Source organism: Solanum stenotomum, chromosome 3 (genome assembly GCF_019186545.1).
Source record: "Solanum stenotomum isolate F172 chromosome 3, ASM1918654v1, whole genome shotgun sequence".
Classification (NCBI taxonomy): Eukaryota; Viridiplantae; Streptophyta; class Magnoliopsida; order Solanales; family Solanaceae; genus Solanum; species Solanum stenotomum.
In genome coordinates, this window is record NC_064284.1 from 56,114,060 (window position 1) to 56,186,148 (window position 72,089).

General features: G+C 34.8%; 5 protein-coding genes across 5 annotated transcripts; 4 read left to right on the top strand and 1 right to left on the bottom strand.

Annotated features, from left to right (window-relative positions):
* Positions 1 to 2,795: 2,795 nt before the first annotated feature.
* On the top strand, positions 2,796 to 3,267 carry LOC125859077 (uncharacterized). The gene has a single exon (XM_049538810.1). It carries the CDS (start codon positions 2,842 to 2,844, stop codon positions 3,265 to 3,267), a length of 426 nt encoding a protein of 141 aa, XP_049394767.1. The 5' UTR covers positions 2,796 to 2,841.
* Positions 3,268 to 26,174: 22,907 nt separating this feature from the next.
* Positions 26,175 to 30,693, top strand: LOC125860769 (protein trichome birefringence-like 19). Its single transcript, XM_049540785.1, has 4 exons — positions 26,175 to 26,693; positions 26,793 to 26,931; positions 29,572 to 29,861; positions 29,987 to 30,693. The coding sequence occupies exons 1-4, from the start codon at positions 26,341 to 26,343 to the stop codon at positions 30,501 to 30,503; spliced, it is 1,299 nt and encodes a 432-aa protein (XP_049396742.1). The 5' UTR covers positions 26,175 to 26,340; the 3' UTR covers positions 30,504 to 30,693.
* Positions 30,694 to 31,692: 999 nt separating this feature from the next.
* On the bottom strand, positions 31,693 to 36,693 carry LOC125860837 (uncharacterized). The gene is made up of 6 exons (XM_049540865.1): positions 36,313 to 36,693; positions 34,207 to 34,329; positions 33,226 to 33,405; positions 33,049 to 33,130; positions 32,659 to 32,723; positions 31,693 to 32,129 (listed from the first exon to the last, which is right to left on the bottom strand). The coding sequence occupies exons 1-6, from the start codon at positions 36,601 to 36,603 to the stop codon at positions 31,839 to 31,841; spliced, it is 1,032 nt and encodes a 343-aa protein (XP_049396822.1). The 5' UTR covers positions 36,604 to 36,693; the 3' UTR covers positions 31,693 to 31,838.
* Positions 36,694 to 50,836: 14,143 nt separating this feature from the next.
* LOC125859078 (probable disease resistance protein At4g27220) lies at positions 50,837 to 55,601 on the top strand. The gene is made up of 2 exons (XM_049538811.1): positions 50,837 to 50,917; positions 51,871 to 55,601. Exon 2 carries the CDS (start codon positions 51,897 to 51,899, stop codon positions 55,599 to 55,601), a length of 3,705 nt encoding a protein of 1,234 aa, XP_049394768.1. The 5' UTR covers positions 50,837 to 50,917; positions 51,871 to 51,896.
* Positions 55,602 to 58,703: 3,102 nt separating this feature from the next.
* On the top strand, positions 58,704 to 61,142 carry LOC125860683 (probable endo-1,3(4)-beta-glucanase ARB_01444). The gene has a single exon (XM_049540689.1). The coding sequence runs from the start codon at positions 58,804 to 58,806 to the stop codon at positions 61,033 to 61,035; it is 2,232 nt and encodes a 743-aa protein (XP_049396646.1). The 5' UTR covers positions 58,704 to 58,803; the 3' UTR covers positions 61,036 to 61,142.
* The last annotated feature ends 10,947 nt before the right edge of the window (positions 61,143 to 72,089 follow it).

Sequence of the window (72,089 nt, forward strand, 5' to 3'; positions counted from 1 at the left end):
ATGCTATATGGATTAATTTTCAAAAAAGAGCATCTTCAAAATTGACACAACTGTTTCAAGATGTTAGAAAACACTTGCCTCCGAAGCCAAATTGGATGGGAGATGCGGTATTCAAGGAGGTGAAAAAGCATTGGGAGTCGGATGAGTTCAAGAAAAAGTTCGACCAGAATAAAAAAAACTGTGATTCGAATGCTGGTGCATCACTTCATATAGGTGGTTCCATACCTCATCGATTGATCTATAAGAGAATGAAAATTTAATATCTTGTTTAAAATATATTTCTTTCAAGAAAATAACATCATACTCAGCGTTGATAACATAAATATCTTTTTTTGATTATAGAAAGCTACTGGAAAAGATCCTTCAATTTCAGAATTTTATTTCCAAACTCATCGCAAGAAAAGTGATAAAAGTTGGATAAATGAGAAAGCTGAAGCTGCCTATGTAAGTGCTCATTCACTCTATTTGCTAGTTACTTATTCGGTTTAAGAATATGTTCTCTCACTCCATTCTTTATGAGGTAATTTAGTTCCTTTAATTTCAGAATTTCTTTTATCTCTATTTTTCTAGTTACTGTTTGGTTTCAAAATATCTATGATTGGGGTTAATCATCTATTCTTTACATCAATTCTTTGTCATAGATATTGAGAGGAAAATGATGTCAGTTTCATAAATTATATGTTAGTTCCTTTTGACGTTTTGTATAGTTTCTAAAGATAGATAGCCCGTCTTTACTTGGTTTGCTTTTAAATTCAGTTTAGTAAAGTAATTTGCGACCGAAAGAATCTCTTTAATACTTTTATGAAGCTTATCAAGTCTCTTATCGATTGGTATTAGCTATAATCGTCTCTACTTGTTTTACTCAGTTTAGTAAAGTAATTTGCGACTTGAAGCTTCTCTTTAATACTTTTGATAATCTTATCAAATCTCTTATCCATTGGTATTAGTTATGATCTTTTTTACGACTGAAAGCATCTATTTAATTGTTTTGTTAACCATCTCAATACCTTAGCCCTGTAACTTTCACCTTTAGTTTAAACTTCAAAATCTCTGAGCTTGGATTAATTTCTTATTCTTTATATTGGTTTTTTGGCATATAACTTTTGGTAAATAATAGTTTTACTAATACCAAAAGTGCAGATTTCCACAGACAAAGAGGTACTTTTATATTTCTCCGTACATAAGTAAACTAGCTAAACTAATCTCATCGACTAAAAAATAGAAGCAGCCTAACTACAAACTAAGCAATAGAATAAAAGTATACATCAAGTTAGTCGCAGGGAAGCTTGTAGATTGCACTAGTCATTAATTTTATTGTGCTGCATAGTATCATTAGGGCCTAATATTTAGGTGGGTGAGAGGTGTTTTCCATCATCACAGTCCATCGAATATAAATATGAAGAGTATCTAGGTTGTTTTATTATTGAAATATTGTTTTCGTTGCGGCTGAAATGCTATATTTTTTGGTTCCTCGAATGCTATATATTGTTGCTGAAAAGTACTATATTTTTTTATATGCTGAAATGCTATTTTTTATGGCTAAAATGCTCTTTTTAACTGCTGAAATGCTGTTTTTTAGCTGCGAAAAATGTTGATTTTTGTTTTTGTTAGGACGAGCTGTTTTGGCTCGTTTCACCCTGGAAAATTTCTTGTAGATGTTTTCTAGTTGGAGTAGTTGGAACCATTACTTGTAGGATAAAAGGTTGTGCTATTTTCTCTGAAAAAAATTGCAGATGTGCTCACTTCAAGCACAAGCTTTTTTCTAAGGGTGTCTCTGTTCTTACAACTATACACAAAGAGAAGGTTCTTCAGAACATTAAATATTCAATATGTTGTATAGACACACAAAAAAACTACTACTTGAAAACTACCTAGAACGTTAGAAAGGAAAAAAATATAACTGAATATTTGCCATTCACTCGATGAAATAGCTGACCTCATTCGGCTGTTAAATTTTTAATAGGGGTGGAGTTCTCAATTAACTAAACTAAAAAGCACAAGTTTTACAAATTTAAAGAACAAAAGGTTCTCAGGGTTATACTTACAGAATAAAGTTAAGCCTACCATACGAAAATTGTTTATAAGCTTCAAAAATTTGCATAGGAAAATATTGCTAAGTTTTTTCCGAACTTCTGATTTTTGCAATGAACAGATAAGTGGTGTAAAACAGAAAATGACAACTTTATACATGCTTGCTAATATCTTAGAAATAAAGGATCCAAAAACTTGATAAGACTAATCTTAGATAATATTTCTACAAACAAGAATGTGTGTACCTTGATAAGTTAAGACATTCAATTTTCTACGTTTTAAATGCTTAGTTAAAACATTTAGCTTCAGCTCGAGTTTGTTTACATTCAGGTTGTTTTATCTCTGCAACACGATGTGTTTTAGAATAATTGAATTCAACATTAATTATTATTTTTTTTGCATTTTGAAAGCTTAGTTAAGACATTTAGTTTCAATCAAGTGAGATCAAAAGTTTGTTTTCTTTGTTTGATTTGTCTGCTAATTTTTTTTTTTGTATATATAAAATTTATTTCTATTCTCTGTCCCATCTAATTATAAAGCTGGCTTGAAATATGCTTTCCATCATTTTAGCAGATGTTCAGTTACTAATTGTGAAGATGATGATATCATTTACATAAATTAAATTGTTCATTTGAGTTACCGTTTCTCATTTTTTCTTGTTGTGCTTACATTTGATGCTAGAATCCAATATATTTTGCTAATGAAATATATTTTCTAATGAAACTATACATGGTCTAAAATATTATATCCTTGTGCAGCTAGAGTTTGAAAGAAAGAAACAAGAAATATTAGCTGCTCAAAATGCATTAGATGGGGAGGGAGAAGCTAGTTGAACCTTCTCAAATAAGTGAAATGGATATCTGGGTGCAATCTGCTGGTGGAAAGAAAAAAGGAAGAGTCAAAGGTCGTGTATCCCTAGGTCGAACTGTAAAGACATTGAAGCAATCAATATCAACTTTGCCTGAAGATATTGATGAGATGATTAAGTCACAAATAAATGCTTCAAATGCTGATTTTTACGCTCAGTTGCAGAATGAGCGGCACAAAAATAAGAAGATGAGAAAGGAATTAGACTTGTTGATGAAGCATGTATACAAGAAATCATTTTCAAATGAGCAATCATCTCAAGAAGACAACCAAACTTATGAGAATGAAAGTGATGATGACTCTAATAGCATGAATGAAAGAGATTCTAACCCTGATGACGTGAATGGAAGTGATCATAATTATGGTTGAGATGGTTGGTAGTTCTGTTGAGGATTCAAATTTGAAATATTTTCTTTTGGACCATTAAGAATCATACATTATTGAAATGGATGTCATGAATTATGATTTTTGTTAGTTGGAATGATTTTATTTTGAATGATGATTTTGAGAATTATTGGAGGTTTCGAATAGTTTTTTGTTTAATTATGAAATTTATCTAGCGGTTTGAATGTGAATTATTATTTGGGGATTTTACATGGGGATTTAGATGATAAATATTCATGAAATTTTTTTTTGTGAGAATTTTTTCTTGCGGATTTACTTGGGTCTTTCATAATTCTTTTTTTGCCAAATTGTTTCATAAATATCCGCAAGAAATTTTATTTTATTAAATAGGAATTATAATATTCAAACCTCCTACGGATTTACTTGGGGATCTTCATGGGAATAACTTGCAGAATTTTCTATGATAATCAACAGGTAAATTCCTTTGCGTATGAAATTTTACCAAAAAAATTCTTGTGAATTTTTTATATTTAATCGTAGATAAATTCGCAAATAAGGTACATATGGATTTATTTCAGCAACTAACTTACCTAGGGATTTTGTAAATCCACAACTAATAGTTACCTAGGAAGGTTTTTTCATCGGATTTCAATTGGCAAGAAAATCCGCAGATAACCAAATTACTTGGGAATTTTATTGTATTATCCCTATAAAAATCCCCAGGTAATCAGGACTTTTCTTGTAGTGCGAGAAAGTCTAAGAATGTGTCTAACGGGGTTGTCAAGAACCCAAATTGGACCATGGGACCCTCAACGGAACCCTAGACGGACCGTGAAAGGGACCACAACCTTTTATGGTGCTCATAACAAGAAGGCAGAACCTGCCCCATGCAGGTTCCCTCCCACGGACCACTAGATGGACCGTGAAGATGGTGACATGCTCTTAAAGTGGTCGTGAAGGGGGTCAGGTCAGTAGGGATTCTCCCATAGCCACTGGTTAAGGACCACGGGCATCAAAACGGCCTGTAAAGCCCCACACAGACCATGAAGTTGTAAGTGAAGGGGTTTTATCTAACTTAATGTTCAGGGTCAACTTCAAACGATCATATCTATTAGAACAAAATGAATTAGGTAGCTCATAACCTATCAAATTAAAGAACTTTGAGTCCTCTTTCCAACGCCACCAAGTTTGCCTAATTCAAAGCTCAGAGTAAAAAGTTATGCCTGAAATAGTGTAGCCCTATCGGGCAGAAATTCTTCACGACTCGTTAGACGGGCCGTGGTAGTGCATGACGGGCCGTGTAGGCCTCCTTGATGCCAATTCAATAGTTTTAAGTCAGGGAGTTTTGGTTCTTTTCCCCAATTATTTTAACTCAATACTACGTCATTTCGCCTTCTACCCAAAGCCCTATGTAATGATTTTAAACCCCAAATCACCCAAACTCAATTTATTCTCTTAAATTTCCAAAAGTAGATCAAGCTCCTCCTCTCAAATATTTCTCCCTCTAAAGGAAGAAGAAGAAGTCAAGTTAGGATTTCAAGATCAAGCCTCCAATTCACCAAATTGCTTAAGGGCTTTGAACTCCAAGGTATGCTAGTATTCACCTATGGATTCCTTTCCTCCCTAGGGTTCTTAAATTTTCTAATTTTGTAAAGCTAGATTCTCCAATCAAGTTAGGGTTTTCTTCAATTGCCATGAGTTTTTTCCAATGTTGATTCAATTGATTGCTTTATGTTTTTATATGCATGAATTGAAGTAACTTCATGTTTTTAAGTTGATTCCCAATGAACCCATGCATAACTGATGTTTTCTAAGCTATGGTGATATAATGTGTGTCTTGAACTATCAGAGATAAATTTATGAAAATATGCATGTCTTCTCTTTATGAAATTGATCAAAATAAACTTGAAGATGCTTTGACTGTGAAAATATGACGAAGCTTATAAATTATTGTAAAATGCATGTTTTATGAATGTAATGCTTATGACTCAAGGAAGCTTATAGATTAAGGTATATATATATTCTATGAAACTTGGCCACATGACATGAACCACATCTAGACTTTCCCTCACTGCTTTTCGGGCTATTTTCCTAAATTAGGTCTTGATTAGTATAGTATCCGGATATGCCATCAATGATTATAGATCATGAATTAAAAATTATTTCCATTAGTAGCAGGGCATCTCTAGCATGAAGTGAATGACTATGGGCCTTAAAAGCTATTATTAAATGATTATGGATGGTGAAAGGTTTTCTCACGTACGGTCTAAGGAGCTATCCTATGTTAAGAAAAACGGTGACTACATATGTCTCTTAATGATAAGACAAGTTAAGATTAATAACTATTCAGTGCGATTTATGCTTAGCACCGACTGGACAAGTGGCGACCACCCATGTCCCATAACTATGTGCCCCAATAGGATGATTGTCTTAGTTAGACAGTAGCTAGTGGATCCACGTAAGCTAGAAGTTCATGGTTCTACATTGGAAAGTAAGACACTCTGTTTTTGGTGTGGGAGCATTACACCGGATTCCATGTTATAGCTCACATGGTCTCTATGTCGATTTAGGATACTTTCCACAATAATAATGAACTAAGGTTACTTCAAGAAGTATTTCACATGTATTCAAAGATGACTTTACTTGCATTCACCATGATTCCAATTTATTTTTTCTAATCCTCTTATCTCATGTATTGACATGGTCTTGGCATATCACTTAAATGTCCTTTTAGCATGATTTCATAACTTTTATGCATTTCTATCATACTTTGTATATTTTTGTACTAACACGTATTCTTGCCTACAATGTTTCTCAAATGTAGGGTCCGATGTTCCGGTTTCCCATCTTCGTGGCTAAGGATCTATTAGTAGAAGTTTAAAGATTGATGAGTCTTCATGTTTCGAGGACCAAACCTTTATTTTATATTGTCTTTACATTTCAATTTTGAACTTGATGTACATGTATGTCTCCATATCTCTTTTGCATTAGATGGCTTTGAGACATTGTTAGACTTTTGCTTCATCCTATAAAACTCTTTTATGATATAAATTATCTTTTAAATATCTTGATTTCTATTATCTTGTATGATATATGCTAACTGGCTGGTATGGAGCCTCTTGGGGTCTTATACGCCATGTTTCACCTAGGGTCTACCTTCGGTCGTTATAGCTTTGTATTGAGTTGAATTGAGGTAAGTATTCTTCCAGCTTTATCATTTCGGTTAATTATACATTCGTCTATATTACATATTTGTGCATTCAATGTACAAATGTCATTCGACCTGCATCTTTTCTTATGCAGATATAGGTATTCAAGATCATCAATATGCATTTAGTTGAGATCACTTTGCGCTTTAGTGAGCCTCCTTGATTTCCGGAAGATTTCACATTTATTTTCATGTTATTGTTGAGTTTTTGTGGGTCTTGTCCCGAAATCTATCATAGTATTAGAGTCTTCATAGGTAGTTAGATTTGAGGAGTTTCTCAATACCTTATTTCCTTTAAAGATTGTTTTACAAATTACTACTTTTATTGCAAATGGGCATTTTTCAGACATTCATATTAAGTTTATGTTGAGATAAATTTATGTTTTAAGCCTATTATCATTTTAGTGAGTCTTCCGCTAAGTAGGCAGCCAGGCCAAGAGTTCGCTTGAGGATTAAAAATGGTTCTCAAGTGTCATCCACGAACAGGGGGTAGGCTCGAGGCGTGACAGATTTACTAAAAGGTCTTCTTGAGGTAGGTGAGGATTCATCCGTCTTACGATACGATCCTATCTACACTGGCTACATTGTTTATGGGGGTTGTGAGTTGTTAGAACTCCCCCCACATCGGTGCTCAATACTACTCCCAATATATATATATATATATATATCTGCTCATGTAAAATACTCAATGGGTTGCGATAATTACTCAAAAGGGCCTCTTTAAGAGGTAACTTAATTGTAATCAATCTTTCTCAAATACTCTAAAAACACTTTATATTTTTCTAAAAAATAGTACTCTCTTTTCAATGTGAAAAGCAATACCTTCTTTAAGGGGTAACTGAACTTCTCTTTGTCTGGCTGAAGTGCTTTTGAAAACTATCTATGCTCTTCTTTAGAATAGTAGTTCTTTACCCAATGTGAAAATAGTAATTTTTGAACCATCCATTTTCCCTTAAACTCTTCTCAAAACATACTTTAAAAATACTCTTGAACTCACATTAAAATTCAAAAACCAATGCATGAAATTAAATGCACAAAGGATTTCAATAAAAATTTCATCGACTACGGTTCGTGTGAAGTATAAGCATGAACAACAACTTAAGGATATCAATGCACATAATATTGCAATCTCATAATATAAAATTTTAGAATTCAGAACAAGAACATAACTCATATTAAAAATTTCATAAAACTGAGGGTTGAACTCTAGATTCAACTTGCTATTGATTGAATTGAGATGTAGGGCATGAGGACAATAGGTTATGGGCAACATAGCTCTTTATATTCTAAAAGATATAGTTGTTTGAAGTGGACTCAAGTAAAATCTTATATCAAAACTTAATCGGTAAGGAATCTTTCAACTCAACTTTGTGTTAGGGGATTCTTGTGACCTTATTTTATATCTTTATTTATTCCCACACTAAAAATAATTGACCTTAACATCTAAGCAAAATTTAAGAGTCACCCGATATGATCTTATAAGTAAATGAAGAATTGTTCAGGTCTTAGATTAGAAAATTTTTGGGTTTTACAAGTAATCCTCTATTGTATTTTTTCTATAAGTAATGCTTTGGTATGTTTTTGATTTATCATTGATTCGTAGTGTGAGCACTATCGTGCCTCTTATATTTATATAATTTCTATAAGAGCCCGACAGACCTATGATTCCTACTAAGTACCCTATTACTACACTTCTATATATATTATAATGCAATACATAGTACGAGCCAACCCTGTTCATTTCAGATCTCCCGAGGCCGACATTGTTGGATCATGGTAAACTTTTGGATTCTAGATATTTATTAATTTACTTTTTTTTATTGTGTTTGTATTTATTTTGATCAGACAAAAGTGTTGTATATATGTCACGACCCAAGATAGCCCCTAGGCGTAACATGGCGTATAGGACCCCGAGAGGCCCCATACAAGCCACTTAGCATACATAGACAAGATAACATAAATCAAGAGATTAAAAGATAGTTTCAGTATATAAGAGTCTTATAGAGAAAAGTGAAACATCTAAACATCGTCTCAAAGCAATCTTGTACATAAAGGTTTATCGGGGCGTAGCCCGTACATCAAGTTCAAAATCTGGAAGTAAAGACAAAAAGGGAAATCAAGCTCGGTCCTCGGGTGATGAGGACTCACAAATCTTCAATATGCTATATGAGATACCTAGCCACGAAAGTGTGAATCTGTAAGATCGGACCCTACATTTGGGAAAAATATAGGCAATAATATGAGTTAGTACAAATATGTACCAAGTATGATAGCAATGCATAAAACATTTCAAAACATACTTAAAAGAGATACCTTCATGAGACACAATGACCAAGCTAAAACATGAGGTAAAGAGTTAGAAAACATGAGTCATAAAACATGGTCAATGCACACATTCATCATCTTAAACATGTATGAGTTATTTCTTTGCAGTAACCTTAGTTCATCATAGCTTGATTGTGGGAAGTAGCCTTAACCGACATATAAAACCATGTGAGCTATTAACATGGAATTTGGTGTCTCCCACACCGAAAAGGGTCGTCCCACTTGCCAAGCTAAGGACCATGAACTGATAGCTTATGTGGATCCAGTAGCTAATGTCTATCTAGAAAATCCTATGTTGGCACATAGTTTATGGGACACGGGTAATCGCCACTTGACAACTCGGTACTAAGCGTAACTTTCGCAGAATAGTTCTTGATCATATTCATCTTATCTTTAAAAGAACATGGATAATCTTCTCTTGTTCTTACATAATGTGGCATGGGTAATCGCCTCTTGTCTTTCAATAGAGAGCATGGGTAATCACCTATTTCCTCAACATTAAAATAACTCTAACCAACAACCGATAATGAAACTTTCAACTCACCTTTTCGTTAGGAGATTCTAGTGACCTTAATTGATATCCAAATTCATTCACACACTAAAGAATTGACCTTTACACATATGGACAATTTAAAAATCACCCAATACGACCTTATTCGAATATGAAGAATGATTTGGGTCTTAAATTAGAAATTTGGGGTGTTACAATATCTCCCCCTTGGGACCATTCGTCCTCGAATGACGGTTAAACTGAGGGTGAAAGGGAAATGAATTACTATCATTTATCTCTCGACTTCTAATCTTGTCTACTAATAAAGGTGGAATTCATTCATACCAAGAGTTTGGAACTGGACTCGAGCATGCTTGGCACGAAACTCATATAAGATTTCAAGATTACACGCCATGACATGGAACAAGTGTACCTAGGAATGAAGTAAGAATATGACTACTATTCCTTGAATGATATGACTGGTAGCTTTTACGCTTTGCAACACTTCTCAACTATGGTCTCCTTTTCTGATTACTACACTTTGTTTGTAACACCTCGAAAACTATACCTAGAAAAGTGCAGCAGAAATCACCTGAACCAATGAGCCACGGTAGGGTTCATGGACCGTGATAGGGTCCACGCTCCGTTGACCTGCCTGTGGACTTCAGCACCCTCCAGCAGAGGTGGACCACTGGACCCTTCACGGGTCGTTCTGGTGCCCGTGGTGGAGAATTAGAATTCCACAGTCCCTTACATCAGATCACGGAGCCCTTCATGGGCCGTGGTCTTGATGACGGGACATGGCAGGGTCCGTAGACCTGAGCTAGTAGATCACCAACCCAATCAAAGAACCATGTCGACCTTCACGGTCTGTGGTCCTTCACATGGGCCGTGGTAGGGTTGTGGTCGAAGCCCCCAAGAACCAATAACTATTGGCCAAGGACCATGACCAGCTTGACGGTCTGTGATCCTTGTGACGGTCCATCATAGGGCCCGTGGTCAGCCCCGTCAGATTTTTAAGTAGGGTCATTTTGGTCTTTTCTCATATGCGTTGGACACCTAAACTAAGTCATTTAACCTTTAAACTAGTGGTTTTGGACATTTTTAGCCTAGAAACTAAATTAGAACCTAACCTAATCAATCCTTCACCTAAATTAAGCGAAACATTGAGTAAAAATTAGAGAGAAAGTCGAGCAACCCTTTAGGAAAATGAAGCAAGGTTTTCATCAATTCCAGACCCAAAATCAAAAGATTTCTCCGTGGAATTCGTCACCAGGTATGTGGGATTTCATTAGTGGGTTCCTTTCACACATTAGGTCCCTAGATTTCAGTTAGAATCTTGATTCCCTTGATATTATCTAGATCTAGGGTTTCTTGTATGTTAGAAATTATTGGGTTTTAGCTGTTAGAATGATCCAAATCAGATTATCATGTTGCTTAAGTTCTTGCATGAAATTCAGAACCCTAGTTATGCAGATTCGTTTAGGTCATGAATTACACATACTAGGTTAGTTTATTCAGTTATACATGCTCTAATTATGAATGTTTCATTATCAGTACATAAATTTTGTATTTTCAGTTAGGATGTCAGTATTTTGAGCTATCCAGTATTACAGAAAATCAGTCATAATGTGTTATTTACATCATCAGTAGGGAGTAGACTTAATACCGAGTTGGAATAGGGTCAGTCACCCTCATAGTCCCCAAACTACGTGCCCCCGTAGGTTTATAAGTCCCCTCTGTGGGCATTACATTTTAGTGATCATACCAGTCATGCCTCTATACCTCTGGCAGGGTATATTGGGTCCTCTCGATGGGGCGTATACATCGGACTCCATGTTTATCTCACGTGGTTTTATGTCGGTTATTAGTAGCTCCCACAGTCAGATTCTATTGCATTGACCAGGTTATTAGCTACGGTTTAGTATTCAGTTTCAGCATGTTGTAAACTTGGTCATTGCATTCAGTTAGTTCATGTTCAGTATTACCAGTATAGTATCATGCTTATCTTACATCATTGCTCAGTTATATGCTTGTTCCAGTTATGTGTATTGTTCCGATTTATTTTATCAAGCATGTTCAGTACCTTTCACATATTGATGCATACTCTGCGCTACATCTTCTCTTGATGTAGGTTCAGGTCCTCAGCATCCAGATCACGCATAGATCAGTTCTCGATCTTCAGTTCAACAACATCAGTTGTGAGTCCTCATTCTTCGAGGACAGTTGACATGATTATCTTTCCACTTTTAGTCTTTAGTTTCATTTTTTGTTAGATATTGATGGGGCATTTCCCAACATCTCTAGTCTGTTAGAGGCTTTATTTCAAACATAGTTAGATTCAGTTTTAGTTTAGAGTTTTATATTTCATTTGTTATTAAACTCTCAAATTTTATATTCAGACTTAGAATGGGTATTCCCAATCATTTCTAGTTTATCTTATGTTTAAGCTTCCACACATAATTATCTTATTTCAGTTATCATAGTATGCTTATGTTATGCCCGCAGAGTTAGCTTGGGGTCACTCGTGATCCTAGGTCCCATGTCCACATCCTTAGGGTAGGTTCGGGGCATGACAAACTTGTTATCAGAGTATTATGTTTAAGTGTCCTAGGATGTCTGAAAAGTTGTACTAAGTAGAGTCCTTTTTATGGGTGTGAAGTGCACCACATCTAATGAGAGGGAGGCTACGAGGTGTTTTAGGAAAACTTCACTTTCTTGCTATTCTTATCATGAGCAGGTATGATCTACCTTTCTAATCTCGTCGTTATGCATTTCAGATCATGCCTCCACATAGAGTTTACAGAAGGAATGCCGACAACGCTAACGTAGCTCCTCCAGTCCCAGATCATAAAGTTTTGAATGCAGAGTATCAGAACATTATTCAACTGTTGTTTTAGAGTGTGACTAACCAGAACAATCAGCAGGTTCTAGCTCCTGTAAATGTTAGTGGTGGATCAGTGGCAGCCAGGCTTCGTGATTTTGTTAAGATGAATCCACCTGAGTTTTTAGGGTCGCAAGTTGGAAAAGATCCCCAAAACTTCATAAATGAGGTCAAGAAGATCTTTGGAGTGATGTAAGTGAATGGTAATAATAGGGTTGAGTTGGCATCTTACCAACCTAAGGATGTGGCTCACATTTGGTTCACTCAGTGGAAAGAAAACAGGTGTACAAATGCAATTCCTCTTACTTGGGAGTGTTTTAGTGAAGCCTTTCTCGACAGGTTCTTCCTATGAGAGTTGAGGGAAGCAAAAGCTCAGGAGTTCATGAATTTGAGGCAAGGTAGCATGTTAGTCCAAGAGTACGGACTCAAGTTCACCCAACTCTCCAAGTATGCTCCTCACATGGTTGCCGATTCGAGGGCTCAAATGTACAAGTTTCTGTATGGGGTATCCGACTTAGTGATAACAGAGTGTAGAAATGCTATGTCGCTGGAAAATATGAACATCTCTAGGCTCATGACTCATGCTCAGCAGGTTGAGGGAGATAAGCTTAGGGAACAGGCTAAGGAGAATAAAAAGGCTAGGAAAGACAACTATGAGTATTCTCAACAGAAATCGGGTGGTGGAAATCGCTCGCAGGTTCAACAAAAATGTTCAGCCCCAGCACATTCATCAGCTAGTGCTCCATCCCCAGGTACCGACAGGACCAGAAAGGTAGGGCATCAGGCTCTAAGTCTCAGGGGAGTGTTTCGGGTACTATAACCTACCCTACTTTTCCTAAGTGTGGTAAGAACCATCCGGGCGAGTATCTTGCAGAAAGGGAATGATGTTTTGTGTGTGGTTAGACTTGTCACAGGTTGAGCAATTGCTCTTCTTCTAAACAGGGTCAAGGAGGAAATAATGGTAGGGTTCAGTCTATAACTTCAGCAGCACCAGCAGGTCGCCCGACTCAGTAGGGTAACTCATCTGGTACCGGTGGCAGTTAGCGCCAAAACAGGTTGTATGCTCTTCAGTCTAGCCAAGATTAGGAAGATTCTCCTAATGTGGTCACTAGTATATTACGAGTCTTTAATCTTGATGTTTATGCTTTGTTAGATCCAAGGGGTACTCTATCCTTTGTAAGTCTTTATATAGCAGTCAAATTGAATGTTAGTCCAGACACTCTCTCAGAACCCTTCTCAGTCTCTACTCCAGTTGGTGACCCAGTTATAGCTAGATGGGTATACAAAAATTGCCCTGTCACAGTCTCTCAGAAAGTCACCTCATCAGATCTTGTAGAGTTAGAAATGGTAGACTTTGATATCATTCTAGGCATGGATTGGTTACATTCTTATTATGCCTCAGTCGATCGTAGAACTAGTATCATTCGTTTCTAGTTTCCAGACAAACCAATCCTAAAATGGAAGGATAGTAGCTTAGCGCCTATGGGTCGATTTATTTCTTACCTTAAGCCAGAAAAATGATTTCTAAGGGGTATATCTATCATCTACTTCAGGTTAAGGATTCAAGCTCCGAAACCCCAACGCTTGAGTCAGTTCCTGTAGTAAATGAGTTCCCAGAAGATCTTCCTGGAGTTCTTCCCAAAATGGAAATCGACTTCGGAATTGATCTCCTTCCAGACAGCCTATTTCTATTCCTCCTTATAGAATAGCTCCAGCTGAGCTTAAGGAATTGAAAGAGCAGTTGAAAGACCTTCTAGATAAGGGCTTTATCAGGCCTATTATTTCGCCATAGGGTGCGCCAGTGTTATTCGTAAAAAAGAAAGATGGTTCTCTCAGGATGTGCATTAACTATCGACAGTTGAACAAAGTCACAATCAAGAATAAGTACCATATCCCCAGGATTGATGAATTTTTTGACCAACTTCAAGGTTCTAGTCATTTTTTGAAGATAGACCTCAGATTCGGTTATCATCAGCTCAGAGTCAAAGATAGTGACCTTCCAAAAACAACCTTCAGAACTCGGTATGGTAATTATGAATTTGTAGTTATTTCATTTGGCAATGCTCTTACAGCTTTCATGGATTTGATGAACATGGTGTTTAAGCAGTAGTTGGACTTATTCGTTATCGTCTTTATTGATAATATCCTCATTTACTCTAGGAATGAGGAAGAACATATGACTCATTTGAGAGTTGTTCTACAAACTCTCAAAGATCGCCAGTTATTCGCTAAGTTTGGCAAATGTGAGTTTTGGTTGAAAGTTGTTGATTTCCTTGGGCATATAGTATCTAGCGAAGGGATCCGAGTAGATTCTAAGAAAATAGAAGCAGTGAAACAACGGCCAGACCTACCTCTCCAATAGATATCAGAAGTTTCTTAGGTCTAGCTGTTTATTACAGAAGGGTTGTGGAAGGATTTTCATCCATAACTTCTCCATTGACTAAGTTGACTCACAAAAAGGTTAAGTTTCAGTGGTCAGATGATTGTGAGAAAAGCTTCACATAGCTAAAGACTAGGTTGACTACAGCTCCTAGTTTGAGTCTACCAGAGGGTTCAGACGGTTATGTGATCTATTGTGATGCATCTAGAGTCGGCCTAGGTTGTGTGTTGATGCAGCGAGGTAAGGTTATAATTTATGCTTCTAGGCAACTTAAGGTGCATGAGAAATATTATCTGACTCATGACATCGAGCTTGCAGCAGTGGTGTTTGCACTTAAGATTTGGAGACAATACTTATATGGTGTTCACGTAGATGTGTTCACATACCATAAAAGCCTTCAATATGTGTTCACCCAAAAAGAGTTGAATCATCGCTAGAGGAGACGGCTTGAGTTCCTCAAGGATTATGATATGAGTATGCATTACCATTTTGGTAAGGCCAATATAGTAGAAGATGCTCTTAGGAAACTATCTATGGGTAGTGTAGCACATATTGAGGAAAAAAGAAAAGAACTAGCAAAGGATGTTCAAAGGCTTGCTCGCTTAGGATTTCGCCTTATGAGTATATTAGATGGTGGTGTAACAGTTCAGAATGGGTTAGAATCTTCATTGGTAGCAGAGGCTAAGGAAAGGAAAGATAGTGATCCTATATTACTTCAACTAAATAGTGCAGTCCATCAGTAGAGGGTTGAGGTTTTCTCCTAAGGGGGAGATGGTGTTCTTCGCTATCAGGGTCGATTATGTGTTCCTAAGGTGGGTGAGTTGAGACAACCGATTCTTGCAGAAGCCCATAACTCCTGATATTCTATTCATCCAGGCACCACTAAGATGTACCGTGATCTGCAGGAAGTCTTTTGGTGGAATGGCATGAAGAGGGATATATCAGATTTTGTGGCTAAGTGCCCCAATTGCCAATAAGTGAAGGTTGAACATCATAAACCAGGGGGTATGACTCAAGAGAACAACATTCCTACTTGAAAGTAGGAAGTGATCAACATGGACTTTATTACAGGTTTGCCTCGCACTCGCAGACAGCTTGACTCCATTTGGCTGATAGTTGACAGAGTTACTAAGTCTACGCGCTTTTTGGCTATCAAGACTACAGACTCGATAGAGGACTACGCCAAGATTTACATTAATGAGATAGTCAGGTTGCATGGAGTTCCTTTGTCTATCATCTCAGATAGAGGTCATCAGTTTACCTCTTATTTCTGGAAGTCATTTCAGAAAGATCTTGGTGCTCAGGTTAATCTTAGCACAACATTTCAGCCACAGACGGATGGTCAGGTAGAGCGTACCATTCAGACCTTAGAGGACATGTTGAGATCTTGTGTGATATACTTCAAAGGTAGTTGGGATGATCACCTTCCTCTTATAGAGTTTGCCTACAATAATAGCTACCATTCTATCATTCAGATGTCCTCTTATGAGGCATTATATGGGCGTAGGTACAGATCTCCAATTGATTGGTTTGAAGTAGGTGAAGCAGCCTTGATAGGGCCAGATTCGGTTCATGATGCTGTGGAAAAAATGCAGCTCATCAGAGATAGACTTAAGATAGCCCAGAGTCGCCAGAAGTCCTATGCAGACGTAAGGAGAAGGGACTTGGAGTTCCAAGTTGATAATTGGGTTTTCCTGAAAGTGTCACCTATGAAAGGGGTGATGAGATTTGGCAAGAGAGGGAAGCTCAGCCCTAGATATGTAGGCCCTTACAAGATCTTGAAAAGAGTTGGTAAAGTGGCTTATGAGTTAGAGGTACTAGTAGAACTAGTAGCAGTGCCTCCGGTCTTTCACATTTCGATGTTGAAGAAGTGTGTGGGTGATCCAGTATCCATAGTACCTTTAGAGAGTGTGGCTGTGAACAATAGTCTCATTTATGAGGATGTGCCAGTTGAGATTCTTGATCGTCAAGTTCGAAGGTTGAGAAACAAAGAAGTTGCTTCAGTGAATGTTTGGTGGAGGAGTCAGTCCGTAGAGGGAGCTAACTTGGGAAGCAGAAGCAGCCATGAAGGCCAAGTATCCTCATCTCTTTCCTTTAGATTCCAATCCAGCTTGAGGGAATAGTTCCTCTCCAGTTTTTCAGTTACTCAAGCATATATTCAGTCTTAGTTTCATGTTCCTTTAGTTTATACATGAATTTTAAGCGTATTTGCATGGTCTTGGAACCTAGTTCAGTCATAAATTAGGTTCTAGAAATTAGTGGTAGGGTTGCAGCTCTTTCCCTCCCTATCCAGCTATTTTAGACTTCATTCGAGGATGAATGTTCCCAAGGGGGAGATATTGTAACACCTCGGAAACCAGACCTAGAAAAGTGTAGCAGAAATCACCTGAACTAGTAAACCGCAGCAGGGTTCACGGACCATGATAGGGTCCACGCTCCGTTGACCTACCCGTGGACTTCAGCACTCTCCAGTAGAGGTGGACCACGGGACCCTTTACGGGCCGTGGAATACCTCACGGGTCGTACTGGTGCCCGTGTTGGAGAGTCAGAATTCCCCAGGCCCTGATATTAGACCACGGATCCCTCCACGGGCCATAGTCTTGATGATGGGCCATGGGAGGTTCCGTAGACCTGGGCCAGTAGGACCACCAACACAAGTGAAGAACCACGTCGACCTTCATGGTCTGTGGTCCTTCACACAGGCGGTGGTAGGGCTCATGGTCGAAGCCTCCAAAACCAACAGCAACTGTCCAAGGACCATGACCATCTTGATGGTCCATGGTCCCTGTGACGGTCCGTCATAGAGTTCGTGGTCAGCCCCGTCGAATTTTTAAGTAGGGTCATTTTGGTCTTTTCTCTTAAGCGTTGGACACCAAAACTATGTGGTTTTGGTCAGTTTTAGCCTAGAAACTAAATTAGAACCTAACCTAATCAATCTTTCACCTAAATCAAGCGATACTTAGAGTAAAAATTAGAGAAAAAGTCGAGCAGCCCTTCAGGAAAATGCAGCAAGGTTTTCATCCATTCCAACCCCGAAATTGAAAGATTTCTTAGTGAAATTCGTCACCAGGCATGTGGGATTTAACTAGTGGGTTCCTTTCGCCCATTAGATCCCTAGATTTCAGTAAGAATCTTGATTCCCTTGATATTATCTAGACTTAGCGTTTCTTGCATGTTTGAAATTGTTAGGTTTTAGCTGTTAGAATGATCCAAATCAGATTATAATGTTGTTGTTTAAGTTCTTGCATGAAATTCAAAACCCTAGTAGTGTAGATTCGTTTAGTTCATGAATTACACATGCTAGGTTAGTTTATTCAGTTATACATGCTCCAATTATGAATGTTTCTTTATCAGTGCATAAATGTTGCACGTTCAGTTAGCATGTCAGTATTTTGAGCTATCCAGTATTACAGAAAATCATTCATAATGTGTTATTTACATAATTAGTTGGGAGTAGACTTAATACCGAGTTGGACTAGGGTCTGCCACCCTCATATTCCCAGAACTCCGTACCCGCATAGGTTTATAAGTCCCCTTTGTGCGCTTTACATTGTAGTGATCACGTCAGTCATGCCTCTATACCTCTGGCAGGGTATATTGGGTCCTTTTGATGGGGTGTATACATCGGACTCCACATTTAGCTCACGTGGTTTTATGTCAGTTATTAGTAGCTCCCACAGTCATATTCTATTGCATTGACCAGGTTATTAGCTACAGTTCAGTATTCAGTTTCAACATGTTATAAACTTGGTCATTGCATTCAGTTAGTTCATTTCAGTATTTCCAATATAGTATCATGCTTATCTTACATCATTGCTCAGTTATATGTTTTGTTCAGTTATGTATATTTTTCAACTTTATTCTATCATGCATGCTCAGTACCTTTCAAGTACTGACGCATACTCTACGCTACATCTTCTCGTGATATAGGTTCAAGTCCTCAGCATCCAGATCACGCCTAGATCGGTTCCCGATCTTCAGTTCAGCAACATCAGTTGTGAGTCCTCATTCTTCGAGGAAAGTTGACATGGTTATCTTTTCACTTTCAGTCTTCAGTTTCAGAGTTTGCTAGATTTAACTGGGGTATGTCCCAACATCTCTAGTCAGTTGGAGGCTTTATTTCAGACATTATTAGATTCAGTTTTAGCTTGGAGTTTGATATTTCATTCGTTATTAAACTCTCAGATTTTATATTCAGACTTAGAATGGGTATTTCCCATCACTTCTAGTTTGTCTCATGTTAAAGCTTCCACACAGAATTATCTTATTTTAGTTATCATAGTATGCTTATGTTATGCCAGCAGGGCTAGTTTGGGATCGCTCGTGATCCGAGGTCCCGTGTCCGCGTCCTAGGGTTGCTTTGGGGCGTGACATCATTAGCTGCAACTCCTAACTCCCACTAGAGTATGTGACTACTCTTACAAACGTGTAAATCAAATCGCTTACTCTTACTGTATTCAAGCCTAATCTCTAATTCACAAGGTGCTAAATATGAGATTGTTATACTTATCTAAACCACAAGATTCAGGTTATATACCTCTATAGGGAATCTCATCCCAAGAATACTTCTCCTTGAGCCCATATCAAGAAACACCTAATGCATCATGCATTCATTCACATGCTACCAACACCATTTACGCAGAGTACTATAACCACTCCATGGACTCCTACTAACCAATCCATATAAGAATTCCTTATTCTATCGTCACTTCTACCAACTAAGCTTTCTCATATTACTAACAAGAACAGACTAATTACTCTCGTTTAACTATTACTCATGGTAAAAAAACCATTTTATTCCTCCTCCACATTATAATTTTAGATGGAATATGAAAACTACAACTACCAAAATAAGGAACATCAACCCTCTTCTTCTATCATTACTCAACTACTATCAACAACACCACTCCCAAAACTAAAAAGGATTACTAAAAGAACTTTAGGGCGAAAGATCATAAGCACGATTCATTTGAGATGTCTGATATAAGAATATGCATGATATAACATTATGTTGCTAGGCATTAAAAGTAAATCATGAATTTATGAGACTCAACATATTGTGAGACATGAATGCTTATATGAATAGATTCATATCATGAGGCTTATATCCATAACTTTATGGATTAAGCTTGAGAATAACGAGCTAAGGTCTTTGTCCCTCATTCTGGGAACTAAGCATAGATGTAAATCTCTCTGAAGTGCATAAGCATAGGTCATAGACACAATTTAGCTATTAGGAATATCAACATGATGTTGTAATAACTGAACTTGAGGAATACACAATATTATGAATGGGTTGATATATCTCTAGAACTCTTTTTGAAGACATCACTATCTTATTCTCAACTTTTGACTTGATTTCTCATCTTATCATCTCCCCCTTAGGTTTGGAGTTGACACTCTAAAGTTATGGATCTATTCTATCATCTCTAAATTGGTCTACATTCCATTTACTCCAATACTCAAGAAAGGCTTATCTCATGGCTACTGAACCCTCTATAAGCAGGTATAAAGACCCCTTCTAAGACCTCTTTCTAACATGCTTATATTAACCTTTTCTCATTGTCTTATAAGGCCGCTTCATCTAACTCTTAAGGAAAAAAACACTGCTTACATCATTCTATTCCATATTGAAAGCTCAAATATACTATCTACGCACATATGAACAATCATTTACTTAATTGGAACCTCGTCTGATCACATATAATCTCGGTTACACCTCTTAATGCTCTTGTTACTCTTATGACTTAGCCACACTTTGATGCCCTTATCTAAAAGTTAGGATCTCACTTGTACCACTCATATTCATTGCAACTAACATCCCAAACCTTCACCTAATCTATGTAAAGTCTACAAGATCAGATCTCAAGACTAACATCATCACTCTTATGTTTCCATTCTTTTGATTACGACACTCATATCAAATTCAAGCTTGTTTATTACTAAACCCGGATATCAATATGATTGCCCTCTTACTATAGTAACTTACAAGTACTAGATAAAATATAATAAACACTAGCTCACTAAGAACTCATGACAAGTAGTCAATCTTCACCTATCAGTATTCATACTTATAATTTACCGTCACACTTCCTTTCACAACTTAAGTACTATTTACCCATTCACGATACATCATTGTCTAATTATTTCTTTAACCCTCTGAATATTATGGGTTCTTCCTCAATAATTATAAGTGTAGCTTAGATCTATCACCTCATGAATACTCCTGCTATTCTATTCAACACATATACTTGGTTGTTACTAACACAATGACACATTATTATAAACTCATTTCTGGTTAAAGTATACTCTAACTCATCCTGAATAGTAACTATTCCTTTATCTTATATCATGAAATCTTCAGAACTCATCACTTCTTAGTCTATTCATAGGGGGAAAATCCTCATTAATAACTTACTAGGTGCATGACTATAATAACATATCTTGCCTCATCACTATCTCCCTTTCTTAGATAACTTAACCTCTGCATACCTTCCTCTAACTTTAGGTAGTACTTTCACCACTACTGCTCATAATCTCATAACTCATACTATCTCTCGGGTGAGAATACTACCCAAACTATCAATAAACTTCTTCATAAGGGTCTCAATTGAAACAAGGTTTAGAGAATAAAGTACATATCATTTTTAGCTTGAAAGCACGATTCATATGAATATGAGTGCATTCCTCTGAAACTCAACACTTAACTCACTCATGGGCTTCTCTCAAGCCTCTCTCGAGTCTCATGACTTCCTCAAAACTCTTTCTAAGAATAACTCATCCATGAAGAAAGATGGTTCCCTTCGTATGTATATTGACTACCGGCAATTGAACAAGGCGACTATTAAGAATAAGTATCTTCTTCTAAGAATAAATGATTTATTTGAACAACTCCAAGGAGCGAGTTACTTTTCCAAGATTGACCTTAGGTCGGGTTATCACTAATTGAGGGTGAAGGAAGATGATATTCCAAAGACAACTTTTAGAACTCGGTATGATCATTATGAGTTTTCGGTGATGTCATTTGGTTTGACTAATGCTCTAGCGGCTTTTATGGATTTGATGAATAGGGTGTTTAGACAATACCTCGATATGTTTGTAATTGTGTTCATTGATAATATATTGATTTAATCGAAAAGTGAGGATGATCACAACAATCATTTGAGGATTGTGTTGCAAATTTTAAAGGACCAACAACTTTTTGTGACGTTTAGCAAATGTGAGTTTTGGCTAAGGTTCATAGCTTTTCTTGGTCATATTGTTTCTAGTAAGGGTATTGAGATAGATCCTAAGAAGATGGATGTGGTCAAGAGTTGGCCTAAACCTCTAACTCCTTCGGACATTAGAAGTTTTTTGGGTTTAGGTGGTTACTATAGTAGGTTTGTTCAGGGGTTCTCTTCGATTGCCTCTCCATTCACAGTTTTGACTCAAAAGAAGGCTAAGTTCATATGGTCTAAAGCATGTGAGAAGAGTTTTCAAGAATTAAAAGATAGACTTACTTCCGCTCTGGTGCTGACTTTATCGGAAGGGACAGATGGTTTTGTTGTTTATTGTGATGCCTCAAGAATTGGGTTAGGATGTGTGCTTATGCAAAATGGGAAGGTTATTGTCTATGCTTCAAGGCAACTTAAGGTTCATGAGAAGAATTATCCAACCCATTATCTTGAATTAGTGGCGGTTGTTTTTGCCTTAAAGATTTTGAGGCACTATTTGTATGGTGTTCATGTAGATGTTTTCACCGACCATAAGAGTCTGGAATATGTGTTTAATTAGAAAGATCTTAATCTTTACCAAAGAAGGTGGCTTGAGTTACTTAAGGATTATGATATAAGTGTTCTCTATCACCCCGGTAAGGCAAATGTGGTGGTGGATGCTCTTAGCCGACTAATAATGGGTAGTGTTTCCCACATAGAAGAGGGTAAAAGAGAATTGGTACGAGATGTACATAGATTGACCCGATTAGGTGTTCGATTAATGGACTCCACCAAAGGTGGTGTTATGGTTCAGAATAGTTCAGATTTGTCTTCTGGGACGAATGTGAAAGCCACGCAATGTCTTGATCCGACCTTAGTAGAATTGAAAGAAGCGGTACTTAGAAAGTTCGTTGAGGCTTTCTCCCAAGGGGGAGATGGTGTACTAAGATATCAAGGTCGTTTGTGCATTCCTAATGTTGATGACTTAAGGGAACGAATTTTATCAAAAGCCCACAGTTCTCGGTATTCCATTCACTCGGGAGGCACCAAGATGTACCGTGATTTGCGGGAGGTCTATTGGTGGAATGGGATGAAGAAAGATATTGCGGAATTTGTGGCGAAGTGTCCTAATTGCCAACAAGTGAAACTTGAGCATCAGAAATCGAGAGGTTTATCCCAATACATTAGTATTCCTACTTGGAAGTGGGAAGATTTGAATATAGACTTCATAGTAGGGTTGCCTTGTACACGGTGATAATATGATTTGATTTGGGTCATAGTAGAACGAATGACGAAATCGGCTCATTTTATTCTTGTCAAAGTTTCTTATGTGGCAGAAAGTTATGCGAAGTTGTATTTGAAGGAAATGGTAAGGTTGAATGGATTGCCCTTATCCATTATCTCCGATCACGGTACTCAATTTACTTCTCAGTTTTGGAAATCTTTCCAAAAGGGCCTTGGTACTCGTGTTAAGCTTAACACGGCTTTTCATCCACAAACTGATGGGCAAGTGAAGCGTACTATCCAAACTTTGGATGATATAATGAGAGCATGTGTCATTGATTTTAAGGATAATTTGGATGACCATTTGTCATTGTTTGAGTTTGCTTACAACAATAGCTACCATTCGAGTATTGGTATGGCTCCATTCCATTTGAGGCTCTCTATGGTAGGAGGTGTAGATCTCCTGTAGATTGGTTTGAGGTGGGTGAAGTTGCATTTATAGGACCCGAGTTAGTTCATGAGGCTATAGAGAAAGTCCGACTTATTAGGGAAAGGTTGAAAACAGCCCAAAGTCGACAGAAGTCCTATGCCGATGTTAGAAGAAGAGATCTTGAGTTTGATGTTCATGATTGGGTTTACTTGAAAATCTCACCCATGAAGGGTGTAATGAGGTTTGATAAGAAAGGGAAGCTTAGTCCCCGTTATGTAGGCCCATATCAGATGTGTTGGTAAGCTTTCTTATGAGCTTGAGTTGCCTAATGATTTGGCATCGGTGCATCCAGTTTTCCATGTCTCTATGTTGAAAAAGTGTGTTGGAGATCCGACATTTATAGTTTCCTTAGAAGGTTTGGGAGTTAATTAAAATCTTTCTTATGAGGAAGTTCCAGTTGAAATTTTAGACCGGCAAGTTAAGAAGTTGAGAAATAAAGTAGTTGCTTCCGTGAAAGTGTTGTGGAGGAATCAATTAGTTGAGGGTGTTACTTGGGAGGCCAAGACCGATATGATGTCCCGATATCCTCATATTTTTCCTTCTACTCCTACTCTAGCTTGAGGTAATGAGTTCCCCATGGTTTACTCTTTGTTTTGGTGTCATGTGTTTTAGATATTCCCATGATTTCCTTATCTTATGCATGTTCATGAAGAAGTTGTGTTTTGAAAGAAAATGAGTTTATATGATTAATTTCCCTCATGTTGTTGTGCATTGAGTATGAGTTGCCTATAGACTTCATGAGATGAATTGTTGAACATGCTTTAGCTTGGAGTTGATGTTTCCTCCTTGGATATATGCATTTGAGTATGAGTTGCATATGGATTTCATGATATGATGATATGAACATGCTTTTAGCTTGGAGATGGTAGTTTCTCTTCGGATATGAGTAATTTAGTAAGTGCATGCATATTGGGCTGCTAGGTCTAGTTCCTATCTACCTTATGATGCTTTGAATATGTTTAGCTTGGAATCGAAGTTCCTCTTTGGTTGTGTGCGTCTAGATGAAATTGCATGCATGATGGGTTGCTAGTTTAGAGTCCTTATCATTTTGTGATGTCTAGAATCTCATTCGAGGACGAATGATCCCAAGGGGGAGATAATGTAACACATCGAATTCGAGAACGGACAACATAGAAAGATTTCAAAGTTTCCAGGTGCCATCGACGGAGACCAACCATGGCCCGTGGATGGAACCACAGACCGTAGGTGTGGTCCGTGGATTCGGCACCCAATATATTCAGAAGCCATGAGACTACGGCCTAACCGATGGACAGACCGTCGGTCAGACTACGGTCCATGGTTGAGGGTCCGTGGATCATGACACCAAATGGGAGTTTCTGACCACGAACGACGGACCAGCAGGACGGACCATCGGTCAAGGTCCATCGGTCAGCAGTACTCGGCAGTTATTTTTAAGGGTAGTTGGGTATTTTCCTAATTAATTTATCCCTATACTACGTCGTTTTGCCTATGTCTAAGACCCCTATATAAGTGATTCTGTCCCCAAATTATTTCATTCAAGTCATTCTCCTAAAAATCTAAAAGAAGACCAAAGTTATTCCTCTCCAAATATTTCTCTCTCTAGAAGTTTGAAGAAGATTCAAGCTAGGGTTCAAGGTCAAGTCTCCATTCTTCAAGTGCTTTTGGGCTTTGTTAGCAAGGTTTGACAATTCAGTGTACTCACTTGAAAACAAAATCGAACGATTATAAATAAGCTTATTGAGATAGTTCACCACCGTGCAAAGTGCTGGTGCTTTACCTAGTTATCGCATCTTACTGCTCGATCACAGATTGGAACAATACTTATCACTTGTTTCTTTAAGTTAACCACTACAGTATCCTTTCAGTAACAAATTATAGGTGAATATTTATGCAATATTTTCAAATATTTAGGTATATAATTTCTGAAACAATCCGTTAATTATAACTTATTATGAAATATTTCATTTATGTCAAAAGAGTTTGTAACTTGTACCTTCCACTCTAAAAAAAATTGAGATAAAACTTCAATACAAAATCATCAAATCATTAACACAAATGATATATTGATAATATATGAAAATAAAATATAAACTTACTCCGATCGTTTGGTATATATATATTCATTGAAGAATAATAGTTTTCTTGGATCCAAAGTATCTTTAATTAAACTTAATATAATGTAGATTTGGCATGTTACTATTGTCTAATCCAGCAAGAGATGAGGAGAAATCTATAAGTTAAAAATTGATAAGTGATAATTTATTACATAATTGAATTATTATTCACCAAAATTTTACACTTGCAATAGTTTGATTAATGTGCTCCTCAATTATCCATCTAGATAGAGTGAGCAAGTTGGGTCCTATCTCACCCTTTTAAGTTTTAATAATAATGGGATCCAAAAGGTGGTATCCAAGGAGAATAAGTGTTTGCACAAGTAAAGGATTTATGCCATCTAGATGTACATTGACTTTATTGTAAAGAACTTTCATGTAATTTAACTAGACATGCCAAGTTGTTATTTTATTTTTTGGCTTACCATATAAGAGTTGTGAATAAAAAGTTAATCTAAGGTATATGCATTTGTAGATTTAATACATGATATATCATTAAAGTTAAATTGTAGACATGTTCAAAATTAAGCACAGTTCATCAACTAAATGTAAATTCTAGAGATCTGGCATAAAAAAGTTATATATATACTATCGAGGCACAAAATTAAGCTCCATCAACTAAAATCTAATAATTAGTAGTATACTACTAGCACGTTGCTTGTGTCACATGTAAGTGCCAACTAGTCCTTTGTTTTTTCTTGATGCCATTTTCCATAACTTATTTTTTATAAGCTTAACTTCTTATGCTTCTACTCCAATCTTTGCTTTCACTTTCAATCTTCCATTGAAGAATCTAGCTCCAAGCAAATGGAGTTCCCTTGTGGGAAAAAGTTGTCCAATAATGCATCTCAAAGAACTCCAAAAGTATTCATACTTCTAGCTTTAACATTAATTATTCTAGGTATTATCCCTCTTCACTACACTTCTAAGTGGTATAGTGCTACAAATTTAGCAAATCATGAGTCAGAAAAATCATCCACATATCATATTGAAGAAATGGAGATAAAGATTATGGATGATGAAACATGTGATATTTCAATAGGAGAGTGGATTCCGAATCCTGATGGACCATATTATACAAACACCACTTGTTGGGCGATCCATGAACACCAAAATTGCATGAAATATGGAAGGCCTGATACCGACTTCTTGAAATGGAGGTATGTTGGAAATTTGAATCGTAGGATAAGCAATTTTAATCAATCATATTCTTTCGAAAATAAATGAAAAATAATTATTCGATTTTATATTTTTAATAGATGGAAGCCTAAAGGATGTGAATTGCCCATCTTCAACCCATTCCAATTCTTGGATATTATGAGAAACAAGTCATTGGCATTTGTTGGAGATTCCGTTGGAAGAAACCAAATGCAATCTTTAATATGTCTCTTGTCCCGGGTACCTATTTTCCTCTTCATACTTCTTTCTTATAGTTTCATTGCCTATACCGTTACGTCCTTTGAGTTTTATACGAGTTTAAATATTATGTAAAAGATATAGAATAAATTCATAAGAATTAAGAACTTGATAAAAATAATAATTAATCATGAAAAGTTAATAAATTATACTGATAATGTAAAGAACTTTTATCTATGTTATGTATATATATATATAATTTAAATTATTATTATACAATACATACATATTTATTGCTAATTACACAATAAGAAAACATGAAATTAGCTATGAAATGTGTTAATCTACACCTAAATGAAATTGACATAAAATTTTATTATTTTAATTATAAAATTTTGTCTATCACTAAATTTTTATTATTTAACTTTTTATGCTTATCTTGGGTTGCGTGCACACATGTTGTACTGTATTATTGAATAGGTTGGGTTTGGTTTAACAAAAATAGATGTATTTCAAAGTTTAGGTAATATTCTGTTGAAGACACCAAGAAGTTTTGGACTTGAAGTTTCAACTGTTTTTTAGTTCTTAGTTTCCTTGTGAATATAAAATTAACAATCATGTCCTTATTCTCAAAATAGTTTATTTATGAGGTGCTTCGATATACAATGTAGATTGTCTCAACTCGTTGATTAGAATTATCTCTAGCAATACCATTATTTTGCCATAGAACTCTTTGATCATAATTTGGGAATGTTATTACAAATTATAAAAAAATTATGTGTACATATAAAAATATAATTTTAAATTTATATTGCATTAATTACCATTACAATCAACTTCAAATCAACTATTTTTATCTAAATTAATAATTTCAAATCATGATTTAGATTTTTGGTAGATAGATGAACAAAGTCACTAATCTTTTTCTAATAAAAAGTCCCAACCTCAAATACGTAAAAGAATATAGATATTCTAACCCATTATATATACGGGTTATATATAATATACGTTCAAGCCCTGGGTCGTTTGGTTGGAAATAAGTCATCCTAGGGTTAGCTATACTGGAATAACTTATCCCACCATGTATATGGGATAACTTATCCCATCAGTATGATAAAAATGGTGGGATAAGTTTATCCCAAACATGGCAACCAAACAAGATACAAATTGTATCCCAATCACTATTTTCTTATCCCATCACTATTTTCATCTTTCTTTTTCTAGAACTTCATTTAGGGGTACTTTTTCCTTTTCTTTCTTTTTTGTATTTGGTTTATATTCTTTAGAAAAATCCCAAAATTAACAGATTGAAATTTTTATCATCTTATAAAATTAAATCAAATATCTACATTTAAAACTACTAGCAGCGAACGATATTGTAGCATATTGTCAATTGCTCAACTAATTCCAATACTTTTTTCGAATTTCACTGAGTAATTGATATTATAAAATAAAATTACTATCATAAAAAAAATCGTTTTATAATTATTCAAATTTTAAATCCGTCTCAACCAATAATAATAATAATAATATATATATATATATATATATATCTTAGATTTGAAGCTATCAGAGTCACTGACAAAATCTGAAAGAGTCCAAAGTGACAGCGTGGGTTCCTCGCTAACATTATTATTCCCTCAATAATAATAATAATAATAATAATAATAATAATTAAGAAATTCAGAGGATAACTGTCCCTTTGCACAGATTTGTTGATTAAATAATTGATAACCAAAGTCCAAAAAAATGGATGTTTATCTTTTCCCCCTTTTAAAAATAGATATTTTGTTAATTTAAAAATATTAAGTTAAAGAATAAGAAAGATTCCCCATAAAATATCGATACTTTTTTTTTCTCCTTTTTTTGTCCAGGCTGCTAAACACCACATGTGCTACTTCATGTGTCTAAATAAAATATTCGCTTCAGTAGACAATTAATAATGTCTTTATAAAAAATTGTATTATTTCATCAATTATAAATTAAAAGGAAGGGGTCGTCCAGGAGCACTTATATTATGAGTTTTTAAATAAATTATTTCTTATGTAGTAAAAGATACATAAAACTATGACGACTTTGGGATAAAATACAAAATTAATAAATAAATTATTTTTTAATTAACTTATAAATACCGATAATATAACAAAAATTTATACTGGAATCTATGTTTTATTATTGTTTGATTTGATTGGCATAAGTTAGCCTAAAATACACCTCTAGTGATAAATAATAATAATATAATTTTATTTCCCATATAAATGAATCTGAGGAGAATAACTTTATTTTAAGGGGAAAACAAGTTTTTTTTTAATAGATCATCGGCTCGAGACTAAATTTGAAAGAAGAGAGAATAAAAAGTAATGTGTAAAATATCATAGATAGTCAAAATAAATGAAATAACAGTAATAATAAAATCGAAGAATAAGATAATGCTAGCATAAAAATAATAATAGTGGTAAGGAAACAAATAGATGCTTCAGACTAGAATTTCGCTCCTTCACGAGGAAGGAAAGAAAATACTCTACTATCAACTAACCATCTATTATAATTTTCGCCCTCCATACTCTCTTATCTAATATCATGTCCTCAGTGAGCTAGAGATATGTCATGTCATGTCCTCAGTGAGCTAGAGATATGTCATGTCATGTTTAATCATGATTTTTTTTTCTTTTTTGTGTGTAGGCAGTATATCCAATTGATGACTCTATTAGTCCAGATGAAAATTTTAAAAGGTGGAAATATGTTGATTACAACTTTACCCTTGCAACATATTGGTCACCATTCTTGGTAAAAATGAAAGAAGCAGATGCTGATGGTCCAACAAAAACTGGTCTATTCAACCTTTATCTTGATGAAGCTGATGACAAATGGTTAAGTCAAATTGAAGAATTTGACTATGTCATCTTCAATGGTGGCCATTGGTTTACTAGATGCAGTGTTTACTATGAGAACAATCAACTAGTTGGCTGCAGGTACGATTAATTTCACGTATGATCACTAAACATTAGTTAATGTAACGAAAGATAGTGTTTTGTGACTTTTTTGTTATACTTGGTAAAGTTTAGTGAGTATATGTGAAACTAACCGGTTGTTGCAGGTATTGTGGACTTCCAAATGTTACAGACCTCCCATCTACTTATGGCTACCAGAAAGCAATCAGGACAGTTTTGAGGACTATCAACAACTTGGAAAAGTTTAAGGGCATAACTTTTGTTAGGACATTTGCACCTTCTCATTTTGAAGGTGGAGAATGGAATAAGGGTGGGAATTGTGTGAGGAGAAAGCCATTTATAAGCAATGAAACATCTTTAGAGGGGTTAAACTTGGAGTTGTATACAATTCAAGTTGAAGAATTTAAGACAGCAGAAAAGGAAGGGAAGAAAAAGGGGAAAAGGTTTAGATTATTGGACACAACACAAGCCATGTTGTTGAGACCAGATGGACATCCAAGTAGATATGGGCATTGGCCAAATGAGAATGTTGTTTTGTATAATGATTGTGTGCATTGGTGTTTGCCTGGTCCTATTGATTCTTGGAGTGATTTCTTGCTTCATATGTTGATGTTTGAGGGAAGGAGATCCCATGAAGAAAACCTTCAATTTATGAAACAGTAATAAGTATAGCTAAGAGTTAAGTTCAACCAAACATTTTTTAAAAAAAAAATTAAAGTCGTGTCAGAGATTTATAAGTCAGTCGAAAATATAGAAAAATTGTAATCTTTATTACGTATTACTTTTATTGAAAGGAGATGAGCTTAATAAGAATACTGTTACAGTGAGAATTTGTATAATTGATTTCAACTTGCTTGAGATTGAGGCACGCTTAGTGCATTAGTTTTTCCTTTTTATTTGAAGTGAAAAAGAGTCTTAGTACTTGCACTATTAAATCACTTCACCATTCGATGCTTTCGTCTTTCCTTTCTATAACATACATAGGTGTTTTACCAATCTAAGTTATTTTTGTGGCCAAGCTCTCACTGCTCAAGTAAGTGTGCAACTCCTTCTCCTCTACTCCCTCTCCGTTCACACAATTTCTCAGAGCAGACGAGGAAGAAAGGGTGGGCAGTAGCTAGCACGACCCATTGATCCCACATAGAGGTGTCAAAATTCAGCCCAATTGTAGGCAACCCACCCATAATTTTAAAGGTTGGGCTAAAGATAACTTGAATTGGATTCAATTTCAACCCATTCAAGTCCTAACCCATTTAGGAGAATCCTCAATTGAGCCCAATTTGATCTCCAATTTCAACCCGTTATTTGCATTGATGTAATATATGTTTCTATATTAAAGGTATGAATTACTATCTATTTTATAATATCTTTTAGGATTTATCTATCCATTTGTAACTTCTTTTTTAAATTTTCTTTAGTTGAAATTCAAATTGTAGTTATAAAACTTAAATAACAATATATTAAAATTATTGAATTAAGCGGGTCAAATTGGGTGGGTCAAAACCAAACCCGTTTTTAAGCCCATTTGAGCCCAAAGTAAACTTGGGCGGGTAAAGACCCAACCCAATTTCTATTTCAACCCATTTTAATATCTCTAATTTCAACCCAACCCGTCCACCAGTTGACACCCCTAATCCCACACATCTATCTAGAAGCAAGTGTGTTGACCAATTCCATCGAATGCTCCTATCTCTCAGCAAAGATTATGTGAGTGTGCAATAAGGATGCTTCACCATAGAATAAATCAATCCAGTTCTTTTCCAGTGGCACTCGTTTTGTATCTCGGACAAACAAGGGTGCGGTGAGAAGGAAAAGTTCATGGATTGATTCACTGAACAATGCTTGCAATTTAGAAGACAACAACATTGTGAACGTTTAAACATTTCTACTCTGGAATTACACCATATACATGTTAATCGTCAAGTAAAAATCTACATCATTGTATTTTTGGGATGTATGTAGGGATTTTTACAGTTAAAAACACTACTCTGCTCAACTCTAGAATGAAATCTTAATGAATACTAAAATATGGAGTGCTAAAATGTACACAACGAAAGCCGACCTGAGCAACGTAAGCTTGTGCAAATTCTCCAGTCTGCCAGGCTTTTGACGAGGATCAACGATATAATCTGAAGAAACACGTCCCCTGTCAATGTTGCTTCTTGGATACCTATTCCGAGTGGCATTCATATCTGCATTGCTTGCTTCGAGCTTCCTCCAAAGACCATTTAATTTCTCTAATTCCATCTCCTTTAGATGAACTTCATGAACAAGGTTCTCTGCTTGGGCCTAGAGTAGATGAAAAAACAAAAGATTAGAGAGCCACAAACGATAAAAAAAAAAATAGCATAACACAATGCCTACACAAGCGGATCTAGATTTAAAATAAATGGGTTCAATTCTGAAACTAAAGTCATTGTACTTTTGAAATTATGTGTTCAGAATTTAATATTTATTAAAATTTTAATTTTTCTACACATATACTCCCTCTGTTTTTCAATTTGTTTGTCTTACTTTCCTTTTTAGCATGATTCAAAAAGAATGTCTCTTTCCTTTTTTGGCAACTCTTTAATTTCAACTTTCTGCCACAAGATTACGAGACATTTTGGTACATTCTACATATCTTTAGTTTAAGACCACAAGATTCAAAATTTCTTATTTACATTATTAAATTTCGTGTCAAGGCAAATACAAACAAACAAATTGAAACATAGAGAGTATATATGTGTTTCGTGCCAAAAGTACAATTTCCAAAACCCATTGCGCAAAAGGCTGCACTGCAGCCTCTGAATGCTAAATAATTTTCAAAATCATTCACCTGTTTTGCAGCAAGTTGCTCTATTAGGCTATGAAGCTGCTTATCCAATATTTTCTCTCGCTGAGCTGAAAGAAATAGCATGACAAGATCAGACTTTAGGCATGTCATGCTATAAAATGTCAATATATAACAACAACAAAAAATGTCAATATGTAATTAACAGCTTTATTCCCCTGAATTTTTTAAGCAGCTTTCCATTATTTATTCAGAATCAAGTGCGATGCATTTAAGGCACGGAAAAGAAGAAACTTGAGAGAAACTGGTTCCTTGATAAGCAAGGGAAAGAAATTTAAGACAACAAAATATATCATATGGTCTGACCACACAGTAGGAGTTGATGAACATTATCCATAACAATGTTAGCTAATATATGTTATTAGTTAGGTGTACCTGGGGAAGGTTGCTTGAGTGCATAATCTTGCACTTCTGCCCATTTTTTCTCCAGGTCATGAACAGCTCCTTCCAGAGATGTCTAATTAAAATCGATCAGCAGAAGCAGATGAAAAGAACGAAAAGTAATTTACATTGGCTATTATGATGCAAAGTGAGAAAAGCTAAGCTACACACCAGTTCCTTCTTCTTTTCCTCTAATTTCTTCAGCAACGCAGAATTTGCAAATTCCTCATCTTCTTGATCTTCACCATTATTTTTAATCAAATAGTCATTTGATTTCACAGACTCACTGGCTGCTGCAGCCTGTGCTCGTTGTAACTCTGACTTTATGTTTTCTTCCATTAAGTCCATTTCCTGTAAATTGCATAATGTTCCAGAATTGTTGAACAATGAAGATCCCAGAAACAAAGTTGATTGCATATAAAGGAATCAGTGGACAGGCTGAAGGTGAAAATATAATCAGTAATAACTTGAGACATTTAATTCAGGTAATAACATAACATATCCTGTGCCGAGGGATTACTGGAAACAGTAGGGGTATGGTCTGGGTACATCCTACCTCCTCAAACCCCATTTGTGGGATTACACTAGGTATGTTGTTGTTGTAATATAACTTACCGTACAAGTACGATTAGTAAAAGAATTTGTTACATAACTAAGCATAGGGCTCATCTGTGCTGGGCAATCCAGTGCTAACATTAGTGTATGACTGCACCAGATAGCGGGAAAGGAAGTCAGTTCTTAATTAAGAGGGAGGGGGAGAGAGAGAGACAGAGACTCTTTGCATGAAGTTTTTTCTAGGGCCTAGGGGGTGCTAAAATTCTAACATGGCATGAAATATGGTTCCTGGTTTTACGAAGAAATTCACATTAACAGTTATTTTTTACGAGTACTTGTCAGAGAAGTTCGCCTGGCCTCTAACAGTTGGACATGCAATCAGATGATAAAACAATAGATAAACGATGCCCTTTCTCTTTTGTAAATCATAAAAGGATCCTCTCAAGAAAGTTACGAGTTATGATCTATGTTGCTTGGACTCTTCAAAAATGTCGATGGGTACGTGTCGAATTCTCCAAAAATAGCGCATTTTTGAAGAATCTGACCCAGGTGCGGCATCATTTTTGAAGAGTCCGAGCAACATAGGTTATGACTAACCTGCAACTTGCTGCGTAGAAGGTCAGCTTCCTGTGACTTCTCCTGAATCCTGTTCTCATAATCTGAGATAGCCTTTTCATACTCGGCATTTTCTTCTTGCAGAGTAATTTCTCTTAATTGTGCCTGCCACCAAGGTAGACCAAATATCGTACTTCAAATTCAAAGCTCTGCATGCATATTCGAGTGCATGTAAAAAATACCATCTCCAAATTCCTTAATGTTACTTTGGCCAAAGAACTGAAAATCTCTTAATCTCATCACAAATATCAATAGATAATGTACATAACATTAGAATTAATAGAAAGAGAAATAATTAAGCAGTATAGATTTCCAGAGAACAATCAAAAGTTTCACACTACTAAGTACTAATACATCCTCTGATACCTATGCAGGAACTTCAGAGGATTCTTCTCGCTTGAAAGTTTTGTGTGATACATTAAGCAAGGTATTATGGTCTACCACTAGCTGATTGGTAAGATAAACCAAATCCAATATTTCTGACATCTATGATCTATAATGTGTTATTCATTGTGATAAAGCAATTAGAATGTCAAACCTTCTACCTCCTAGTATACCATATCAAAATGTCAAAATGATGCATATTGACATTAGTATAATGATGGCGCCTATTTATATCAAGAATAATTTATCCCCCAAAATGTATTGGTCCTCATCTTTTCCTTATCACAAAAAATATCTAGAATAAACACAGTGCACCACAGACCACTGACACCACAGACCACTGAACAATTTTCAGTTTAAACGATTAAGCTATTTTCGCCGACCTCATGTACCCAACACAATCAACATTAACAGTTTCATTGCTAAACCTGTCGAACTCACCAAGAAATCCAAGAAACAGACAAAATTTCACGTAGCAATTCAATTTATGGTAGTCGGCATTTTGCATCACTTGAATACAATTTTATTAGGTAACTTGACAATAATCTCTACATAACAAAGGGAGTTTGTAGCAGCTAGAACAAGTCCCTCCATTTACCAAAAAGGGAGAAACGCAAAAGAAAAGAATCCACTCAAGTTTCACTCAACCGTTGGTCGCAAGTTTTATCCTTTTCCCCAATTACTTTTTCTCTGAATCCAGTGAAAGGTCAAATTTGGGGTTTGATACATGACCTGGACCTTCATTTACCAGTACACACTTATTTAGCAGGGTTTGTTTTTGTCATTAATCATAAATTGATCACTGAAACAAATCTTGATATTGATTTTATATCATATTATTTGGATGACAAAGGAAAGAAAGGGTGCAACGTAGGGACACCGGAATGTGAGGGAACCATGAAGGGGTTGCACTCCTTCAGCAATTGATGCAAGTGCAACCACGCCTATCCAGAGGAGGATGCAATGTAGTTCCAACAGGTTCAACTGAACCCAGTATTTTCTAACTAGGGCATAAATATATGCCATGTAAATAATCATTATATTTTCAGTGAAATCCCACAAGGGGTTTGGGGAAGGTAGAGTGTACGTAGACCTTACCACTACCTCATAGAGGTAGAGAGGCTATTTCAGAAAGACCCTCAGCTCAAGTGCAGCAAATCGAAGTACAAGGAAGTAGAAAACAGTGGGAAAAACATAGCAACTAATAAGGTGCAAATCCTATAAAAAAGACCATGAACCATAAAATAGTGCGATAATCGGAATACAACAACCAACACACAATGATAGATATCACAATGAAGAAGTATAATAATACAGCTAGTACAACACCAAAAGGCCTAAACTTTAGAAAAGCAAGACAACACTCCACACGTTCCTATCTAAGATGATGTACTTAGTAACCTCAAATTGAGCCATGATGTAAAATGATTTACCTTAAGATCAGGAGGATCAATAGTATTCCTATTTACATGAATTGAACCCCAATTGAGGGTGAAGGTGCTGAAGCTAGCCTCACTTGTCAATGATATAAATATAAAATTGAAATCTTGAATTCGCCTAAACTTGTATTAGCTGAAGATAACCACATATATTTCACAAAAGGGTAATGGGTATTGTAGAACTTGAAATCTTAATCCACCCCCAGAAGCAACAATCGATGAAAAGCAAAAATTGAAGTAATTAAAAGAAGAGAAAATGACAAACCTGTTCTTTGGTGGCAGAGTGAGCATTAAGTTGGAGGGTGAGAGCATTATTAGAGGCGAGGGAGTGAGCGTGAAGATGAGGAAGACGTTCAGAGATGTCAGGAGGAGGGAGTCTAAGCCGTAGATCTTGAATGGTACGAGTAAGAGAAGTAGCCTTTCGATCCAAATCGAGAAGGTATGATTGTTGTTGTGGAGTAAAGATTAAAGGGATCGAATTGGGGTTGTTGTCATCTTCATCATTGCTGTGTGAACCTCCTACTACATCTGCTGCCCATGCCAACAAACCCGCCATTTCTGCTTTTCCCTTTGCTTTCTTCTCAACAATTGCACTAACTTCTTCTTCTTCTTCTTCTTCAAAAGTTGTTTGTGCATATGAAAATCATTGAGATTAATTTTAAGTTAGAAAGTTTGTTTGTATATAAAATTGTGTTTCTTTAAGTTATTATTCTCTTCTCATAAATATAAAAATTTAAGTAAAAATTAGGCAAATGACATAGTATAAGAAAGAAATTACTTCATTTCCCTACTCTTTCATTAATTACAAAAAATCCCTTTTTTTAGTGTTTTTTGGATACATAATATAGCAGTGTGGATACTTAATATAGCAGCGCGGATACTTTAATTAATAACGGACGGATACTTAAACTAATAAAGTATCCGGTTAAGTTGAATTGGGGAAAATAAGGGATTTTTGTATTTTAGTAAAAGAGTAGGGAAATATTGAGAATAGGTAAAGAAGTGTTGTGTATTTAAGTAATTTTTCCAAAATTTAATTCTTATTAAAGTTCCTAAATGAAATAATCTAATTTTTATTAATTAGATATCAGAATATTGTAAGTTGTCATATTGATAAATTGCATATCTCGATGTTTATTTTATAAATAAATATTTATGATAACAAACTTTCAAACACATATTACCTCCATTCACTTTTAATTGTCATAGTTTCTTTTTTTAGAATCAAATAATAATAACTTTGACTAACATTTTACGATGTATTTTTTAATCATATTGATATGCAAAAAATTGAAATTTATACTACTTTTTCTATAGTTTTTGAATATCTAATTTTTTTGTTTAAAATATCCAATTAATGTAATCTAATTAAACTTTAAAAAATTAACTTTTGAAAAATGTAACATGACAATTAAAAGTGGACAGAAGGAGTATAATTTTATAAGAATTTATTAATCAACAATAGTACTAATAATTTTCTCTTCACATTGAGCCTGGGTCTCTTTTTACAAAATTTAAAATGATATGTAATTTTATTTTTTTACAAAATATTTAGTTATGGATCAAATTTTACATTCTAAAAAGTATTAACGCACGATTTGAAATTTCAAATTCGGCTTTAGAGGATTTGAAATTTGAAATCATGATCTCAAATCACATGTTCAAATGCTAATTTAAAATCATGTTTTTATATATGTTCAAACATCTTCAAAGACCACAATTTTTTTTTAAAAAATACTTTTTAAAACTTAATGTCAAGTCAAAATCACCCAAACAAATTGAAATTGAGAAATTAATTCATATCGGCAACCTGTCATGTAGAGATGCCAATAATTTTCTGAAGATCGATTGAACCAAACTATATTCGACCACTTATTCGGGTTTTTTTAATAAAACTATAGACTTTTTTTATGGATTAATATCGTACAAAAAAATTATGTGCGCTTTTAAGTTTGTAATAATAAACCCAAAATTATTGAATCATACCGCATAAATTTATGTGTAAAATAATTTATATATTATATTTACAAATAATGAAATATTAAATATTTTGTTAGGAGTGATGGAAGCGACTATAAGCCATCGTGTAATTGACTCCAAAAATTCTAACTCCAAATTTTTATTTGATAATAGATTAGTTCTAATAATAAACTACAATATATTTCAATGGTCTTAAGTAGCAATCTGGTATTATATATCTTTTTAAATCTACGAGGTATTAGACCAATTCAGATCTTGAGTCCCTTCTTGATTAATTTATTTTCACTCGTGTGATTTAGATTGTAGTCTTGGCTTAACTTTGTTTTACGCTACTATAAGATAGTGCAATGATTCTCTATTTTTGTCATTTTTATGTTTTCTTAATTCATCACTTTTTAGACAGAATGTAATGATCCAGAAGGTTATTTTTAGAAAAAATTATAAAATTATCGTTTTATCCCTTTCAATATTGGCCCAGAGTCATTTTTGATTGGATTTTGAAATTAGTTTTGAGTTTTAAGTTGAAAGTTATAAATTATGGAAATTTTTAAAAATTGAAAGGATAAAGTTACTAAAAATGATCCAAGTCTCGAAATGAAATTTCTTCGATTCCATCATTCTCGAAATATGAAAATTGGTCTACAAAAAATTGTCAGTTTCAGATTTAGAGTTTTTTTTTTAGGATTTGAGGTCCTAAGATGGAAATTGTTGAAATTTTAGCTTTTGGGTTGATTTTGGTCAATATTAGGGGTTCGGATGCTCGAATTGTATTTTCGACATTTCTCTTGGATTTGGGGATAATTTTAGGCTTAGGAGGGGTCTTGGTTGAACTTTTAGAGGTCCACAACTTGTTCTGATTTTTCTAGGCATTATGTCTTTTTTTTGTTACTTTCATGAATTTCAAGTCAAGAAAACCTTGAATTCGTGTTTCGATGATTTCATTGAGTCTAAAACATCGAGTTTAGTCAAATTAAACATTTTATTTGTGTGTGTCGGGTTGCAAATGAATCTTGAATGTTCGTCCTAAAGCTTTTGTGTTGGCTGATTTTTTTAATGTGTTGTTGATGTCTACCCTCCGCGTTTGTGGAGGGTAGAGTATTGGGACCTTCGCGTTTGCGGAGGGTAGAGTATTGGGACTCCCGCGTTCGCGGAGGTTTGACCACAGTCGCGGAAGGTCAAGGTGTTGACCTCCGTGTTCGCGGAGGTAGGGGAGCATTCGCGGGGATTTTATGAGTTGTTTTGTCCGCATTCATGGAGGACTCCTAGACATAATGTTTCCAAATTTCAGGGTTTCATCCTCATCTCTTCATTTTTGAGTTTTGGGAGCTTTGGTGTGACGATATGAATAAGATTTTTGAGAAGAAATATTTGGGTAACGATTCCTAATCTTAAATCTTCATTTACCCATTATTATTATGTTTATAAGTGTCGAATCAAGGTTTTGAAATGATAAATTAGGGGACTTTCAAGAACTTGAGTTTTTGAAGTAAAATGGTGATTGTGAAATGCTTTCAAATCCTTTTTCGAAATGATTTTCACCAATGGGTTACAAATGTCTTGGATAATGTATTCAAGTAATTATTTATGGATTCAACCCTCTTTTTTGAAATTGGGTTTTTGAGTAGATTTGACCGATTTTTCAAAGTATATGATGTGGGTGTTGTTATTTCCGAAATTTTATTGTGATAATTATTTGATTAGATTATGTGATTTTGGACATTGTTCGGAAAGAAAAATTTCAAGTCTCGAATTGACTTTTGATTGAATTAAGGCAAGTGAACTTCTAAACCTTGTAAAACTTGTATCTTGTATTTCCATTCATGTGTGTGTTGGGGAGTAATGAAAATGGGATGATGAGTTCAATTACTGTAATTAATTGATATTAATGATTGAAAGGGGGATTAAAAGAAAAAGGCAATAGGTTTCTAACCTACCTAAAAGCTATAGAGAGAGCAAAACAGGCAAATCTCTAAGACTCTAGGAAACTACGAAAGGAAATGTTAAATTAGGTCTTAGGCCTAACTCACACCCCAAAAGCTAGCTCAAAGGGAGGAGGATTGCCCAAGCCTTATAAGGAGTCCACTCATCTCATTAACCACCAATATGGGACTTTTGTCATTCTTTAACAGGAAATGAGTCAACCAATTTGCTGAAAACTCAATTGTGCTACTCGATGGGCCTGTCAGATCATTGCTCAGGATCTGCAAGCATGAATGCAATGCCTCCATACAATGAGGTGTCTTACAAAATAATGTACCGAGTATGTAAGACAAACTGGAGAATAATGATTGAACGAAAAAGTTAGAGTAAAACAAAGTATAACATTTTACCCTCCTACAATAAAACAATAGATAAACACGTAACAAATGATAACCTAACCCAACCCAACCCTCATAAACCCAACAGGTACAAACAACACACAACTACCATAAGCCCTAGCAAGCATAAATAATTGGTAAATACTGCTACTGACCCTTTACATGGACCCTAGTGATTATCTGAACTGAACTATCAGAATTTGTAGGTGTCGTGAATCAGTACAACCCTTGGGCTCCATGGTTAAATATTATTGTTTCTTTGTAGGTATAGTCTGCTCATTCTGTAGGTATGATTTACTCAGCCCGTAGGCTCGATGTAGCTTCTTGGCCCATAGACTCGGTGTATCAATAAACATGTGCACTCCAAATTTTTATAGTGTTATTGTCTCCTGAGGCCAGAACAAACCCATAGGCAACAACTAGATAATAAAATGTCACAACAATAACATGTAATCATAGACGACCAAAATAAAATCATAACATGATTTTCTAGGCTGCTACATAAGGAATGTAGTGTTGTTGATAGACAATATATTATGTTGTGGTTACCAACTCAATAGTATAAGTCCACAAGTCGAATAACAATAATATACAAGTCATAACATGTTTGGGTCTTTAAAGTCACGCCAAAAAGAAAAAAAGAAGACTTAACATACCTTTCAATTGAAACCCAAGGGGTCGCTATGAAGCACGACCAATCAATCATAACACACCAAATTCGAGAATCAATAAGGTTGAAAAAATTAGGCATAACCAATCAATAAGGTGTTAAGGTCGTCAATACAATTAACACACTTTAACTCAACAAACAACACCACAATCTCTACCAACAAATATCTAATAACAAGAAGAAAAAGTTAGTAACATCTCATAGGAGTGGATAGATCCTGAGGCACTACAACAAGACGAACTTTACACCATTCAGTCTAGTATCCATCAAAAGAGACTCCAAAAAAATACCCCCCCCCCCCCCCCCCNNCCCCCCCCCCCCCCCCCCCCCAATCCCTCCAACACTTAACACCATTAATATATGTTACACCCAAAAAAAAATCAAGTGAAGACCCAAACTATTATTCATTTACGTATAATGTCGTGTTGGGTGATTCTTAAATTGTGCTTAGGTGTTAAAGTCAATTCTTTAGTGTGGGAATAAATTTGGAAATGAATTAAGGTCACAATAATCCCCACCACACACAAAGATGAATCCCAAATGATGTTGGGATGAATGTTAGATTTTCTAACATTAGGGGGAGAGATGATTGATAGCTGAAAATTATATGTGAGGTGAATTATGAATTATCTAGATCCTTGTTAAAAATAATAATAATGTGAACTTGAAGTTCAAGGGATAAATCTTTTGCATAATGTTGCAAATCTATTGCAAGATGAATTTACTGATCCTATGTTATAATTCAGCTGCAAATGCTCCAAAGAGAAGTCCTTGAAGGACAGAGTCTATGATACGCCTGAAGCGTAATAGACCAATCGGTTCCAAATGTAAAATTCCTTGAAGAAGGAAAAGAACAAATGATCAATATGGTCATGATAATGAGGCAAGTGCTATAAAAGAGCACCACGACATATCACTTCATAAAACCTTGAAAAAGGTTTATGTACCTAAAAATGATGAAAATGAAGAGATCTCGATAAGTTATGTCATATTGGAATCGATATCAAATAATCGTCGACGGTATCTTTGATATGAAGTAGCGCTCAATGATATAGATCGTGACAAGGATCTTGATTCAAATTTGTCACATAATGTGGACAGTTAAATGATTGGCCAAATAGAATGCATAATTCAAGTATATTTTGTTTCGCTTAGAAAGTGACGTTTTGGACTAATAGTCCATAAATCAAGGTATAATGTCAATGGGGTAAAAATTAATTATTATGCAATAGTACAATCGTAAGATATCAAGTACGGTTTGTGCCTTGGAGCATAAAGGTTTTTTTTGCAAAAGTCTTGACATTATTGGAGATATTATCTCCTATGGTGGATGCAATGAGGTTTATTTTGATCTAGCAACATATGAAAAACTTGAATGCATATAATGAATAATTGTCATGTCTAGCTAGACAATTAAGCCTATCTAAAAATTCTTGAAGCATTTAACGTGCCTGAAGCATGTAAAGGGTTTGAAAGAAACTTGTTCAATAAAGTTTCAAGAATCCTTATATGAATTGAAATAATCAAGGAAGAAATGATACAAAAAAGACCCTAATTATCCTTGCATTTTTATGAAAAGATCAGAATCTAAATTTGTTATAAGAGTTGTGTATGTTCATAACTTGAACATTATTAGCACTCTTAAAGAGCTTTCAAAAGTTGTTGAGTGTTTGAGAAGGGAATCTAAAATGAAAAGATCCTAGAAAGACAAAAATTTGTCTTGACCTACAGATTGAAAATTTGACGAATGGAATATTTGTCCATCAATTAACATACACAAAAAATTTTTGATGCGATTTTATATGGAGAAATCACATTCATTGAGTACCCAATGATTATGAGATCGCTTGACATAAATAAAGATTCATTTTGATCTCAAAATAATGATGACGAGCTTCTTGGTGATGAAACTCCATATCTTAGTGCAATTGGCACCTTGCTAACAATACTCGACCAGATATCTATTTTATAGTAAGTTTACAGGCAAGATTCAGTTCCACTCCAATAAAAAGACATTGAAAATGGTGTAAAACACATACTTAGATATCTTCGGGGGACCATGGACATGAGTTTATTCTATTTCGATGAATCCAAATCAGAACTGATTGGTTACACAGATGCTGGATATTTATCTGATCCGCTGATATGAGGCTAAAAATACATATTTTTAATCATTATTTCCTCACATTTATTATTTATATTTGTCCTTTTTGAGCATTAATTTGATGGATTGTGCTAAATTGTGTATTTTATTTATAGGATTAAATTGGTGGAAAATTGGAGAAGTTTGGAGCTGAAACGAATTAAAGATTGAAGGTTCAAGAAGAAAATCAAGTTGTCAGCCTATTGGATTAAAGTGAATAAAATATTATATTTATTTAAAAAGGGCATATTGCGAATTGCAAAAGATTTAAGTTGAATGAATAAGTTGCCACGTGGCAGTCTCTCAATGCACTGGTCAATTGATGAATGGCGGTGCAGAATCAACAAATTCATTGAGGCGGCATTACTGTTCACCCGGCGAAAAAGAAAAAGGAATTCAATTCCTTTTGGTTTTGGACTCCTAATTTATTTTGGACTCAATTATTTTATTTAGAGTTTTCTACATCTATAAATAGTGCATAGAAATAATTATTTAAAAGCGAAGAACCAAGATACAAGACACAATATAAAATTTCTTCTAGCTTAGGAACTTTGGAAGAGCCGCCGTGGAGGCAGGAGAATTGTGGTTTATTCTTTCTTCTCCTTTATTATTTATTTGTATTCGTGATTAATAAAAGATAATTTAGCTATTATTCTTAACTTTTTATGATTAACACAAGCATATTTATTTTAATGAATTTTGATTGCGTTTTTGAGATAATAAGTAACTAACTTTCATAACTAGGGTTGTGGAAACCATAAGCGATTAACAAAGTATGACTAATAACTAAGTAATTCGTGAATAGTGTTGAAGCATGCATTGATAATTCTTTCGTCTAGAAGTCTTTTTAACGGTGGCCAACGTTAGAATTCGTCTTGTTGCTACTTGCCGGACCAAAGAGGTAATCAACAAGAAAAGAATTATCAGCATAGATTTAGTGTGATACTATCTAATAGACTAGTGTCGATTGGTGCGAAGTAATAACTAAGTCAAACATCGATTATGATGTCTAATATGAGGTAAAGGTAAGGGCTAGTAAATTATACACAGTAGTCGGACCAAGGTGCGGGGTGAAATTCTCTAGATGTCGGACCAAGGATTTAGAGATACCTAACTTATCACTTTGCATGTAATACACTAGAAAAGGATTACTATTATTAGGATTACTGCGTTATGAGCTTATGGGGAACACATTCCTAGTTACTTTTAATAATCTGAATATAAATAAATACTTAGTACAAAGCTATTTTTTTATTGTTTTTATTTTATTTCAATTTAAATCCCCCCATTTTTATATAACGACTATCGAGTTAAATATTTGCTATTAACAATATTCTTCCATATTCTCTGTGGGATCGACCCCGACTCATAGTTGGGTAAATATATTGCATAAGATCGTTTATATTTTTTATCAAGAAGTATATTTGAACGTTATCATCCTCATAAAGATCGATCTCAAACTGGCTATTTGCTTAAGTGTTGAGGCACAACAATAGCTTGGCGATCAATGAAGCAAACATTGGTGGCCGCTTCTTCAAATCATGTAGAAATAATAGCCATCCATGAAGCAGTTGAGAGTGCGTCTGGTTGAGATCAATGACCCACCATATTCAGGAAATGTGTGGATTTTCTTTGAAAAAGAATATACCAACCACAATATACGAAGATAATGTTGCATGTATAGTTCAATTGAAAGGAGGATACATCAAAGGAGACTGGACAAAACATATTTCACCAAAGTTTTTTTTCCACACATGATCTTCAACAAAATAGTGAGATAGAAGTTCAACAGATCTGTTCAAGTGATAATCTTGCTGATTTATTCACTGGGGTATTGCCAACATTAATGTTTGAGAAGTTGAGATACAAGATTTGAATGCGTCGTCTACGAGATATCAAGTGAAACTTTCATCAGGGGGAGTGAAATACGCGTTTTACTAATTTCCTTAACCATGGTTTTGTCCCAAGTTGGATTTTCCTGGTAAGGTTTTTAACGAGGCAACATTTAAAGCGTATTATGAGATGTGTGTACTCTTTTTGCTTCACTAGGCTTTTTCCCATTGGATTTTTTCTAGTAAGGTTTTAAAGAAACACATTAGCTATTGATATCCAAGGGGGCGTGTTATAAATCTATTGTATTGTGTAGATTGTCTATTACATCTATCCAAGAATTAATTCAATTCATGTATGGGTGCTTCCAAGATGATAAGAACATTAATGGATAAACATGTATCTACTAATTTGGTGACCTTTGGGAGTGATATCTCAACACTATAAATAGAGATATCACTCACCATTTGGATGACACACTTGAATAAGAAGAAAAGTCTTCTCCTTCATCTACTTATCTTGTCTTCTTCGCTTAATATTATATTGTTCGGAGCTTGATTTTATAACATATTTAGGTTAGTGTCGAATATATAAGATAATATTGATATTTCTCTTCATCTACGATATGATACATATAAAATATAATATTTTTTTGCATCTTTTCAAGTGCAAACTATTCATATGTATATAGTAGAACGAAATATTCACCGTGGTGAAGTAAATGGAATAAGAGGTAATATTTTGAAATAACAATATATTATATTATGTTAAAAATATTTTGTATGTTTTAATTTCCTCTATCTTTTGTAGGAGTACTAATTTTCTATACAAATTCTAATTTTGTAAAAAAGAATTTGAATTTTATTTATTGTGTCTTTATTATTACATTTGCTTATTATAATTTTTTAAACACTAATTAAATATTTATAAGAATTATGAAAAATGAAACATACAAACAGTTATGAATAATATTTAAGATTAGAAGTTACAAGTATGATGAAGAGACATGAGTTATAAATAATTCAAATGTACAATTTTATTAGACATTAAATGCATTAATAATTACGCATTGATTTTCTTTGTAAAATAAATAAATGAAAGTAACGGGTGAAAATAAATATATAAAAAAAGAACAAAAAAATATAATAATCGATGACTACATAAATATTATAAGTACATTTCAAACAAAAAAGAATAGCGACGAAAATAGATTGTTACATGCGCAAAAAAAAGGGCATCATGAAATCAATATTTTATTTTTTCAATTACTTTTTGCAAGTATAATAAAAATGAAACTTCTAATCTTCACAATTTTTTTTTTTGGTTGAAATGAGATAATTATATTAATTGTGCTTCATAAAAAGGACCAAATGATAAGCATTGACAATACATGTAGCTAAATTATATATACAAACCAAAGTTTCATTATTTTTTTAGCAAAAGTAGCTAAATAACTAATACAAGTCAAAGTAAAAAATGTTTTAGCAAAAATAATCTCTAATTATCCCCCCGCCCCCCCTCCCCCCTCTTCTATCATCTTTCTTTGCAAGTAGATCCACCATCATATTTTGCTCCATATGTCAAATTCTTCATCATATGGTATATCAATTGGATAAAAAAATATGAATAAAGAAAATAATAATTATATTAAAAGAAAGAAGAAATTTAGACTATTTGTAATACATCTATGTATTATTTTTTCAATAGTACTAACAATAATCATCTCTTGAAATCTAACAAATATTATAATCAAATTACATTATATTTGTAACACCCCGACTTTTCGAAACGTCTAAAATTACTCGTATCTCCATGGAAAGACAAAGAGGGTGGGTAATAAATTAAGAATGATGTGGTATGTCCTATTTTAAGTGTTCAAGTGTTGCATCTCAAGTTTTGAAGTTAGGTAAGTGGCAAAATAAAAGTTGGCGGAAGTTATCGTAAGTTCCTTCTTAAAGATTTCTCTGAAATTTGGGTCAAATGTCTTGGAGGTTTTCTCCCAATCTATAAAGAGTTATGGGGCCCACTAAACTATCGAATCAAAGGTCTACGAGTCTAGTTTCCAACGCATCAAACCGTTTGTTCATACGACTTCAGAATAGAGAGATATTTGCATTTTCGTAGGACTACGCAAGCAGGCACGTGAGGTGGGGCCCTAGGTCGGTGGAAAGTTACATATATCTTCTTCTTCGATCTTTTTCTTCATTTTTAAGGTAATAACCAGAGAAATTAGAGAAACCCATTTCTAGGATCAAGTGAAGTATAGATTTTCTCGACTTAAGTCCTTGACGAAAGTTGTTCTACGCGTTGGGCTCATCATCGTGGTATAATTTATTTTATCGATTTCGTAGCATATCACACTTTAGTGTTGGGACAACAAGGGTTTGAATATATTTGAAGGTTTTGAGGCGTATTACAAACCTAAGATCGAGGTAAGACCCTTCTTTCATCGACTCTAGCTTTTATAAGCAACAAATAGCAATTTGCGACGGAAATACATATCTTTTATCGTATTGTCATGGTATCTTTTATTTTGTGTGTTGATTATGGTCCTACCTTGTTGTAGTATCGAGGTAGTTATGAGTAAAAGTCGTTAGGCCACGTGAATTTAGCGAAAAAGGTATGTTAAGGCTATTCCCTACTTACGGCATGTTCCTTAATATACTTGATATACTTGTAGCCGTTATTGTTGATTATTGGCTGCTCGAGTTGATCTAATCCTCCCTTGTCGGGATTCTTATTCAGTTAGTAGCGTCCCTATGTTGGACAAGACTTAGAATCTATTTGTACAGGTTACTTATAACTAGATTGCTCGCTTTTAACGATTTGATTGTTATTGTTGCCCTTGGGGCTATTGTGGTTAGCTGCAGGAATGTGATTTATGCCTAGAAGGGCTATGTTCTGCCTATGGGGCTATATGGATAACTAAAAGGGCTATATGTTGCCTACGGGGCTATATTGATGCCTAGAAGGGCTATGAGTTGCCTACAGGGCTATATTGACGCCTAAGAAGGCTATGGGCTTCCTACATGGCAATGTTGTTACCTAAGACGGCTATGAGTTGTCTATAAGCTATGTTAATACCTAAGAGAACTATGTGCTGCTATAGGGCTATATTAATGCCTAAGAGGGCTATGTGATTGCCTACAGGGCTAGGGGACTATCGATAGGGGTATATAGACTGATTGACACCTTCTGGGCTTATGGGGGCCTGAGTAGGTGGTCTTGTGTGCTGTTTGTACCTGCCGAGCTTATGGGGGCTCTGTTAGGTTGTTGTTTTATTATTTTTGATAAGTTTAGATTTAGGAGCAGGTCAGTACACTTATCTTATCCTTGATTTATTTATCGGATTATTCCAGTATATTAGGATACTTGATCATAGCCTATTGCCTTTCATACTCTATACATTATTTTTGTACTGATGCCCCATTGCCTGGGGGCGCTGCATTCATGCATGCAGGTCCTGACAGACGACTGAGTAGAACTCCTTAGCAGCAAGATTGACTTCTATCCAGTTGGCTAGCCCCTTTCCTCCTGAGCTGCCAGTGTATGGAGGTTTGTTCGATTTTGTTGCACATATTTTTATGGGTAGGCTGGGGCCCTGTCCCGCCAATCGTTAATACTTTTAGAGGCTTGCAGACTAGTGTGTGGGGTTTATAACTACGTTATGGCCATGCTGGCCTAGTTTGTTGGTTTGCTGAAGCTTGTTAGTTGTGTGATGCATTGTCTTGCTACATATGTGCTTTCAGTTTTGGTATAGAGATCATGGTGGCCTTGACGGCCCAATCAGGACTTTTGTGCTAGTTGACAATTTCTTTATATGAACTCTTGGGAGTAGCTGTTTCTTTTGTAGATCTGTTGACAGGGGCCTTACCGATCGAGGGCTTAGTTTTAAGTCGAGATATACTTGTTTGTTTTCTTAATTGCATGTGACTGCCATGCGCTAGTAGCAAATGGTTCAGCAGGGTCGACTCGGGCCTGAGTTTTGGCATTAGGAGCTAGTTGCACCCCTTGAGTTTGGGGCGTGACAATATTCCACAAACTGACTATTAGAAAGAACAATTATATACTGACAACACATTATTCATTATTAGTAAAGGTATTTTTTTTTATCATATTTTCTTAGTGAATGATAATACATACATAAATAAAATATTAAGAAAGCATGTCCAAGTAAAAAAAATAAATGAATATATCTTACCTTCTTTTACTTCTTTTTTGTTACATGTTAGTTAATTCACAAAAAATATGGTGAAGAAGGAAAATGATAATGTTGAATGTGAATCTTCATGAAACTAAATATGAATTTATATAGGCAAAATAGAGAAAATGAAAAATAAAGACTTAGAGAATGAAATGAATTATCTCTTACCTTCATGTACTTTTTTGTTACTTGTTTGTTCATTCACAAACCAATATGATGAAGAAGAGAAAGGATAATATTGAATGTGAATCTTCATGAAATTAAATATGAATTTATAGACAAAATAAAGGAATACCATAAGACATTATAAACTGACAAATTTAAATTTGGAGGTTATGGACATAAAAATTATGGGAGTTATGAATATTATTAAAAGTATAAAGAGGTGTAAGTCATGAGTAATAAATCCTTGTGAATAAATTAAATAATAAAGAGAAAAATACTTAAAATATAAAGTAATATTTTCATTTTATGGTTACAAGTGAGGCAAACAAATAAAAAAAATGTGAAGAGTTTTTATTGTAAATGTTCCCCCTTTAATAAAATATTTATTTGTAATAAATTAAGTAATTTAATTTTACGATACAATAATTAATTTAATAAGAAAAAAGGCCAAAAAAAGGAGAAAAAAGATAAATGCAAATGGAGACCATAGAGAGGTGTCACATCACCTTGTCTATGTTTCTCCTTAATTATATATATAGATAGATATAAATTCTATAATTTTTAAAGGTTACTACGGTGCCAATTCTTTGCTAATATTTTCTTTTTCCTTTTGATTTTTTCATTCTGCCATTACTCATTTTATTTATTTTTTAACATTGATTTTGAATAGCATCTTGATTTTTCATGGGTTACATAGTGTTTAAAACAAGGTTCAATGGACAATTGACGTGATAACAAACAAGGGAAAGAAAGAACACAAACACGGAGAAGAAAGAACGTAACGAATAAAGTGGATGCGAAATATTATTCTTACAAAATTATTTATTCGAGATGTGATTTTAAATATGCAAAATCCATTCACAATTTCAACATCCCTAAAATGACTTTCTTATCTTTTAAGTAGGTGTTTGGACATTATTCAAAAAATAAATAATATTATTTGATTTTTAGGAAGATTGAGATGTGTTTTGTTATACTTATTGCAAAGAATATTTGGAATAATATTCATGATTTAATGCTTTAATTTACAACTTCAAAAATGACAAGTAGGATGGAAAAACAATTTTAAATTTGAAATACAACTTCCAGTTGGATAACTGTATTTGGAATTTTCATCATCATATATATTGAGTTTCAAATAAAATAAAAAAATATTCCAAACAATACTAAATTTGGAGAGAACTTTTTACAAAACCTATTCACTTAACTATGATTCTGATACTAAAAATTAAATAAGACACATATTTTTCTTCTAAATATGTAGTTAACAAAATAGAGACAAAGTGTAATGAAGGGGAGCCAAATCTATGAAAGTCATCACAAACTCAATTATTTGACATGACCCATTCAAAAAAAAGAACCTAATTTGTCAATGACAACCATGTTTAGAAAGCAAAAAAATGCAAGTAGCTCCATGTTTGAAATAGTCAACTTTGTAGTTTGTCAACAAAGTGTTCCATTTTTTTTTAATAGAAAATTAAAGAAGAAACCAAAAGAAAAGACGCAGGATATTTCTATGCAAGTAGATTTTTGCTCAATCAACTAGCTAGAGACCAAAAGGTATGTTTACACTGATTCTCTTGATTCTACTTCATATCTTTGTACTCAAACAAATTGCTAAAGTTTTCATGATCTGTTTCATGCTCACAAGAACATTGTTAATTAGTGTTAAGACTGCCACTAGATGAAAGATACTGTGTTTTTCATGTTGTTAAAACTCCCTTAAATTTTTCAACAATTCCTATCCAGATTTCAATAGATTTATATTTAACAACAAAAGGAAGACGCGGAAAAGTGGAGGAAAGGAAAAAAACCTTGCAACCCATGATATCTGAAAGCTCTTCCATATTTGAAACTTGGGTAGCATGATAGATAGTGCTCTTAAGCATGTTCATATGCAACCCTGAAATAAGGGGAAATCGAACTCTCACTAATAAGGTGGGGATTCAGATTATCAACCAACTGAGCTACTAAGATTCCCCTTGCATCTGTGATTTGTCGTCCCCTAACAAAAGCATTTTGTATTCCTGACACCAATTTCCCAATCACTGTTTTGGGTCTTTCTGCCAATAGATTTGATGCAATTTTGTAGACACTACTAATAAGGCTAATTGGTATGTAATCCTTGAGTTCAATTGCCCCTTTCCTCTTAGAAATCAAGGAAATAAATAAATGATTGATAGATTTTACCATGAAATACTTCAAGCATGTTGAGAAAATGTCATAGTAAAGTCGTCCGGTCCTGGTGCCTTATCTGGGACACAATGTTTAATGACTAAGAAGATTTCATCCTCTTCAAGCTCCCTTTCCAACCAAATTCTTTCTGCTTCAGAGATTCTAGTTCTATCTATATAATAAGTGGTAAATATATAAAATTATTATTTGCAACATGAGAAAAAGTTTCATCTAGGGTTCAGAATAGTAATACAAACCTACTTACTGTCATACTTTCTAATTTCCAGTTGTAGAAAGATGTTTATATACTCAAAACTTTCATTTGACACCTACTTCAGGTGGGAGACTAGAGAGTCTAGAGACAATGCAGCCATGGATGACACTAGGTGCTTCATTGGTGGCAAAAGCTGTTGACTATACGGTGGCCCCTCTCCGCAATCAACTAAGATATCTTTATCAGTATAACAAAAATGCCGACAATCTGAGAAAGCAAGCTGAAAGGTTGCAAGAGAAGACACAAGATATCCAAGCATTGGTGAACTATGCCAAAAGAAATGACAGAGAAATCAAAAGCACAGTTAAAAATTGGTTACAAGAGGTAGATGCAATCACTGCTGAGATCAAATCATGGGATGATAAAACTCAAAACTTGGGCAAAATGTGCCTCCCTCATCTGGTCTCACGGTATAAGCAGAGCAAGATGGCAACTAAAAAAATCATGACCATCCAAGAACTTCTTGGTAGAACGCTCATGGAAGATGTATCCATACCGCAGGCCCCTCCTTTGAATATACCATTCATTTCTGACCAAGAAAAACCCGAAAAGGACCAAGTTATTGAGATGGTGGCAAGTAGTTCATCTGATGTATCCATATCGCAGGCCCTTCCTTTGAATATACCATTCATTTCTGACCAAGAAAAACCCGAAGAGGACCAAGTTATTGAGATGGTGGCAAGTAGTTCATCCGTTGTTGGTCAAAACGTCAGTAGAGCAAATGGTGCTCTGCTAAGTGCGGATGATGTTTCTATCAAGCGAAGACCAACCATGGATCCAATTATTGCTTATCAGCTAAGAAAAAATGTGGCAAACATTATTCACCAGCAAAGAGAAGCAGTGAATCAGATCATTGAGGAACTAAAGGATGACCACTATAAGGGGATAGGGATCTATGGCATGGGGGGCATCGGTAAGACCACTCTTGCCGTAGAAGTAGGGAAATTGGCTAGAGACTGTGGAATTGTTAAGGAAGTTATAATGGTGGTTGTTTCCCAAACGCCAAACATAAGAAAGATCCAGGGTCAAATTGCGGATATGTTAAATCACAGACTTGAGGAGGAAAGCACATTAGGAAGAGCAGGTAGACTTTATACGCGACTGTCCAATGAGAGCGTACTTCTCATACTGGACGATGTTTGGTCATACATTGACTTAGCAGAGATAGGGATCCCTCATGGTGATGAGCACAAGGCCTGTAGGATTATGCTTACCACGCGACAAAAAGATCTATGTACAGCTATAGGGACCAAAGGAATACCATTGAGACTTTTATCAGAAGAAGAATCGTCGCATTTATTGAGGAAATATGCTTGCACGAGCACTTCTGACCTTTGTCCGGAGTTGGATAGCATGGTCATGAATTTTGTCAAAGAATGTCAAGGCCTGCCATTGGCACTTGTGACTGTTGGAAGTGCATTACGAGGAAAAGAACAAGTGGAGTGGGAAGCAGCACTACAGCTCCTTAAGAAGTCCCAACCCTTTAGCCCCACTTATGCAAGCAAGACCATTTTCTCCTGCCTGGATTTGAGCTACAATTTTTTGGAAAATGAGGAAATCAGGTTGTGCTTTCTGATGTGTTGTTTGTACCCAGAAGATCGTGAAATAAGTATTGAAGACTTGACTAGAGACTGGACAGGAAAAGGGTTGTTCTCAGATGTGGACACTATTGAAGAAGCTAGAGCCAGAGTGTGCTTAAGAGTTGGCCAACTTAAATCATCTTGCCTGTTGCTTGATGTTGGGAAGGAGGGTTTCGTTAAAATGCATGATGTTGTTCGTGACTTTGCTATATATATAGCATCTGAAGAGAAGCATGGATTCATGGTAAGAGCTGGTCACAATCTGAACAAGTGGCCACCAAGGGAGTCATTCAGCCAAAAAACAGCTATTTCCTTCATGAACAATAATATCCATGTGCTTCCAAGTGATGTACATTGCCCCAATCTTCAAATTTTACATCTTGGAGAAAATGAAGGTCTTGCAGAGATACCAGTGGACTTTTTTATACAGATGAAAATGCTCCAGGTTTTGGATTTAAGTGAAAGGGTTGGTATCCATTCACTAAATCCTCTCTATCAGTTAGTCCCGAATGCCACAAGAAAAAATACATTTCCCCTCAGTTTTCCATCATCCGTTGAAGTTCTCACAAACCTGCGAACTTTACGTTTAGACCACTGCAAGTTAGCTGATGTATCTATTCTTGGAAAATTAAAGGGCCTGGAAATTTTAAGTTTATACGGGTCCTCTATCACACAACTTCCGAATGAATTTGGGGACTTGGTTAATTTGAGACTATTGGATTTGTCATTCTGTGTGTACCTTCAGAAAATCCCGGAGAACTTGATATCGCGCCTTGTTCAATTAGAAGAACTTTATATGGGTTGGAGTTTTCGATTGTGGCAGCTAGCTGATGGATCTGCTGAAGGGAGTGGCCAAGCAAGCTTGTCTGAGCTAATGTCGCTGCCCCAATTAAATATTTTGTGTGTGGAAGTCTCCACCCTTCTAGCTTTCCCTGAGAACTTTGATCTTCCTAGCATACACAAGTTTGAGATAACAGTAGGTTACCACTCAGCTATATGTTATCCAAACTCTAGGAGGTTCTATCTTAGAGAAATAAAGACTGGTATACCAAATGGGATGAAGCATATGCTTCAATTCTCAAAGGAATTGACAATGTTCTGTGCATCCAAGGTAATACTGAAAAGTATCTTTGATGTCGAAGGGGGCTTAAATCACTTGAAAACTCTTGAAATAACTGCCAATGATGAAATTACCTATTTCATTGATGAGGTTCTTCATAGCGATGCACCTTTAGTTTTAGGATCTTTGGAGAAATTACATCTTCGGACGTTCAAGAAGCTATTTTCACTTTCTGTCCGCCCAATCAAACCAGGTTCCTTCCAGAATTTGCGGATTCTAAGGGTTGAAAATTGTGATAATTTATTTTTTCTAATTCAAACTTCCTTGCTCCAGGGGCTATCAAGTATTGAAGAAGTTCATGTCTATTCATGTAACAAGTTACACGATATATTTCAACTTAACGAGGCAGCTTTTGATGAAGAACAGAAGCTCCTCTCAACGCTCAAAAAGATCTGGTTAGCTAGATTGCCTACGCTGTTCAAAATCTGGAGAGTACCTAAGCAGTTACTCCTGAATGCAACCCTTCAAAATAAACAATGCTTCAGTAACCTAACTGATGTGTTGATTAGGTATTGTGATAACTTGGAATATGTATTCCCATCTGTAGCTGCTCAAAATCTATGTCAACTGGATAATCTCCAAATTGTGGAGTGTCACAGATTGACAAGAATCATAGGAGAAGAACCAGAAGGTGTCTCAGCAAATGTTCAAAATGGACATGTTTTATTTCCCAACCTCAGAGCTGTTCATATAGGAAGCTGCAGAAACCTGAGAAATCTATTTTCGGTTATGACAGCTCGAAGTCTTGTCAAACTAGAAGAGTTAAAGGTAAATGACATGCCAAATCTGGTAGAACTCATAAGCAATGAAGAAAGTGAAAGGGAAAAGGAAGAGGAAAACGATAAAATAATCGTGCTGCCAGAGTTGAAAGTCCTGAGAATTACAAAATCTGGAAACGTGGAACGGCTTTGTACAGAGGCTTTCTGTATGGATCTACCATCGTTAGAAGAATTTGTTCTTGTGGAGTGTCCTAAAATGGCTGACACTGTTAAACGTGGACTGGGTAGCGCATCAAATCTTCTTAAAGCAGAGATTGAGGAGCAATCATTCTTTGGCACAATGGCACAAGAGGTTTTCAGTAGTAAGGTTCGGTAGTTGGTACAGGTACACATACAAACATGGAAGTCATTGGCACTTATTGATCAAGGGGTGTACATTTGTGGAAGGTTATTCACTTGTTTTTATCTTTTCACATAGAGCCATAAGTTTCTACAATTGACATCAAACACAGCACAGTCGCATGGATAATAAAGATTGGTTTCCTATATTAACCTTTGCATATAATGTTGAATGCCTCCATATCCTATCCTATCCATGTGTTGGTTTGCTATAAGTGAAAGTAAGTAAGTAATTAGTTCCATTGTTTTAATTCTATATCTCTAACTTATGTCTCTAATTTGTTAATTGTTTTGTAGCTTCCAAAGAAGAACTGTGTGATGATAATCTTTAACCCTAGCCAATTATACTTTCTAAACAACCTAGAACATGAAAACTGTTTGCAGAATAGGAAAATGAATTATCAAATTGGATACAATCCCAAAACTCACATACAAATTAGAAAACCTGATTGCGCGACGTCATACGGCGGTGCTCTTCAAGTTCTTTCTCTTTCTCTGATCTGCTAGTCTCTCCACTTCAGCTTCACTGCTATGCTAATCTAATTACATCTCTCCTCCTCTTCAATTTCACTCTTCTTCTTCTTTTTTTTTCCCTCTGTTATCATTTCAGAACCTAAGGGGAGTAGCAGTTGGACCTCATGGTTGGTGCAAACATAAAGTTTAAAAACAGCACCATAAACTAAAGTTTTATTACTTTAATTTTATATTTAGTAAAAATATCACACAAATTATTATTGGATGACATGTTTTAACTAACTTGTTTCAAATCCTACCTTTGCAGGGAATATATATATATATATATATTTTGCTATACAAGATAATTTTTCTAACAAAAGAGTTGGGTGAATGGAATAGAAAAATAAAAATAGTTAAGGTCTTAAGGGTACATTTGGCTGTTTCCCTATAACTACGCATATTAATTTTCAAGGAAATGAATTACCGTAGATGAAAAGACTTTTCACATTTAATTGATTCCCTTTCTTTGCTTAACAAACCAGCAAAACATACCTTCTTCAAATCCTTTTCAACTCATCCCTTCCTTCAATATTTTCCATTAAAAAAATATAGATATATACGATGAAGATAATTTTAAAAAAAACTTATATAAATGTTAAATTGAATATATAATTTTAAAAGTTCGGTGTTAAGGGGTTTTGTTTGGTTGCTATTTAGAGTTATGTACATATTGATAATGTAAAAATTAATTAGTTATTATACTTTCTATTATATCTATAAAAAAAATAAATTTCTTCGTGACTTATAAATGTATTTGCAAGACGAAAAGAAAATATGAATCAAAGATTGTATTAGCAATGCTGATTTTTATGTGGAAAAAGAGAAGAAAAACAATGTACAACTTATGGTAGATTTTTCCTCATATTTGTAACCTAAAAATGTACAAAGTAATTTTGTTAGTTTTAATAAATGAATAACTCCTCACTAACCAACAAGCAAATAGTCCCTAAGTTAACTTTAAATCTCCAATTTGTGTCTGCCTAACTATAGACTCATTTTGACATGCAATATGAAATCATGATTTGAAATTGAAGTATTGTTTGAACATGCAAGTTGAATTTATTAAGTTGTATTTTTTTTTATAAACACGAAAATGCACAAGTTATGTAACTATCAAAATTTCTCAATTTTTATACAATCTTACCAAATGAGCAAATCATAATTCATAAACAATATATCAAAATACATCCTAACGTTTCATATCAATAGTCACATATCTTTATGTTCTTTTATAAATAAATATTTGTGATTACAAACTTCGAAATTATACACATAATTTTATAAAGATCCACTTGTTAGTAATAGTAGTAACTAGTTATTATTTAATATAATCATTTCACATGGTATAAATAATTTCTTCACGCAGAACATGAGTTATATTTTGCAATGCGGAATCGTTATAGGTCTGTTGGTTGACTACCCAAACTCCCATCTTGTTGGTGAGGGTTCGATTCCCACATTGTAATCTCCTCCTGATTTCCCCTTCCCTACTCCCAATTTATTTTTTTTTTTTTTTTGCAGAATTTAAAATGACTGTTTTGAAATTTCAAATCATGTTTTTTTTGAAGTATTTGAGATCTCAAATCACATGTCCAAACCTAATTCAAAATCATATTTTAAAATCATGACTTCATAATGCATATCGAGAACAACCTCCGTCTTACACTAGGAGATATCTTGCCACTCTTCCCACAAGGGCCACAACATTTTCATGTTCACCTGCCATCCAACTAATTCTTCCTCTTTGCCGTCACGCACATTACTATACAGTAAAGTGTATTCAAAATTGAATCAATGTGTGTGGAATAAATAGTTTAAGGATATACTTAAATTATATACTCTTAACGTCTCAACTTATGTGGTACACTTTCTTTTTTTAGTCCATTCCAAAAGAATATCACATACAAGTCTATAATTAGAAACAACTTAACCATAAAATTCTTCTTTTACTTTTAATGAAATTGTTTATAGGGAAAAGACTCAAAATATGCTATCAACCTTTCAATCATTGATGCCATTTTCATTTGAGAAAAAACTCATTTATGTCATTATTTGTTAACTGAAATGATATAGATCAGCCAAACTTTTAATAAATGACATAGATGAGTTTTTTCTCAAAGTTCGATTGCACATTTGAGTCTTCCCTTTAAAAAACTGAGCCGTATCATAATTGACCACGTGTAAATAATGGTTTTGCAAAATCGGACTTGTTTTCAATTAACAAATAATGACATTGATGAGCCTTTTCTCAAACAAAAATGCATAAATGAGTCAAACTTTTAATGAATGACACAAATGAGTTTTTTCTTAAAGTTCGATAGTATATTTGAGCATTTTCCCTTATTTATATATAGCTACAACAAATATCTAAGTTATTTTAGATCACAAATTTTAACGATCGAGTAATATATGGAGTGAAACGAAAGAATAGGAATATGTGCAAAACCCCAAAGGTAAACATACATCTAATCTAGCCTTGGCGTATAGGCAAGGCACCATTTCCTATTTTTAAACGCCTCTATAAGCAATATCCAACTTGCTTTTTTCTAATTCCCAATTTCCTCTCTTGTGAGGTTGGAAATCAGTTGAAATTTCATCATTATTATTAGTATTTCAATTTATTGGCAGGTAAACATAGTCGCGCAATTAATCTTGTTTGGTTGATGTTCAATATTGCGCGACTAAAATTACCTGTGATGGCTTTAAAAAAGATCACTACGCGAGTCAAAACATTTGTCACGACACCTTTCAAGAAACGTTCAAAACACTATAAATTACCTCCTCCTCAGCCAGAGCCACCAACTCCTCAAATTAGTCCACCAAAATCCCCTGAAATGTCTACACCACAACAACAAATTAGGCCGTTGTTACAACCTTTTCTGTTTCCAAAAGCAAAATCTACTGTCCTTCCTGATCCGTCTCAATTTTTCGCACATAATCTCTTGTCAACTCCTTTGCCTACAAATTCTTTCTTTCAAAACTTTGTCTTGAAAAATGGTGATCAGCCTGAATACATTCATCCATATCTTATAAAATCGTCGAATTCATCTCTTAGTATTTGTTACCCACCTCAGTTCCGTAATCCTTCATTCGTTTACCAGATATTCAATGCTGATCTCACTATTTCTATGTTGAATAATCCTAATCCAAATGTACCTCATGTTATTTCATCATTTAGTGATCTTAGTGTTACGTTGGACCTTCCATCGAGTAATCTTAGGTTCTTTCTTGTAAGGGGATGTCCCTTTGTTACTTGTAATGTCATTGTTGATGTTGCACTTAAGATTTCTACGATTCATGCTATTCTTGAATGCTCTTGGAATGCTACTCTCACCAAATATACTATTAAGCTTAATAATGGACAAACATGGATTTTGTACGCGTCTTCACCGATCAATTTGAGCAATGATATGAATAATATCACTTCTAGTGAGTTTTCGGGTACAATAAGGATTGTTGTCTTGCCAAATTCTGACTATGAAGCAGTTCTTGATCGGTTTAGTTCTTGTTATCCTAAATCTGGTAATGCTGTTTTCAATCAGCCATTTTGTGTCGAGTACAAGTGGGAAAAGGCTGGATGGGGGGACTTGTTGATGCTTGCTCATCCCCTGCATCTTCAACTGCTCTCGGATCGTTCAGGTGTTATCTTGGAGGATTTTAAGTACAATAGTATTGATGGTGAGCTTGTTGGCGTTGTTGGAGACTCGTGGCTATTGAAGAGTGATCCGATTTCTGTAACATGGCATTCGATTAAAGGTGTAAAGGAGGAGTCTTGTTCTGAAATAATTGATGCTTTGACTAAGGATGTCGCGGACTTGAACTCAACGTTAATCTCAACATTGTCATCATCATCTTACTTTTATGGGAAGTTGATTGCAAGAGCTGCAAGGTTAGCATTGATAGCCGAAGAGGTTTGTTACGTTGATGTTATCCCAGCAATCCGCAAATTCTTGAAGGATACAATTGAACCTTGGTTAGATGGAACTTTCGAAGCAAATGGTTTCTTTTATGATACAAAATGGGGTGGAATTGTAACTAAACAAGGTTCAATGGATTCCGGTGCTGATTTTGGATTCGGAGTATATAATGATCACCATTACCACATTGGTTATTTCCTTTATGCTATTGCAGTGCTTGTCAAGATAGATCCAATGTGGGGAAGAAAGTATAGGCCACAAACTTATTCTCTTATGGCGGATTTCATGAACTTAAGCAGGCGAGAAACTTTACACTATACGCGGTTGAGATGCTTTGATTTGTGGAAATTGCATTCTTGGGCAGGGGGTTTAACCGAGTTTGCAGATGGAAGGAACCAGGAGAGCACAAGTGAAGCAGTGAGCGCGTACTATTCAGCAGCTTTAATGGGATTGGCATATGGTGACACTCATCTTGTTGCCATTGGATCAACTCTTTCAGCAATGGAGATTCATTCAGCACAAACTTGGTGGCATATTAAAGAGGAAAGCAACTTGTATGTGGAGGAATACACGAAAAATAACCGTGTGGTTGGAGTTTTATGGTCTAATAAAAGGGACAGTGGCCTTTGGTTTGCTCCACCTGATTGGAAAGAATGTAGACTTGGTATTCAGGTTTTACCTTTATTGCCTATTACTGAAGTTGTATTTTCTGATGCTCGGTTCGTGAGAGAGTTGGTTCAATGGACAACGCCAGCTCTTGCAAGACGAGGCGTTGGAGAAGGGTGGAAGGGGTTTGTGTATGCTTTAGAAGGGATGTATGATAAAACAAGTGCTTTGGAGAAAACAAGAAGATTAACTAGTTATGACGATGGAAATTCGCGTACAAATCTTCTGTGGTGGATTCATACTAGAGGTGATGAAGCAGAGGAATGTGACAGAGGAAACAATTTCTGCTGGTTTCGACATTACTCTCTTTGAATTTATGGCTTATAATGTAGTAAACCTTAATGTATAATGTATGTATGTACTTGTTTAATATGGATTGTAATACTTACACAAATTGTTTCTAAATAAATGATCAAGCTTGGAATTTATCTACAATGTGGCTTTAAGAATGAAACTAGTCCTCTATATGAATGGCACCACTGTTTACCTTATAAAGGTCGGTACAATTGAATTAATAATAAGGTTTAAAGGATAAGAAACAAAGTCTTGATGCTAGGCATATAAAATGATTAATAGCTAAAAAGCAAGCAAAATAATGAATTGAATATGATAAGTAGATAAAGGATTAATATAGCATGTGTTGATCCGATGAGCTTATGAGACGAGTATTGAAATTGCTAGGAAAAAAATGGTAGTTCAGTAGAGAAATGATTTGATTTATGTGTCTCTACAAGGTGGTGATCTCCCATAGCTTATATAGGGATCACTTTCCATAACTCGTGATAAATTGCCTAATTAATGACATTTATGAGTAAAGGGTAACATTCGTCTCGGCTGCTAGGATGGTTTTCATAACGGCTAGTTGTTATGAATAAGTCCAAGTCCAACGTCAATACCTATAGGGATGTCACACAGGCAACTGTTGGGCCAAGAAATAGAAGCAAAAGACCTTCAGAAAGGTTGATTTGGGATCCAGGCCCAATTATCAACTAGTTTTTAGGAACCCTCGGTTAGAAAGAATAGTTAATGTGTATTATGATCATGCTTAGGCAAAGTCTGCATCTCTCATTCTGCTTTCTCTACGTCTAGTTTCTCGTCTCCTTCTTCATTCGATCCTAGTTCTTACTTTCAACATTTCTGTATTTCCTTTTGGGCTTATGCCTTTTGAGTTGTTGCATTTACTTTGTGAAATTGTAATTGAACTTTAACCTTATTAATATAGTTGAGAAACTAGTTGGAGTCATCATTGGATTTGGATTTGAGTTCATTGCACTAGTGTTTGCCGTTATTTATATATATTTTTGATTTTTTTTTTGTTTGTCTCATGAGCTGGCCCAGCTCAGCCTCGCTCAAGCCTCACAGGTAGGGGGTTCATGGTTTGGTATTGGTTTTTGGTTAAAACCAAAACCAAACCAATTTAGTCGATTTTTAATTTTTTAAAATCAAACCAAACCAAATGAAAAAAAATAACCGTCGGTTCGGTTGTTGTCGGTTTTGTTTGGATTTTTTGTATTTTTGGGTTTGAAAGTAATAAATTAAATTTGTTGAGAATATACACATCTCGATAGATACTGACAGCTAATACATGAAGAATCCACAAGAAAGTTATTATGTATTCAATTAAGCAATACTAGAGTTATTATTACACGAATACAGTGATTCAATTAAGAGAAAATATGACTATCTAATGTGACGTAGGGCAGGTAAAGATTAAAGTAATCGATTTTGATGGACTTGGTCTTAGGGTTTTAATAGTCGGGCTAAAATTTAAGTGTTGGGCTTGAGAAAATGGTAAGTTAAGGCTTAAGTTAATTACAATTTAACAAAATATTTATATTTTATTTATGAATAATATATAAATAATTATAAAGTTTATATATATAATTTTTCGGTTCGATTTGGTTGATTTTGCAGGTTATTTTTAGTAAAACAAAACCAAATAGTATCGGTTTTAAGAAATTAAAACCAACCTAACCAAACCACACCAACTATCGGTTTGATTCGGATTATGGTTCGATTTGATTTTTTAACCATAACCATGAATAACCCTACTCACAGGCCTATGGGCTTACTTAAGGTGAACTAAAAAAATCTCATTCTAAAATGGACTCTAGTAGTTTTAGTCCAATTCTATCAAATCGTGAACTAGGCTGATCCAGCTTAGCGGGTCAAGCTCATATTGACGGGCTCTAATATATATATTTAGAGGAACTTACATGTAACACCTCGGTATTTGAAAGAGCTAATAATAGAAAGAACTAAATTGGAAATAGCAAAATCTGAAATTTTGCAAGTTAAACTTAAGATGTGAGTTTTGGGTCAACTTCAAACTGCCATAACTTTTCATATAGGATGAGTTAGGTAGCCCGTACAGGAGTAGCTATAATTGTATAATTACTGTTCATTAGGGGTGTACATGACCGGGTTGATTCGGGTTTTTCAAATATCAAACCAAACCATTTGTGTAAAAATTTTAAATTTATAAACCAAACCAAACTAATAAAATTCATATTTTTTCGGGTTTTTCAACCTCGAGTTGGTTCTGATTTTTCAAATACCAAACCAAACCATTGTGTCAAATTTTTAAATTTATAAATCAAACCAAACTAATAAACCTTGAATTTTTTCAGATTTTTGGATTTTTTCGGTAAAGTTTGTATACAAACATATAATTAACTTGTGCTCCAAATATTTCTTTAGTCCAACCAACATACAATTATCTAAGGTGTTTCTTAAGAAAATAATACAAAATATGAGACAAGTATTGATGACACTAAAATGTTCAATAAAAAATAATAATGAAATCATCATATAAAATAAATATTGCAAAGTCATAATGAAAATGATCATAATTTAAAAGTACAAAATCATGCTAAAATAAGTTTAATAAGTATTAGTTATATTATTAAATATTTAAGAAAAATTAAAATTAGATTATGTATTTTAATTGTCTAAACCAATGTAAAACTAAAGAACAAATATTCAATATTATTGTCATTCTTAGTGTTGAATTGATTTTCTTTTTGCATTAGTATTAATTTGATTTTGATTTAAGTTTTATTATAATTATCAACATCTTTGAACTATAATCTTTATTATTGGACCATTCCGAATTCTAAGTTTTAAACTTGAAATAATATATTAAAAGATAAAAACAATGAAATAGTATAAGACACATTTTAAAATTATATCAAAGTAAATATTTTTATGTATAAATAAAATTTTAAAATTACATATATAATGTCGGGTTGGTTTGGTCTCGAATTGATTTTTTTTTAGTTAAAACCAAACCAACCCAAATATAGTCGGGTTTTTTTTCCAATACCAAACCAAGTCAAACCAAACCACAAGTCGGGTTTTTTTTCCGGTTTGACTCGATTTGTGGTTTGGTTCGATTTGTAGTTCGGTTTTGTATACCACTACTATTCATAGACATAGTTTGAGAGAGGAGAGATGCTATATATATTAGACCGTATTCGATATATTAAGGCTATTAGAGGGAGAAGAGAATCGATCAAGATTGGGAGAGAGAGGAGAAATGTGAGCGAGTTTTAGAATAGAAAGAAGAGATATGCTTAGATATATGTTGTATTTGACGACTACATGTGTCAATATGAAGGTTATAACTCAAATATATATGTATCAATACATATATTGTAACAACCTATTCCATTGTTACTGAAAATATCTGTGGTAAAGGTACACGAGTCTCATTCATCACCGGGTTAGGATCAATTCCTTGGTTGCGAGTGCATTAGTTATGAATTAGGGTAGTACAATGCCCCTATCACAATGTTCAATTGAAAGTGCCTTTACGATTTAGTTTCGGGCTTAAGTTTAAACTAAGGTCAACTTCAAACAACCATATGTCTCAGACTATAATGAATTAGGTGACCCATAACCTTTCAAATTAAAGGTCTATTAGTCTTCTTTCCAACTCCACCATGTTTGCATAATTTAGAGTTCGTAATAAAAAGTTATGACCATTTTACCAAAGATTGTCCGTGCTGAAAAGATGAGGCCTCTATAGCGGGACTGCTACAGCGGGATACGCGCAATTAAATGCAATTTTTAGACCTAAAATGTTATTTTACTCCTAAGCCTCATTCAAAGTCGGGCTAGAGCTACGAAATGGTGATTTTTTAAATTTTCCATTGATTTCCTCCTTCAAGGCAAGTCCTTTCATCGATCTTACACTCATTTGATTCTTTAATCCTTGAATAACATTAGATTGATCATGGTGGGGGTAGAAAGTTAACCTAGGTAGAATTTTCTGATGTAAAGGAAATTTATAGGTTGAAAATCTCTTGAATTTGAGTTAGCATTGATAGATTGTCCTTGGGACTAGAAATTGATCTAACCCTTTCAAAATATAGAGTTTTTGAGTAGATTGGAGGGTAGAACTAGTGGGTCTGAAATCCAAAGTATTTGTTGGAAGAGTAGTTTATTAATTACTCTTACAGTTGTTATTATTAGATTATTTAGCCTTCATAAATGTGAATAAGAAGGAAGATCAGCAACCGCACAACTTACTTGTCGCAACAACTTGATTTCTAGATAGGTTAGGTTTTATTAACTGAGTAGTCTAGACATGTTTCTAATTACATGATATTTTGTAGATTGACGGGAGATTTCATGCCTAGGCCCTAGGGCACAAAGTCTGAATGGTTAAAGATTGTTGTTTATTGTTGTCAAGGTGGGGAAAGATAATGACTAGGGGGCGGTTCTCTAGTTCTTGATTGTTACCTTTGAGTTTTTTTGTTGGGTGATTTTGTGATAATTGTAAGGTTAAGTGTTATGAAATTGTTGGGTTATAGTCATTTCTGGTACTTGTGGTAATCAACGGGAACCCATGTGCACTCAAAATGTGGTTCAATGTTGGGACATTAATATATTGGTATGGTTGTGTTGTCCAATATGTGTATGTATGCATGTTTACTGCTCATTAGTATCACTTGTGTAATGTATGTTGGGGAAGACATATGAAAACATATGAAATGATATCGTGTTGATAATTTCATGCAATGAACATGTTTATGTGACTTGAGGTTTCAAGTATTATTGTTCATTATGTTTGTGATTATGCATGATTTTTTGTGATTGATGGTTGGCTCGGGTACCATGCCTAGTACAGGATATCCCCATGGGTGGCTCGAATACCACGTCTGGTATATACTAACGGTTGGCTCGGATTCCACGCCTGATATGCAGACATACACATATGGTTGACTCGGTTACCACACCAGTACACTAACAATGATGGCTCGGATACCACACCTGATATAAATATTAACTCTAATTGGCTCGGAACCACACCGATACACTGAAAGCTTGGGCATGAGTTCCATGAGGGAATCAAATTTACATGTTGGTTCCATGAGTGAACTGATTTACTTCTTCATAATGTGACTGTGCATGTGGGTCCACGAGTGACTGAGATTTGTGTTTAAATGATGGAATGATTTTTGTGTAGACCAGGTTTGCATGTTAAACACTGTGAATGGTGTTTTAAGGATCCTTAGAAGGTCTGGGTTACTTGACATGTGTGACGAGTCATGTATGTCTTGTTGTGCTGATGTTGATGTTGTTCATAAATATTTGTCCATATCAACTCAGGGTGAAGACCAAGAGTTCGGGCTTTGTTATACTTGTGCTTATAATTGTATGTTATCTATTTTGCTAAGTTGTGGTTACTAGGTTAGGTTGATGACCGAAGTCTGGTGCATTGTTTAAGTGTAGAGATTGACTATAGTTGTTTATTGTTTAGAACATATTTGGTAATGGGGATTTGAATCAAGATGGCCGAGTTGGTCTAAGGCAGCAGTTTTGGATACTGATCTGAAAAGATTGAGGTGTTGTCATGAGAACTTGAGTGAGAGTAGTAGGTGGGTTAACATAGTTGGTAGCGGTCTTGTATTTGGGAAATCCCTATGTGATAGAAGGGTTAGGTTATGACATGATATGAGGGTGACATAAAAGGTAGGCTTGGGAATCCTTAGAGTGGCAATGGGATTGAATGTTTAAAAACTAGAGTTGACAGCGAAATGAGGTAGGAGATTGAGTCCAAAGTGTGCTAGTTTATGGAAATTATACCCGGAATGGTGAAAGCATGTGGATAGATATTTGGAGTGGTGTAACATTCATATTGCATGTTCCCTTCTGAATGTATACTTTATATTATGTGGTAGGTTTGGATTGACCGATGATGCCCACCGGTACGTGTTGTTTGTATTGATACTACTCTTGCTATGTCACTATAGTCTGGTTGTAGGAATTCAGTAATGTTTCATAGCTGAATATGTTGTTGATCTCTGACAAATTCTCCTCCTCTTTCCTTTATGGTGGGAGCTGTGTCTTATTTCTTTTATAGAATGTACTTTTAGAAACTCTTGTACCTATTTAGACAAGTTCCCGAAGAGTGTTAGTATATTTCCTTGTAAAATAACTTTGGAGGTTTAAATCAATTTATGGGGATTTCATAACCATTTAGGGTGCTAGCTTATGATTTATTTATTTTTTCACATGTTATAACTTGTTTGGGGGTTGAGGGTTCTCTTAACTAGGTGGTAGAGTAGGTGCCCGCTTGGTCCGGTGTGTTGGATTGTGACATATATGTCACGAGGGAGAGATGTATAAGATACAATCCTATCAAATCGTTACCTATAATATCAAATTGTGTTAATATATATAGGCTACTTTGAATCGTGAAAGAGAGATATATCAAATTGTATCATATAAAATCACAAGGAATGGAGTGGTGGGAGATGTATCAGAGACGATCTCAACAAATTGTTACCAGTATCAGATTATATCAATGATTTTTCAAGCTTTTATCTTTGTGTATCAATGATGAAACCAATACAAAATGTATGAAATGTTATTAACTTAATTCATATTGATATGTACTGTATCAATTCCCCACTATTGTATACAAACTTGAAGGATAAATAGAATAATATAACCTAGCTACAAAAAGGGAGAAAGAGGTAGGACATGGAGAGGGAAATGAGAGAGAGGAGCAAGAGAGGAGAGAGGGAGAGGAATGAGAAAGGGAGCGAGAGGTCTGAAATGAGAGGGGAGAAATGAGAGATTTCCTACAAAATCTTAAGTATAGTGATGTTAGATAATATTTTAAAACTATACCGATGTATTAAAAATATAGTAGTTATATTTATTTAAATAGATAAACTTTCCTAGTATAATACTAGGGTGAAAATCATTTTCATTCTTCAACTTTGCTTTAAAAATCAAGCCCCCCCAACCCCCACCCCCACCCCCTTCAATTTTGAACAATAATCAAACTTCCCTCTTTATTTTGCATTGTCTATTTTACCCTTGTTATATCACATATATGTAATAATTATTTATATTATATATGATTTATTTTTTAACCTAGATATTTATTACTTTTTCTTTAAGTTAATTAATTAGAATAATATTTTTATGAATTTGTCACAAAAAATTATAATTATTTTTATGACCGTTATTCCAATATAATATGCATTAAGCATGTGTACATGTATGTATGTATATATTTTTGTCTTTCTCCACTCTCTTACTCCGTGCGTTTAATGTTACACGACCCTTCTTGATATGACACCCCTTAAAAAAATTTATTTAGAGGTGTGTTTTACTAAACTAGCATTATTGATAATGCTTTGAAACTTTAAATTTGACTACTACTACTTTATGCAGTTATTTGATACTGAAGGTAGAAATGTAAAAAAAAATTTAAAAATTCTTTAGATTTCATAAATATGTCAAGTAAATTAAAATACTTATTTTTAGAATGACAGTCAAGCAATATAAACGGTAGGGATATTCTCTATTGTCTATATAAATAAACAAGTTTTGATTGACATTGATGGAATATATATTACATAAATTAATTATAGTTTAAAATAATTTAAAATGTAAATAAATACAATATTTAGAAACTTGACCTTAATTAAATTAAGTATTTTTTATTTCCTACATGAAAATATATTAGTATAATCATTATTCTATGCTATATTCACTTGTATAACTAAATATTATAATTTTTATTATTATTACTAAAACTAATTTTATCATAATGCTAATTTACTTCATTATAGAATATCATTAGCTTATAATTTGTACTAGTTCTTTGACACGTGTGTTGCACGTGATTACCAATTCTGAAAATATATGTCATAGTAAATAGTATTGCTTATTTAAGAGAAGATTTAAATAATAAGTTTAACAAAAAATAATTATACAGATTCTTTTGTGAATGGTCAATGTGGATCGTCATATATATCTCTTATTCAGCGAACCTATGAAGATGGTCAATGAAAAAATTTATTAGTTAAATGCAATAATGTATATATTTTTTTCAATTTGATGAGGTACAATCATGAATCGTATCTCACTAATATTACCTTAAAGACGATATTTGTTTTGTATTTTTCTTGTCATCTAACCAGATGTGCTTTGCACGTGTATTTCACGTTAAATTGTTTAGATTTCATATGAACATGTGAAGAGAACAACTACATTTTATCTTTTAGTACTATTTTTTGTACATTAATTTTTATTTTATAAGTTATAACATAATAGATGATGTTCTTGTTGTGGGTTCTCATATTTGACTTCTTGATTGATTGTTTACATAAATCAAAGATAGTTATCTGATTGTCCATAGTTAATTGAGAAAGATTTCTTTTTTTTTTTACTGAAAAAATGAAAAATTAAAATTAAAGAATATATTCTATGTGAAATCATATATATAATCATTTGTTCATCTTAAACTCAACAAAGATATAGTTCATCTACTTGGAAACGATTTTCAATTTATTCAACCAAGCATGATTCGTCAAAGGAAAAATAACAATACCGTATTATCACATATATAGGGGCGGTATAATAATATAAAAAATTATTGGTCAAAAGTTAATATAAGGAAAGTTGAAAGACATAAATAATTAATGTAATAACTATGAAATTTATAATATTATAACTAAGAATGTAAAAGAGTGTGAAGAACGTTTGCAATAATTAGTAATAGCTAAGAGAATTTATAATGTTATAACAAAAAAATTAATGTGCAATTGTAACATCCCAAATTTTTTTTGAGCTAAGACTCGAACCATCCTTTGTTGTGAGTAGGATTTTACCGAGGAATTAAGTGTTAAGGTACTAGATGTAGCACCTTGAGTTCCAAGAAGAACTAAAGAGAGTTCATTCAAGTCATTCCTAGGTTCCTTTAAGTTTTGGGTCAACTTCATTGACCTTGAAAAGGCCTATGACAAAGTACCGAGGAATGTCCTCTGGAGGTGCTTGGAGGCTAAAGGTGTCCCGACGATTTATATTAGGGCGATAAAGGACATGTACGGTGGAGCCAAGACTCGGGTTAGAACGGTTGGAGGTGACTCGGAACATTTCCCAGTTGAGATGGGGCTGCACCAAGGATCAGTCCTTAGTCCATTTCTATTTGCTTTGGTGATGGATGAGTTGACGCGGTCTATTCAGGAGAGGGTCCCATGGTGTATGTTATTTGCGGATGACATAGTACTGATTGATGAGACGCGGGATAGAGTTAGTGCGAGGTTGGAGGTGTGGAGACAAACGCTGGAGTCCAAAGGGTTCAGGTTGAGTAGGACCAAAACAGAATATTTGGGGTGCAAATTCAGTGATGCGTTGGATGAGGCAGATGGGGATGTGAGACTTGCCACACAGATCATTCCTAAGAAAGAAAGTTTTAAGTATCTTGGGTCTGTAATCCAAGGAAGTGGCGACATCGATGATGATGTCACACATCGCATTGGGGTTGCTTGGATGAAATGGAGGCTTGCCTCTGGAGTCTTGTGTGATAAGAAAATTCCACCTAGACTTAAAGGTAAGTTTTACAGAGTGGTAGTTAGACCGGCCTTGTTGTATGGAGCGGAGTGTTGGCCAGTCAAGAACTCACATGTCCAGAAAATTCATGTTGCGGAGATGAGGATGTTGAGATGGATGTGTGGGCACACTAGGAGTGATAAGATTAGAAATGAAGTTATCCGGGAGAAGGTAGGAGTGGCCTCTGTGGTGGACAAGCTGAGGGAAGCGAGACTGAGATGGTTTGGACATGTGAAGAGACGATGCGCAGACGCCCCAGTGAGGAGGTGTGAGGGGCTGGTTGTAGATGGTACGCGGAGGGGTAGAGGTAGGCCTAAGAAGTATTGGGGAGAGGTGATTAGACAAGACTTGGCGCAGCTTCGCATTACCGAAGACATGACTCTAGATAGGAAGGAGTGGAGGTCGCGTATTAAAGTTGTAGGTTAGTAGGGCTAGCGTGTTGTCCTCCCTTGAGAGGGTATAGGTTGTTAGTGTGTGTAGTAGTCCTAGCCTTGCACTTGCAGTTCCTGTCTGTGTTACCTACAGCCTTTTGTGGTTTACTGCGTTCACTTATCGCATTGTTCTTTGGATGTTACTGTCTCGTTTGTTGATTTATATACTTTCTTTCTTATTGGATTTTATGTTTTATACATTGTTTTCCTCGCCTTTTACTTGGATTTGATGTACTTGAGCTGAGGGTCTCTCGGAAACAGCCTCTCTACCCCTACGAGGTAGTGGCAAGGTCTGCGTACACTCTACCCTCCCCAGACCCCACCTAGTGAGATTTCACTGGGTATGTTGTTGTTGTTGTTGTTGTTCAAATGATCATAACTCTTAGTACATGATTAGTTAAGTGTGACATGAGATGGAAAATGAAAGGTCTTTGAATTATATTTCCAACGCCACCGAGTTTGCTAAGTTTCATGGTCAGATGAATGAGATATGCCCTTTTGAAGTCAGATTGTCCAGTTAAGGAAAGTTATCCGAAAATAGTAAGGGGTATTTTGGTCTTTTCCTTACCCAATAAGATTTAATTTGTTTTTAGTAAGTCTTTAAGGGTTTAATCTGATTAGGTTCAGTTTTATAATCCTAATATACGCCTAGGGTTTTAGTTGAGAGTTCAAGAAGAGAAAAGAAGATAAAAGAGGAGAGAATCAAGGCATTCATTGAGGTTCTTGAATTTTGTTGCGGATTTTTGCCATGGGTTTGATCCCTAAGAGGTATGTAAGTTTCCATAGAGTTGGGTTCTTACACCCACACACCAATCATGTTATTTTCAGCGTAATTTCATTCTCAAAAGTTGAAGTAATTGAGTTCTTGATAAGTGTTTTTGAAGTTCCTTCTAAATCTTGTTTGATTGGGGTTTTGATGATTTCTTGATATGAAAGTGAGTGTTTTGAGTAGATTAGTGTGTACTTAGGCTGGGTAATTGAATCTACGAAAAACTTGAGAAAGGAAATCGACTAAAAGCGATTTAGGATCAGAAGACGAGAAGAAATATTCGTCGGAACCACAAGGGGAAAGGGTGG

Coding starts and splice junctions, on each gene's coding strand:
- LOC125859077 (XM_049538810.1), top strand. CDS start 2,842: ATGGGGAGGGAGAAGCTAGTTGAACCTTCTCAAATAAGTGAAATGGAT.
- LOC125860683 (XM_049540689.1), top strand. CDS start 58,804: ATGTTCAATATTGCGCGACTAAAATTACCTGTGATGGCTTTAAAAAAG.
- LOC125860837 (XM_049540865.1), bottom strand. CDS start 36,603: ATGGCGGGTTTGTTGGCATGGGCAGCAGATGTAGTAGGAGGTTCACAC. Junction 34,330..36,312: donor ACTCTGCCACCAAAGAACAG/GTTTGTCATTTT, acceptor CCTTGGTGGCAG/GCACAATTAAGAGAAATTAC. Junction 32,724..33,048: donor ACTCAAGCAACCTTCCCCAG/GTACACCTAACT, acceptor TATTTCTTTCAG/CTCAGCGAGAGAAAATATTG.
- LOC125860769 (XM_049540785.1), top strand. CDS start 26,341: ATGGAGTTCCCTTGTGGGAAAAAGTTGTCCAATAATGCATCTCAAAGA. Junction 26,694..26,792: donor ACCGACTTCTTGAAATGGAG/GTATGTTGGAAA, acceptor TATTTTTAATAG/ATGGAAGCCTAAAGGATGTG. Junction 29,862..29,986: donor AATCAACTAGTTGGCTGCAG/GTACGATTAATT, acceptor CGGTTGTTGCAG/GTATTGTGGACTTCCAAATG.
- LOC125859078 (XM_049538811.1), top strand. CDS start 51,897: ATGCAGCCATGGATGACACTAGGTGCTTCATTGGTGGCAAAAGCTGTT.